The 72,089-nt window shown below is 38.7% G+C and overlaps 1 protein-coding gene across 2 annotated transcripts; it reads right to left on the bottom strand.

Moving 5' to 3' along the window:
* Nucleotides 1-25,429: 25,429 nt before the first annotated feature.
* Nucleotides 25,430-65,327, bottom strand: LRIG3 (leucine rich repeats and immunoglobulin like domains 3). Of its 2 annotated transcripts, XM_054631647.2 has the most exons (19): nucleotides 64,917-65,326; nucleotides 57,737-57,808; nucleotides 57,390-57,464; nucleotides 44,855-44,989; nucleotides 44,092-44,235; nucleotides 42,057-42,200; nucleotides 41,598-41,741; nucleotides 41,028-41,171; nucleotides 39,685-39,765; nucleotides 38,954-39,025; nucleotides 38,490-38,561; nucleotides 37,166-37,329; nucleotides 34,047-34,367; nucleotides 33,249-33,530; nucleotides 32,348-32,800; nucleotides 31,980-32,138; nucleotides 30,738-30,881; nucleotides 30,378-30,653; nucleotides 25,430-27,861 (listed from the first exon to the last, which is right to left on the bottom strand). In XM_054631647.2, exons 1-19 carry the CDS (start codon nucleotides 65,102-65,104, stop codon nucleotides 27,617-27,619), a joined length of 3,315 nt encoding a protein of 1,104 aa, XP_054487622.2. In that variant the 5' UTR covers nucleotides 65,105-65,326; the 3' UTR covers nucleotides 25,430-27,616. The 2 variants fall into 2 exon arrangements, with proteins under 2 accessions (XP_054487622.2, XP_077034992.1); XM_077178877.1 differs by lacking the exon at nucleotides 30,738-30,881 and having other exon boundaries at nucleotides 64,917-65,327.
* Nucleotides 65,328-72,089: the final 6,762 nt, after the last annotated feature.

Below are 72,089 nucleotides of genomic sequence, written 5' to 3'. Positions count from 1 at the left end.
ATAAAAAAAAGCATTGGCCATTCTACTTAAAGTAATGACCAAAAAAAAGTTAAATACGTATGTTTAGGTTGCAACTTGGACCATCTTTAGTCTAAGTCTAATCTGTAGTTAATAAATGATGGTTCAGATTCAACTAGAAATGTAAAGCATGTATTCAAAACCTGCTAATGTGTTCTTATTTTGTTGGGTGTATTATTTATTTTTTTTTATCATCTAAACCACATATAACAGCTTATTTCCAAATAGAATAGCCCTCATTTATTCTGCTTTTCCATATCTTAAACTTTTATCCTGCCTCTTTCTGCTGAATTGACCCCCACAGAAGCCAGGGGAGAAGCAGAAACAGCTCATGGAACAAACAGATGAAATTCAAAAAGAGAGAACAAGAGTAGATGACAGCAGCCATTTAGTCAAGGCTTGACCAGTTTTGCTTCAGCTGCAGTGTGCAAGTATGGCCAGACTGCCTTAACTGCCTTCTTCTTCACGGTTTCATAGTGAATATTCCTCAGAATCTTCTTTGCCAATAATAAAATATTTTTGAAACTGGGATCTGTTTGGGCAAGGCACCATTTTGTCAGGGGAGATCTGGTAAAGGATGTCTGGTTTCAGACAATGTTATCTAACACATTCAAAACTATTTAGGCAAGCATACACTGACAGACCTCTAGCTGAGATTATAAATACTGCTATAACCAGTACCTTAGGATGTTTAGTTATGTCTCCTCTTCTGTGCCATCCATGCAAAGTGTCTTAACCATAGATATTTTTCTTTTCAAATATGTCATAATATTGAAGGTTTTTCCTATTAGGGTAGGAGAGTGGAACAAAAAATATCAGAAAGATAAAGTGAAAAAGATAAAAAAAAACCACTATTTTTCTTTGTTAATAACACCTATGCTTATCATAGTTTGTGCCTCAGCAGCCCAGGTCTTTGGGCAAGGTTTTCAAAAGCATTCATATATTCATGAACTATGACTTAAGTATTACAAAAGTTATGAATCCTAAGAGGTGACTGAAAGGTCTTTAGGCTATTATTGCTATTTTCAATAACTCTAGAAATACTGGAATAATTTCAGAAACTGGAAGAAATTTAATGCTGCACCAGTATTTAAATGGGATAAACTAGATGAACTGCCTGAAGATATTCTATCAGGCTGACCTTGACCCTAAACAAAATAGTAGAATAGATTCATTACATCAATAAATAATAAAATGTAATGAAGGCCATTCAAACTAGTCTTCTGCTAAACCGGTTCTCTCAAGGAAACATGATATTTTTTTTAATGAGATTAAAAATTGAGTTGACAAAGGAAGCAATATCAGTTTAAGTGACCAAAGCTCAGTCGAAACTTTGACTGTGTATCAAAGACGGTTTGATTAAAAGTCTAAAATGCTACAAATTTAACACAGTGAACACTATATATATTATCCATTAACTAACTGACAGACGTCAGAGAAATTATAATCAAGCAGGTGTGCTTTTAGTGTGGTCCCACAGGCAATGCTTTCATAATATATTTTAATGAGTTTATATCAATGACCTGGAAGATAACATAAGAATATCATTAACAACGTTCGTAATTACCAGGAAGAACTAGAGTCTGGCAAATAATAAAGAAATGTTATTGACAAAGGGCAGTCTTTATTGCCTGATAAGCTATAAGCTTGCAAACAGTATGTGTTTCGATTTGAACAAGCAGAGGTGGGGGGGAGACTAAAGAAGAAAGAATGTAAATCATACCAACAGAAGAGGAGATGCTAACACATGAAAGAGTAATTCTGGGAAAAACCATTGGGATGGTCCTACTCTAAACTGATCAGAGTTTCACATGAAGGTCTGTGTTTTCAAAGGCTAAGACCCTTGAATTTATTAAATAGGGGTTACTCAGCAAGTGTAAAGAGTAAACAACATTTATGTATTTCTTCCAAAGTAAATTTTACTAGAAAACTCAAGTAAATTCCTTTGCCTGAAGTACTGGGATTGATATTTGGAAAGAGTTCAGAGAAGATTTGTGTGAATAATTAGATTATTAGAAAACATGACTCATAGCAAAAAAATCCAGTCACTTTACCTTTTGAAATTATGAGTTGATCTTGGCCTGCTTAGACCTATGTGAGGAAAAAAAACCTATAAAAGGTTGTTCCAAAGGTCATGATTTAGCTCCAGTAACATCTAAGTCGGGCTAGCCTGATGTCCTGTGTCACAGGTTGAGGTAGTTGACCACACTGGTCCATTTTTGAACATGTAACCTATGAGTCATGCAATACAACTAAATTCAAACCAAACAGAATTACAAATTGGATTTGAATAATTCAAAGTAAGGTTATAGATGGTTACACTTTTGAGGCTTTTGTAATAGATCATATTTTAAAAGGTTTATCTTGACTGGAGAGGATCTACCAAGCAGGAATGAAAACTGAAAGATTTGTTAGACTATAAGAATAAGGAGGCTTAGTTATGGATGGTATATTTAAAAAAAAATATATATCTATAAATCTAAGGACTATTTTGTTTTAGGAAGCAGAATAGCTATGAATAGTTCTTTTCTGATTCTTAGTCAAACTGACATTTTTTCCAGTTATTTCCAGCACTTAATTCTTTGGGATAATAAGGAATGAGAAAAACTGTTTAGTTAGAATATGAAATAAACCACCTCTGTCCCAGATTCCAATCAAATGGGGATGCTTATGTGAAAAATGAAATCAGGACAGATTATTGCTAAGTTTAAAGAGAACAAGTAATTCAAATTCTTAGCTCTGCTCTGAAAAAATGGAGTAAAAATAACAGTCACAGCTGCTGCCTGAACTACAAACTCAGCTTCACATAGATTCACAGAGAAAAATGCAACATCACATCTGCAACCAGAGGCAAATGGTTAATCATGTTACTAATCATGAATAAACTGCAATTATTGAGTCAAAGAGGATACCTATTGATGTTCAAAATATTTCAATGCACAAATGGGAACACAGGAGGAAGGACAATACCACCATCAACTCTTGCTCAGTTATAGGATGTTGCTTAATAACTTGCCTGTCTTAGGGTTTTTGCTTTATGATTAGAAAAGCTAAATTCAGTTGTTTCAACTTTCTGACCTGTATGGGTGGAAAATCAGTCAGAGATGTCTGCAGAAGGAAGTGACATATCCATGAAAAGCTGATGATGAATCTGAACTCTTGTTTAGATAGGAGAGGCAAAAGGAAGAAGTTGCTGATAAACATTCAAACTTTTGAATGTCTTATCCAAGCCTTTCTGGTCTGGAAGCAAGACTGGAAATAACTCTAATAGGATTTCTTGAAGGATTTCCAGAAGCACTTGGTTTTGGCTGGGTAAGTAGTACAGCAAGAATAGACTTCCTGGGATATTTTGGCATTGTTGTTTCACATTTCAGACACAAACAGAACATTTGGTTTTTTACCCCTCCCCTCCCCTCCCCTCCCCTCCTCTCCCTTCCTCTCCTCAACATTTCCAAACAGCTCAGGCTGTGGTTCAACTAGAGATTAGGACAAAAGCTTTGCTTTGGTTGAAACAGGGTCACCAAATTACCTACATGCTTTGCCAAAGAAGACTGCTGCACATCAAAGTCCACAACTCTGAGAGCAAATAGTAACATTTGGTACAGAAAGAAAACGAGAAGCTAATGAATATTATAATTCAGGAAACTCCATTTCTCTTTCTCCCTGAGACTGTTATATACACAGAAGCCCCAGTGTGTACACACGGAGCCAGCTATGCACACCCTGTTCCCACTGAAGCACGGAAGCCACACACATGCATCTGAGGGCAAAATGGGGACCCAGCAGCTGGACATTTCAGTTTAGCCACATTAATTACAAAGCTCAATAACCACTGCATACAACTGGGTCTCTGACCACACAGAGCAGACCAGCCTTGTAAAGTCATTTTTGGCTCGTCGATGGCAGACAGTGATGTCTGAGGGAAGAGAAACACACTTTTGAACCCCTATTTATTCCCTCCTTGCACACTAGCATTGGTACCCATCCTTCCTTCACCAAGGACTAATTGTTACATACATGGCCACACACAAAGCCTGCCTGGCGACAAAGAACTCATAAACCAAACCCTGTAATCTACTTTGCTGGCAGCACTCAGTGCTATGGATGCAATTGGGAGAGTGGTGTTGCTCACTTGGCCAGAGTTTCTTTAGCTGCTTCTGTTAACATTTCAAGACTTGGCTGCCACCAGGCCTTCCCAGCTGGCTTCTTTCACTGGCTTAATTCAAAGGCCCAAATGGATTGAGTGTATACAGACTGATTCAACTTTCTTCCACTGTGTGTATACACACACACACACACAAATAGCTGCATTTATTGAGTTGAAAATGGTCTGTTATTGATAGTCGAGAAACTGAAAATAAATTTCAAACTTCTGATAATAAAAAAAAATTAAACTGATATAAAAATAAGTAATATTATTAAATATTGGGCAAAAAAAGATGTAACATAAAATGTGAGACATAAAATTAATACATAGGAAGTGTTCTGTATTTCTGGGTGTTGCATGAGGCCTTAAGAAATGGTCACCTGAAAAAACATAATGTCCTTTTTTTACATCGAAGAGAATCTGACATTATACATTGGGCTCTAGCCTCACCTTTGGCATCTTTTACAAAAAAAGTGCATGCTGGCCTGAAACTCTGGTGGAATTTCAGCAGGTTGGATTTTCCTCCTTGTGATTCATTAACTGCTTGTTTACCTGTTCCTTTGTTTTAATGGGCAACAAGAACAAAAATGTTCATTTTTTGAGGATGTCCCCCACTTAAAAATAGAGAAAATTAAAATTATTCTTCCCCAGGAACTTGTACCACTGCACAGCATTGGAAGAGTTACTTTCTAACAATGCATCATCAATTTTGCTTTGTTTGCCCAATGTTGAATACACCTTTGAAAAGTGGAGAACAAGGTGAAAGTGCCTTCAGAATACAAATAATTAGATTGGCTCATCTTTTTTTAAAGAGACAATTCAAAGTCAAAAAGACTGATTACATTTTACCAACTGGAAATTCTATCCTACAAAGTCAGAAGGCTGTTAGCATCAAGAGGGATGACACAACATGGGAAAGCATTGCCATCACAAAAGCATATTACATCAAGGGACATCAGCAGCTAATAACAGTTGTGGGGGGTAGTTAATTCAATTGTGCTCTAGTTGGTTTTGATTTTTTTTCCCTAAAACTATTTTACATATATTTAGATTTTAAATACCTTTCTCTTTTGCATCAGAGATTTGAAATATTTTTGATTTATTGACTCTAAGAAATATCCAGATTCCACTACAGGAGTTTCTGTGTCCCAGGTTGAAAATCTTGCTCTATTTTGTAAATTAAAAATAAATTATAGTCTTATAATATGCTATGAAATTACAAAAACCCACATCACAAAACCAGTTGTATTTCTTTAAGGAAAGATGCTGTGGTTTTCACAGCAAGGAACAATTCCCAGTGCAATAAAGTAACAAAGAAAATAATAAAAGAATGGAGGATGGCTATAAAGTACTTGCAGCTGAGGTATTTCCATTTGCTTGATGTAGACCTCTCATTTCAGATGCTGGCTGAGTCCTCACCCTCAGTTTCTGATCCTTTATGAGTGTGATTCCTTCATTCAGTTCTGTTCTCTACACTGTTAATGGAATTGTCATCCCCTGAACCCGTCTTTGTGTAACCAAGGTTCTCCATTTTCTTGTGCTCCCTTAAAATAACATTCATCCAGTGATGAGCACTCCTGGATTCTTCACCTCTTCACACCTCCTCCACTGTTCTTTACAAAAGGTATTGGTACTTGTAGTTTTGAAAAGACTATGTAGAGTAAAAAAGAGAAAAAAAAGAACAGAATCTGCTCACCAAATAGATTTCCTAAATCACCATCCTTTTGATGATTAAACATATTATAAATATAATATAGATTCTCAATATATAATCATATATAATTATAAATATAATACACATTTCTTTAAATAATATTTCTTTCAAAGATGCATTTCTTGTGCATATCACATCACATATTCACTAAGTACAAATTCCTCAAAATTATATCTTTTCCATGATATGGGAACCTTTGTTGTGAGGCTGTAATCTTTAGTATTAAAAACCTGATAATTAAGTAATGTTTGGTCCCTGATATAGGTCTGAAAAAAAATAAAATCAGTTTCTCATATTTTAGCAAAACATTTATAAATATTTTAATTATGGCTTTCTTTAAAAGAAATTATATTTTGAAATAATATATACAGATATACTGAATTTACATAGAAATTCTGAGAAAATTAATTTTAAAAATTACATCATCAAGCTTTTTAATTTTGGTAGAGGTCATGTTGAAAAGAGCAAAATATTTAGTTAAATTCTTTTCTTGTCTATTTGCCTGTCTTTTCTCCATAGAGTATATTTCTGATGCAGTAATTTCACATGTATAAAAACATCCTCTGCTGTGGTTTGGACAAGCCCGCTGAAGGTGTGCCTATGTGTGAGGAGGGCAAAGCCTTGAAGAAATATCCATGTTAACTTTAAATGAGCTAACCTAGAGACTTGGTTCGGGAGAGTTTCTTTAGTGGCATCAAACACTCTGAGAAAAAACACTCATTCCTGTCTTCCAGTACACATTTTAGCTCATTTAGGACTGGTTCTTATGGCTTAGTTACTGCCTACCCTGAGTTTACATTTAGTGAGTTTAATGCTTCAGTGGACAACTCGCGTAGGAGAAAGTCCTATGGCTCAGTCCAAGTCTGCTCTGATGAATTTCCATTCAGAACGTGTGAAGTTTGGACTACATCAAACACCTTGATGCAGAAGACAGCACATGGCACTTTTAATAGCACAAAAGGGAGGACAGTGCCTGCCCTGCAACCTGGTCAAGAAACTGCAGGAGCATGCTGGGTTGTTCCCCTGGCGGGGGAGCGTCTGTGTGGGTGCGGGCAGGTCACTCCTTCCTGGGTCCCGTGGGAGCGGCTCCATCTCATCCACCGCGCCCACAGGCCCGGATGGATATCGGTCGCACGACCAGGGAGAAGGAGGACTCGAGGCGCCGGTGCAGATCCAACTGGGTTTATTTGAGGATGGTCCGAGGGTCCACGGAGGAAGGAAAGCAGGGGTGTAACCGCATTCAAAGGGAGCCAATGTCGGGGTGAGCCAGAGCCCCGAACGGGGGTGGGACCGGGGTTTATAAAGGGGAGAGGGTAGGCAGGGTTGGGGTACAAATCAACCAGTGGGGAGAGGGCTCAGAGCCGGGGACAAGGTGGGGTGATAGGGGTACACCTATAGGAATGTGGGGAGAGGGTGGTCTTGTGACAAGGTCCAATGGAGGAGTGAGGAACAGGGAATATTCCGTCAGGGAAGGAGTGGACTACAGGTGATTGATGTTTACATAGTAGAATCCTCCCAGGGCACCCCTGCCCCATCTTCCCTGTCCCCTCCTGCCACAGGAGCAGATGGTAGAGATGGGCTGTGCTGACTCTGCTCTAATCTCACTCCCCAGCATTGATGGGTTCATATTGTACAGTTTTATGATTTCTCTACCTCAACTGCTCCTTTAACTAGGATTCTGCAGCTAGATGGACACAGGGATTTTTAGTTCAAGATTTTTCATATCATTTTTTAAAGTAAGTGGATTTTAATTCAGCTACTGACTTGGTCAGGAGCAATATAGCCAAACCATATTTTTGAGCAGTTGCAATGTCTTCACCACCTGCTGGGTCACAAATGCAAGTCTCTATTTAAGATATATCCACAAGGGTACATAGATACATTAACTATTAATTTTTACTTCATAAGAAAATTGTATTTTTTTTTTAAGTAATTGTATGTATCATGCTAACTTTATTCTTAATCTTTATTGATCCACATGCATAAATATTTGATGATTGTACTCAAGCATATGATTAAATCTCATATCTGTATTGAAGCATACTGATCAATATTTGATTCTAATTTACTGCAGAATTATTAAGGATCCTGAATACATAACATATACCATTTTCATAATGAAAGGATGCTATCTGCTATCATGAGGCATGCCATGCTTTGGAACACAACTTTATCTTATATATCAAAAAACAGTGAAGTATTTCAAATTCCATAAAAATTGTAAATGGCATTCATCTCAACAAACTGATGCAGAAGGCAGGTACATCTGGGTTACTCAGCTAGATTATTTTTATTGGAGAGTAAATGGCAGTACTAAATCTTACATTTATTATGATATTTTAAGTCTGTTAATCAGGGTGAGATGAGGTGTTTCCTAGGAATAGCTGTTTCTCATGGCAATCTAAAAAAGGAGACTGAAATACCATTAGATATAGATTTCTTCAACACAGATACCTATACTAGAGACATTTTGAAAACTACCATTGTTGTCTGACTGCAAAGGCGCCTTCTGAAACACAAGTCAGAGAGAGCTATACAGGGCTCTTATGTACATTAGAGAGATAGTTAAGTTTAATAACCATAGATGATTTACTTCAATTTGCCCAAACTACTACTTGGCCATATTTTTTCCCTATGAATAATGCAAATCATATTCCTCTTGCCTCACTTCATTAAAAAAAAAAGAAAATAAAAGAAGAAAAAAAGGAAAAAAATGCAGTTATATTTCTGTATGCCAGAACTAAGCAGAAGAAACCAAATACAATGAATTCTGTGTAGCAGACATTCTATTAACATATGTAGGATAAATAGAAAGATACACAGATGAATGAACTTCTTGTATCCATTACCCTTCTCCAGTTGTAATATGTTGCTAGTATAGCATTAACTTGTGATAAGAATTGTCTGCTGCTCCAAGTAGATAGGAGTTGAAAAAGAAAATAAATTCATTTGATTTGTATTCTCAAGGGCAATTGCCAGCCCAAAATGCATTATGCTCATAGCCAATGGTATGTTAATTCAACAGAAACTTAGTCCAAAGGCCTTTGCCTGTATCTTTTCCAAGTTGCACTGCTAAACCATTCAGAACAAAATAAATAGGAGAATAGATCATAAAGGAATTACAGTCCCAAAGGTAGTTGACTGAAGCTCAGATGCTCTTGGCAGCATGACAAATGATGTGCATATGATCACCAGAACCATGGAAAATATGAAAAGGATCATGACATATTTTGCTATTGTTTGTTTTTCTTCTATTTTGTTCATTGTGTACAAAATTAGAGGTAGAAGCCATGGTCAGAAATCAGCAGCTCAACACAAAGTAAAACAGAATGCCTACCCAAACAGCTGGATTAAATAAACTGGGAACAACACCAGAGCAGCAACAACACAGAAGAGCATTTGAGTCAGGAGAGGAAAAAACCCAGCCCCAACAAACAAACACCAAAACAAAATAAAGAAAGCCTTCATCTTTATACCTTTCCAGTGATGAAAAGTTTGAGAAAATCATAACAAAATAAAAATTAAATTGTTAAATTGTGAGAATAATCTTTAATTCTCACATCTCTTTCATGAAAAACTCCTATCAGAAATCTCTGGGGGAATACTGCACCTTCCCTGGGGATCTGCTGGTTCCCACTTTCCCTTGACAGCTCGACCATCCTTGCTGCATTATCATCATCATCATCACTACCTGCTGGACACAATGAGATTATTGGGAAAAAGGAAATTTCTTCCTTAACAACAAACCTGATATGAATGCCTTTCTATGTTTACAGAAAAGGCATTTATAAAAGAGAAAAAATAGAAAATCCCAGAGCTCCTGAAAAAAAAAGAATTAAAGTTTGTTAAAAGATTTTGTATGCCAAAGAAAATTTTAAACAAAAATATTCCACCAGTTCCAACTTACTGTTTTCATGTTCATTTAAACCTCTCTTCACAAGAATATTTTTTGCAGTTCAAATTCACCCAGCCTTTTCCATGGCCTGTAAAGCATTTATTAAGTAAGGAGCCGCATGCAAATTTCATGTCAGTAAGATTTTGTATTTCAATTCCAAGGCAATATCTTGGCAGTTGTACCTGTGAGACAATGTCCCTGAAAGCTGCATTTTGCACAAGCGAATTAATAAAAACATAAACAATATTTTGCCTTGTTCTTCTGAACCCCTGCAATGTAACAGCTTCAAAAGGCATTATTTAGGTGAGCCTGTGGAATAGACATCAAGGTAAGAGTTTCAACTACCTTTCACTATCTATCCTTCCATTTTGTGTTCTGAGATTCTCTCTGTTTCAGAGCTTCCCTGTGAGAGAAATATGGCAGATTAAATCAAGACTGAAAACAGTACAATCATGTTAGTTTTTTCTTCCTTTTACATTTTAAAAGATTGGGGTTTATCCATTTTTGTGTTCTTCATTCCCTTAGCTTAGATGCCTGTGAAGTTTTGTGCTCTCCCCTGGATTCAAACTGGGCTTGGACCTATATCTATCTATCTATCTATCTATCTATCTATCTATCTATCTATCTATCTATCTATCTATTATCTCTCTCTATTTATATATATGTGTGTGTGTATATTTTTATATAAAATAGGTTTGTTGGCTTTTTCTTCATGACCTTGGACAAACCAGTTTACAGTTGTCTGATTCAGTTTCCTCACCTGCATATTTTTTAAAGACTATTTTCCTTTCTCTGATGCATTAACATTACAAGCTGAAATTACTTCATTGCCAGAAAGCCTATTACAGGAGTTTAGGAAGCAAACAGAATGGATGAGAGACTGAATCCTTGTGAAAATCCTTTAAGATAGCATTGGTAGCTCTTCCAGTTTAGGAAAGGTTGCACTGCTTGTGACATCCCTGTTTTTCTTGTAAGGAGGAAAAATTGCCCTCTGGAACTGACAAAACCAAAAGCTATAGATTCAGTTTATAAACAGATAAAACATGAAAACATGCTTCTCCTCCGTCTAGTGTAGGTTGCACTTGTAGATTTCATTTATCAGCTCAGCACTCTCCACAAACACACACATGCAAAATTCATGTGACTGTTAAAGACTTATAGGTTAAAACCATAAATAAGATATAGTCCATCAATAGGTATAATGGGCCCCATCTTTTTCTTTTATCAGCCAAGTGTGGAACACAGGCACAGACATTGAACACTGGTTTAATTGAATCACAGTTGCTTAAGTGCTCTCAAGAGGTGATAAATTAAAAAGTGTTTTATCGATGAAAGAAATGGGTTTTTACAAGTTGAAGAAGCAATATGGCATGAGTCTAGTAATAAATTGTTGGTTATCTACTAACACCAAATTGCTACCAATAAAAATTATCTGTGAGCTTTTTAACAAGGAAGGAACAATAAACAGAAGGTTCCAGCCCAGACATTACTTTGTTTTCCTCTTTTTGGTCAAATTAATGTCAAGTTAAATGGAGAGCTGATCAAATTATTTCTGGAAGGCAATTATTTCAGTTAATCTGATTTATTTTGCCCTGAATAAGTGTTCCCCAAGGAATGCTGATTAGGTGACTTTATGGCTGTTTTCCAAATTTTGAAACTATGACCTTTTCTGCAAATTTCTTTTTCTGAAAAGTTCTTATTAATTTTTAAAAGAGCTTGCTTTCCCAATTCATATTCTACTGGTTATGGAAATTCACCAAATAGGTTTTACCTGCAAAAATATTTTTTATACTTTAATACAAGTTTTTTTTTTCCTTAGAAGTTCCTAGGTAAAATGCTGGCCTGTCTAATGCTAGTTTATTTTAGCAAGGACAAGAAGCCATATTGCGTGTCTTGGAAGTAACTAAAAATGTAATGGGATAAAACAGAAAAGGCATTTAAAAATAAGCAAAAAAGAATGTTATTAAATATTAAGAATGTTATTAAATATTAAAAATATTCCCCAGTTATGATCTGTGCCTCTTCCTCCTGTACTGGTTTTCACTGGGACACAACTAACTTTCTTTATAATAGTTTGAATGGACCAATATGTTTTGGATTTGTGACTGGAGCAATGTTGGTAACACACCAATGATTTAGCTATTGCTGAGCAGACCTTTCACATCATCTTGACCTTTTGACCTTTTCTGCATCAGTGCTTGGGGTCCACAAGGCATTGGGAGGAGCCAAAGCTGGGACAGCCTCCCTTTTTTTTTCCCTAAAGATCTTTTACAGCCCTCTCCTTCCCTTTTCTCATTTCACATGCCTTCAATATGGAAACAAAGTTCATAACCACAGCTTTATTAAAAATAGCATGTAATCATATACTTTCTTCAGAGGCCCCTTGAATAAGTGGAAACACACACAAACACCCCAAATAAACCCAAATTGATAGGTATTCTTAAAGGTATTCTTCTTTCTTCCTTGCCTGCACATAGAGACTGATGTTATAGCTCCTAAAGGGGATCATGTTGGAATTCATACAGTCAAAGACCTAAAATGCACTTTCAAGATGCCAGTACTTGTTTTGCATCACAGAGACATCAGAGCCATCCCCTCAAGGGACCAATACCTGGCTCTAGATCAAATGACACAGGGTGGCTTGTGTGCACACTGCTTAGGACAAATTCTGCTACAAAGCCCTGGACTCTTCCAAAAAGCCTGGGTCACCTCCAGGCTCCATTTGGCACCTCTGCAAAATCATTATTTCTGGAGAATCTTCCTTCCTTTCCTTCCTTTCCTTCCTTTCCTTCCTTTCCTTCCTTTCTTTCCTTTCCTTCCTTTCCTTCCCTTCCCCTTTTTTTTTCAACATATAATCCCCTGCAATGTTGTAAAGACTGTGCTTCAGCCTATAAAATGTTTTGGAATCCCTGATTTGAAGGCATGTGAGTAGGCTCTGCAGGGACACCCCTGCTCCTCCTTCCCCAGCTGACCACTGGGAACAGACTAAAACACAGTTGTCCCCAGAAGCACATATTAATTTAATTACAGGAGGATCTGGCTGATTCACTCCAAAAAAAAGATAGGGCCTGAAGACGGAAACTGAGATGTTAAGACAATAAAGATATTCCCATCTTTCTGCCGGGCCCCAATTGGGAAATCTCATTTTGCTGTGCACGTTTATGGATACAGAGTGAATATTTCTGATATAGGAAAGACAGGCTTTTGATGTATCATAATATCAGATATTTCTCGTTCATCAAGCAAACTGGTAAAGACATTTAGACATTTCTGAAAACTTGAGGATACTGCTTTGGAAGTCCTTTGAAATTTCTCTAGAGGAAACTAAAATTGAAAGATTCAAACCTAGAAAAAAGAAAACAAAATAAAATGACTTTGTTTCAATCTATAGCTATTTTTCAAAGTCAACATTTTTTTCAGGATTGTATCAATATGGAACAATATTTTTGTTGGAAAAAATTTGTTAATATCTTTTTTTAATTCTGTATCTTAAGAAACACAATATCTTTTATTTATTTATCTTGCTGGTAGTATAAAGTTATAAGAGTTTTACAGCACCAAAATATAATTCTCCCATTCAAACTTACAAAATAAATATTTACCTGGTGGATCATTTCATACTAAAACAGTAAATTAAATACAATACTGCTTCATGTTCTACAGCCTCACCTCTCAGGATTCAGAATAGGACTGAATATATTAGGTCTTTGGGGAATGTGTGATAAAAATTGTGCCTGTTTTCAGAATTGTGTGCTTAAACAAAGACTTTACAGTTCCACCCAGCTTAATAATGAAATCCTAGCTGTTAGAACCTCATACACAAATACATTTCTGAATGGGTGTTAGTGATGAAGGACTCTCTCCATCATGTGTGAGAAGAACAACACAAAGCAAAAGCTCAGGAGTGATTCTTGCTAACCAAGAAGTTTCCCAAGGCCTTTGCCACAAGTACATTTTCCTGTCATTGGAGAAACACAGGCACTCCCAAAGGGCTGTCCAGGCCATGGGCTCAGCCAGTCTCTGCCAAGCATGGGTGAGTATGGTACACTTAAAGCCTTTAGCGAATACACAAAAGTGAAACCAAAGCCAAAGTTAGAAGTAAGCACATTTTGAGCTAATGCAGATTCATCCTGCAGCTGCAGAACAAAGTCAGCTGCCTGATTTGTGAAATCATGAGGAGTGTGTAGAATCTCAGAAAACAAAAAGAAGCATTTGGTGCCCAAAGCTAGTCTTGAGGGGTGAAATAAGTTGGAACTGGGGGATGCTCTGCATGCAGCTGTGAGGGTCCCTCTGCTTCCCAAAGGAATGACCCTTTTAAAGAATAACCTGCTTTTCCTGCTTGGCCTTTGCCCCATGTCAGGACACAGACAGAACCAGAGACATTTCATAAATGCCTAAGCATAGCAGCATGGTAGCCATTCCCACAGGAAGCTTATAAGTCAAGTAATTATAAACTCAGAGAAAAGGCCATATTTCTTTCATGGTGCATCTCAGTTGAAAGCAAAACAGATAAGCAAAAAAACCAAAACCACTAAGTTTTGTAGGGAGCTGTAACAATGTTGAACATGTGCGCAGTCTGAATATGACTTTGTTTGCTTAGTTAGTTACTTGCTCAAGTAAGCTAAGACTTTGCTTTTTTTCTTTCGCTGCCTTCTGTATATTTAATTTCAGGTTTAAACCTAGAATGATAAATTGGTACAGTGTAGTTAAAATTATTCAAGTGCTTTAAACAACTAATCTTCAGTGCGATTAGAATGGAGATCAGACAAGCTAAAGTGTCAGAATATGTTCTTGCTTTTCAGTAAAATTCATGTTTTTGAGAAGGAGCACATTTTGAATTTTGACCAAATTGTTTTATTTCCAATAGTTGCAAATGCCAATTAATTGCTTCCTGCATTATTGAGAGATTGGATAATTTTAATAGAAAGATCCTAACCCAGTGTTCCCTATCACTGTAACCAGCCCCCTCAGTCATCCTATTCTTAACTGCTAGAACACTAATAAAATCCTAATTTAAATAGGAATGTTACCATTGCCATCAAACAAGGCCAACTTACACCCTGTGTAACTCATCCCATTTTAGAAGAAGTCAGAACCTTTTTGTGATTCTGCTCAACAGAAATTGATTTCTTCCTTCCTGGAGCTACATTAGTCGGCATTTAACTCAAAGTTTTGAGAAAAGCTAATTTTTCAGATGACTGCCATTGTTGATTTACAGTGATTCTTCATTTGATTTATAAATTTAGAGGAAAGAGATGCCCAAAATGTTAAGGAAAAGACACAAGATATTCAAAGGAAAGTACAGAATTGTGGCTTCTCTAGACCAGGAAGGCAGAGAAGGAATATGTTTGGTCTTTATGAAAACATTGGAATCTACATATTGGATACTGTTCCATCCACTTTCAGCAACAGAAAGCTGTTATTCCAAAGAGCAAATATCTGTCCTGGATAAATTTGGGCTGAAAATCAGAAGGAGGCTCCTACATTTGTGAGAAAGTCAATTTTAGCACACCTTTCTAAGTGGGTTGAAGGAGGAAACACAGATGGCTTCTACAAAGGAAAACTTTCTGCAGTAATTTGCTTGTCATGGTCTTGTCAAAATAGACCCAACTCCATTCCTATTATAAGCATTTAAAATCAGCAGAAAACGGTATCATGGTAATGAGCTCAGCTTCATCATCAGATGCAACAAATTACAATTAAATATCTGGGGGTTTTTTGTTTGCATGTTCTATAAAATCGTTTGGGGCTTTCTGAAGTCAGCTGAATTGTTCTCTTTTTTCTCATTTCTAGTGAGTAACAAAGATTGTTATAGCACAAGATTTACTGCCCTATCCCTATCTGACCAGAAGTTAAGCTTTTAATTAGATCTGTTTTCTGAGGTTGTCAGCGGAATTGTGGGCAGCCTTGAACAGCAGTGCAGCTCCCTCTCAGATGGGTTTCCAAGACATGGGGAGAAATGTCTCCTGAGATGCGTATCACATATCCCCTGAGCTCAAAGGAAACCAAGACAGCTACCAGAGGCTACAGGCACAGCCTTCCATCAGCTAAAAGGAATCAGGAGGAACCCAAGCCCTAACTACCACCTGTATCTGCTTACGTGAGAAAAACTTCCTTTTGAAGGCTGTACAGAAAGGGCTTTCCATGGTGCACCTAAAGATGAGAATTATCTTTCAGGTGTGTGGCTTGAGTGGTGCTAATACAAGGCAGTGAAAGTATTTTTGTAATGATCTGTGGCAGGACAGACATTTAAATTTGTTCAGAATAGCTCATACTGTGAAGAGCAGATCCTTTTTGTGGCAACTCTTCAATTTTCTCTTCTCCTTCCTCCCAACACAACTATCAGCCTACAGACATGGCTGCACGGATGAGCCAGTCAGACCATTTCTGATGGTTTGTTTGGACTTCCTCAGAGTTTTTAGGTGGTTGATCATCCCTATTCCTCCCAGTCCATGCATATCTCTATAGTCTACTCCTTATATATCTCCACCCCTCAGTTCTCCTCTCTCTCCTTTCCTGCATTTCCTTCCCTCCACATCTATTGAGTCTTTCCACCTTAAGCTGTGGATAAAACCATACAAGCTACCTCACAACACCACATCCTTATTTTAGCCCTTGCCTTCTCTGTGAAAGTTTGAGGTCCAAGGCAGGAGTGTTACCAAGTGGGAGCCAGTCTTGTGTGGCTTTTCATCACAAGATGTGTCTTTTGTGGCTTTTGACACAAAAAAGGGATCAGGAAGCAGTAACAAGGAGCCACCACTTTATCACTTAGGGAAATTACATTATTTTGGGTCACCTTTCAGATCGACTGGTTTTAAATTATATGGGATCTAGAAGTATCCTTATTTGCAACATGCAGGGTAATAATAATTTTTTAAAGTAGGCTGATTTTGAAGTCTGTTGAGAATAGAATTATAAATTTTCCATAAAATCAAATACTTTGATGAATGAGAGCACCTAGGTTTAAACATGCTCTTTTTTGGGAAATGCTGGTATAAACACTAATAATCATACACCAGAAAAAAAATAGAATGCTTACTGGTTAGTCTTCCAAGTATGCTATTTGATCTATTCCACAAATTTGAATTCTAATACTCCTTTTCTGTTGAAAGGTGTGTTGCATTTAGTGCCAGACTGTATTTAAAATATAAGAAGTGAGAACACCTTATACCTACTACATTACCGGATTTAGAAAATTGCTTGTTTCCAAGCAGCTAAAGATAGACAGTTCATGAAGACTTTGATAAGGCCAAATACTCATTTTTACCTTTAAAACCACATGATTTTAAAGTCTCTAGCTATGAGAATAAATATTCTTTTAACACTAGCTTTGTGTGCAGCTTGATGTTCGTCACCGTTTCCATGCTCTACAAATATTATTACACAGTGTAAGCTGGAATTCTGTTCTAAATCATGTTTCTGTAGTGATAACTGAAACAATAGCTAAGAAAGAAGTTTCTAAGGTGAGATTATTATTTAGTTTTTAAGCAAATATACTTCTTATCATTCATTGTAAGAAGAGGCAATATTTCTAAAATCAGTGTTCCCAGAATTTCTGCCTAGCTTCCTCACAAGTAGTTCAACAGAAGCAGCTCATCAAATTCTAAGATTCTTCCAAATGTTTTGCCCTCAGCTATTGTGCAACAACTCCTGAGTAGTCTTATTCAAAGGAAACAGAAAATTCTCATTTTTGGGGAAAGGATAGCCAGGCTCAGTACGTGTTCAGATGAAAAGCAAGTTCTCACCAGGGAGGCAGAATGATTGGCACAGCCAGGAAGGCTGAATGGGGGCTGCCTTGTCTACATGGACCATTCAGTAGGATTAGCTGTGAAAAAATAAAAGCATCCAAACATCTCACCTCTTGGAACTGATCACACAAGGAAACAGGAAAGCAAAAGGTCTTGGGACAACACATTCCCATCCCTGCCCAGAGCTGTGAACTACCAGCTCACTGCCCAGAGCTGTGAACTACCAGCTCTTGAAGACCAAGAGCAGCTTGGCTCAGCCCTCTCAGAAGCAAAAACTCATGGTGGGTACCTGAAATGTCTCTTTTATCGTTACCTGAGGGGCTGCTGTGAAGTTTGTCATGGGTTACCAGGCCCAGCTCCAAACTTCAGTTGCCACAGCCCCCTTGCTTCAATTTTCAGGCGCACATTCTCTCTCCAAAACTTTGCTAGCAAGATCAATTCGAGTTTAATGAGAGTATTTCATTTTCTAATTTGCTTCAAGTAGCTGAATTAAATAATGGAAGTGGTGAACCACCTAGAGGACTCTCAAGAAAGAATAAGTACAGGCAACCTCTACACCCCACCCTCTATGCACACACGTGCACATATTATTTGTGACTATCTTTCCACCTGTGCTGACATGGATGAGAATTTACGATTACTTCAAAAAAGTTACAAGAACTACCTCAGAAATTCCACGTTTTACTGAGCTGCATTATTATGGCACATTTGTCAGGCAGCCAAATGCTATGTCAGCCCTGCAATTGATTTACAGCAACACCTGTAAGAATATTTGAGGAGAGAAGGAAACTAATTTCCACTTTCAATTCCAGCATTCCAAAGAAATTAATGGTCATAGGGGATTCACAAACAGAAAACACAGAAATAAACAGCACGTTTGAAAGGTTATGTACTCAATGCTACAAAAAGGAAGGGAAAAAACCCAAATAAATGCAGAACTTTTCAGACAGGAAAATAACCACAGCCTTTTCAGGCACGTCTTAACTTAGTCATATAAAACACCTGGCCCTCAAAAAAGGAGACCCTTTTTTTTTCTCTCCTGACAAATACATGAATCTTGAGCAGGAAGCCCACATAAGCTTAAAACTCCTTTGTGAAAGACCTCATTAAAAAAAAAAAAAAAAAAAGAAGAAAAAAATCCCACCAAACTTATAAAATAGTTACTTTGTAATTACTGTGAACTATAAGAGCAAATAAGAGCAAATACCTACTTTTCCATTTAGGAATGTTTTGTGAGGAGAAAAGAGGTCCAACACTACTGAACGGCTGGAAAGCTTTGGTTGGAGGAAAGAGGTAGGAATGCCTTTCCTAGATCCCTCTCCTCAGCCTCTGCACCTGATCAGTGCCCAGACATTACAGACTCAAAGGTGTTCCCTCAGCTGCCCTGTCTGAGAGATAACTATCTGATGCAGCCTTTTATTTGCATTTCAGTTTAACAGAAGAGATGATTCGAGCATTGCTTGCACAGCTCCTGAATCTGAAGTGCTGTTTGAGATCTGCTGGATAAAGGCATCCCCAGGGTAGGAGCAGTGGAGAACAAGGCTGCCACTGTGGCTTCCCTGACAACAGCACACAAAGCCATGCTGAGAGGCCACTTGGGGCTTGCTCAGAATCCACCTTGGGACCAGCCTTCTACAGCTCTCAAAGTGCACAGGGAGCAGAACATTTCTAATCACACAGAAAAATATCAAGTCTGACTCTTTATGATTGTAGAAACTAGTTGAGTCAGTACTTTCAAGAAAAAAATCAAGGAGAGAAACATGCTCTGGGAGGAAGGAGAATCAATCCACAAGGACCTGCCAAACTCAGATCAAATGGATTTGGGAAGAGGGATGTGCAGCAGGGAAAGAACAAGCAACAGATCTGCACACTCTAGCTGTGTGCCTGGTCTGTGTTGCCCTGATAACCCAAGGGGGTCTGCACTTTATATTCCAGTTCTGAATGGCAAAGGGAGAATTCAAAGACAAAAATGAAAATAATTTTGAGACAAGTCATTTCAAAGTGGAAAATCAGAAACATTTATATTTTTTCACACTTTTTTCATGTTCCGATTTAAACCATTTAGTAAAGCAAGTTCAGTGACGCAGTGTCACAGAGTTGCTTTTTGATTTATCTTTTTTTCTTTTCAAGAAAACCCCCATACTTTGAATGTAAATGCTGTTTCAGACCAAACTGCTAAAGTGTGCTGCTAGTTGAAATAACACAGTTGTTATAAGCTACAGAACAATAAACAACCACATTTTTAAAATAAGGCACTTAAGTACCTCAGTTTATGTTAAAGGATAATTTTATTCATTAAGTTAATGCAGCTTTCTGATTAGTCATATTTTCCATCATCACCACCATTTTACTACTTTACCTACTGTGTGGTCACATTTATGTGAAATTTAATTCATTCTAAGAACATTTTTACACGTGGGTTTTTGTGCCCTTGCCAAAATCTGAGAGCAGATTAACTTTTCCCTGCTAACAGCAAATACCCACGAGGCTGCTGCAAGCACCCCTGACACTTTCCATTCTTCAGCTTACATGGAAGGCTGTGTAAGCTAATTACAATGGAGGCCATGTTTCCCCTTTCCTGAGGGAAGGTTAATAGAGAAAGAACTTTACACTAATAAAGAATCCGACCACTCTGTGGCAGAGGCCAGGCTACGGGCAGCTGGCTGCTGTAGCACTGATGCTTTCTTAATGCTGCTGGTGTGCAGACCCACAGCAGGTAGCAGTACAAATACAGTTTATTTTAAGCCAGGAGAGTGGCTAGTTTCAGGTATGAGTTGGCTTAATTATATATGCTTACTCAAACAGCAGCTTCTTCATTGCTGTGCTAGTTAGCCACAGCGATTAAAAAACACAGAACAAAAGACTCACTTGGAGATGTGTTAAAAATTATTATGTGGTACCAGTGAATTAAATATTTTTTTGTGTGATCTCTCTGGTTATTCAACAGACTGCAAAATTCTTCTGCATGTAGTAAGGCACATCATGAGGGATCTCCTCATGCCAAAGGAAGGACTAAGTCCTTCTGCTTACTTCTAAGAGTCTAGAATCACAAAGAAATTGAAAAGCAGTTCCAAAAACTCCATTGTACTTTGTCCTGCAGAAAATGCACATCTTCCCCATTCAAGGGCTAATAAACTGGCAGCTTTAACTCCTTGATAAGCTTATAGAATTATAAGGAGTAAATGTTAAAACCTGCACAAGTTGCTTCCTTGGAACAAGCGAACTATTCAAAACCCCTTCATAGAGGGGAACTATTGCCCTCCTCTCCTGAATTCCTTTTATGGTATCTCTGCAGCTCTGCCTTACAGTGGTTCTGACTACTCCCCTAACATGTAGCATGCCAGCCCAACACAGAACTAGGTATGTCTGTGCTGGCACATCTATTAAAATCAGGATGAAAGCAGTCCACCATTTGTTGATGAACAGAGGCTGAATGGAGCCCCAAATTCTCCATGTCACAGTAAAACAAAATGCAAGCATTTTGCAAACATTTTGCAAGCAACCAAAGGACATCAATGCCTATTCCTCCATGACAGTATGTGGTGGTTTGACAGGAAATATGTTTTCTGGGATGCTGTGGTTAGGCCAATGGATACTCAGATTTTAATATTGGCACCTAATGTGGCCATTGGGACATTGGATCCGCCTCTGAGCACACGGGGTTAAAGCAGGGCTCTACGCTGGGAGGCTCTCTTGGGTTCCGGTCAGGGAAAGGTTCAGAGCTCCCCTGCCCGGCTGCGGGCTGGGCGGGGCAGGGGCAGCCATGGGGCCGGGTGAGGTAGGCCCAGGGGCAGCCATGGGGCCGGGTGAGGTAGGCCCAGGGGCAGCCATGCGGCCCGGTGAGGTAGGCCCAGGGGCAGCCATGGGGCCGGGTGAGGTAGGCCCAGGGGCAGCCATGGGGCCGGGTGAGGTAGGCCCAGGGGCAGCCATGGGGCTGGGTGAGGTAGGCCCAGGGGCAGCCATGCGGCCGGGTGAGGTAGGCCCAGGGGCAGCCATGGGGCCAGGTGAGGTAGGCTGGGCCCTGGACAGAAGGGAGGGGAAGGCTCCTGCAGGATGGAAGGGTGGAGGAGGAGCACTGAGAGGCATCAGGCAGCCACCCCCCGCCCCAGGAGAGACAGAGAGAGAGCCTGTGCCTGTGCTGGTGCCACCTTGAAATTTAATAGTGGCCGGCCCAGAAGGAGAAGGAGGGGGTGCAGCGAGAAGGTGCCTGGCAGGGCAGCATGGGAGTTCTGGACAGACAGACCCTCAGATTTTTAACCCTTTTCTTGGATGATGGAAACCTTACAAATGCTAATCCTCCTGGAGCTGAATGATCAGAGAGATAGAGATGAGATAAGAGGAAATGGGCCACAAGAGAAATAGAGAAGAATTCAGGTGGAAGAGATGATGGAGTAGCTTATGCTGGACTCTTTTTGTGTAGCCATGGACAGAGCCATGTTGCCTTGTGATACAGGGACTGCATTCTAGGGGGAGGCAGTGCCTCAGGACCAAGAGGGTTCGGTGTGGGTAACCCTCGGCCCCAGGGGGTGAAAAATATGGGGGGGACAGATGTCCCAAAGTTGAGACTGTGCCTTTTTGGAGTGGGACAAAGCATCCTTAAAAATCGACCCTAGAAGCAGCTCTGGTCCGCGTTCAGTGGTGAGAGCACTGGACATGAAAGGAAGAGGTCACCATTGGCACAAGAAGGACTCCTTCTCCTCTTGATGAGCTGAGGATTGAGTATTCTGAAGGGTGGTGCTGGCCCGAGAGTCGATGATTTGGGGGATGTATTGTATTGGGAATTTGGTGGGGAGGAGGAGGAGATGTATTTGTGAAGTTTTCATTTTCCTTGTGTGTTTCTTTTTTTTTCCCTTTCCCTTGTAGTTTAGTTAATAATTTTTTTTTTTTCCTAAGTGGGAGCCTGCTTTGCTTATTCCTGATCACAGCAGAAACCAGGGAGAGAGTATTCTCATGGAGGCACTGGTATTGTGCCAGTGTCAAACCATGACACAGTATTTCTTCAGTGATTTCTAAAATAAGTAAGCTGAACACCAGGAATACTACCAAAGGTCGCTTCTTTAACTGGATAGGAACTGATTCAGCTTTGCATCATTTTGATAAAAGAATCTGAAGCCTCACTGTCCAAAAAGATGTTATTTCACATGTCTCTATAATCAATACTTGAATTTTGATAATCCAGCAGCAGATCCAAATCATAAGTCCATGCACACCTACAGAGGAAGTGCTGAAAGTAGGTCCCATAATGCTATGGCAAATGAGTGTGTCTTTGGACAATGTTGCATACCAACCTTTTAAAGTAGAGGCCTACAAAATCCCAAAGCCTGTTTTATATCCAGAGAATCTTACTACCTCTGTCAGGTAAGTTAGATCTTAATTTCCAATGCCATATTCGAAATGGCCACCTAAAACTGGCCACTGTTAATTTCAGAACAGAATACATACAGGTACTCAGACTGCAAACTCCTGCACTGAAATTGCTGGTCAACAGCCCACGGTCAACAGCCAAACTGAACAGCAGTAACAGCAGTGCCCTTGCTGATGGCTGAGGTCCAGGGATCATGCAGAAGTGCTATTCAGTAGTCCCTAATCTAGAGTAATTTATGGTTCTGCTCTCTGCTGTGTGGGAAAAAATTTTCTGAAGTAACAAGGCCTAAATTTGTTTTACAAGCAGTGAATTTAGTACTGCTACCAACTTCACCCTCAGGTCCTGCTGTCCCATGGCATTCTTGAGTCAGAGTGATCACACACGTTCTGACACAGTGGACCCCACAGGCCACATGACTCTGGGAAACTATGTACTGCACCAGCAATATTCAGTCTTGAACCCAAACACAGAAAAACAAATGGATCTTGCTTCTTGTCTACCAGAAAAGGAGATTTCAGATGCAGTAAGAGGTAAACCTCCAGATGATGTCCTCTTTCATGCACTGCTGCTTTTGGCACTTGAAAGCATAGAGGGTGAGTGGAATTAAATACACAAAAAGCATTGTAAAGCTTGTAAAGTACAAAAATGCTCTTTATTATGCTTATAACATTGTCCTATAAATATTTAATCCCTGTCTCCTGAATTATGCATTTTCTGCGCACTCATACCAAGTTCTTCCTAAAGCTGTGGCTAGCCTGTCTCTCTCCAACACCTCCCCCTCCTCTCTTCCAGCACACAACTGCTGCTTACTGCCTGCAATTGCACTGTGCTCTCTAAACTGAGTCCATTTGTCCCAGCCTCTCACCACAGTGCAAGGGTAAGCAGAGAAACTGGAAACTGAGGAGCACAGGTTAGCAAAGAGGGTCCCCCTGAGGACATGGGAGCAGTATTGAGCTATGAGAAAAAGAGCAGCATGGGAAACAGGAAAGGCCACCTGTGCCTTTTGGTACGAGATCAGGTGTGCATATATTTATTTCAGGGGAATAACTGACCCCTTAAAAATTAAGCACAACAACCAGGAAAAGGACTGTTTGCCACACATTAGTGAGCCAAAACATTGTAGATTTTATTTCTTCCTCTAACAGTTCCCTGAAATATAAAAACAGAAGGCATCTGGAAAGTTCTTAATCAAAGTAAAATGGTATGTACACAAACTACATCTTGTTCTACATGTTTGTTTTTTCCCTTCACTAAACAGGCTGAGATTCCCCTCTCTGTTCTTTTAATGAAATAATTTCACAAGACTTGTAAACTAACATCCAACTAGTCAAGACATATTCTCTATGACAAAGCAATACACAAAGTGAGCAAAAAACAAGACCTCACTGAGAAAGTATAGTTCTCTGAGATGTGTCATATCCCCAAGAAGAAATCTCGCAGGTAGCTAATAGAATTTCTCCTTTTGTTTGTATTCAAGAAGAAACAGAATGGCCAATTATAGTCCTAATTTGTAAGGCTGGCAGAACACAAATGTTTGCAGTGCAAAGCTAAGTCTTAGTTTTAAGCTTCCTTGAAGCGGCTCAAGGAATAAGGCTTAAGTGTTCAAGAGCTCCCCAAGACTGAAATAAGAAATGTTTGGTGACACTAATGAGCTGTCAGTTGAAGAAAGCTTTGCATCTAACTCTTTGCCATTTTTCAAGATCCCCTAAAGTTATGAATTCTAAATTAAAGCATTTGCTGCTGAATTACAGCTGTACTCCATAAGGTTGTATTGTAACACCCTTCAGTATGCAAGTATCCCTAGTGTCATCTCAGACACCATTTAGGTTACTCATTTAGGAAATGCTTGTGCCAGAGAAATTGTGGTAACTGATTAACTCTATTTATCTAAACTATTCAAGGCTTGCAGAAACTATACCTCAGCAACTGCTTGTGTGAATTCAACAGGCAAAACATTTTGTTGTGTAAAGCATTAAGTGGCTACTGCCCTTAAAGAACATTCTAAAAGTTTTAAGTGAGCCCACAGAAAGATTCCAGCTGCTCCTGATCATAAAACTGAAAAATGTCTGTTTTGTCATTCAGCAACACAACACTTGTTTCTCATTCTAACTCTTGAGATGCAGTGTAAGCTTTACTCAGGGTCGGCTGCAATTTATTTCCCCATCACATCAACTTACGATTTAGTTTTCAGCTGAGTAAATACCCAACTACCAGCTCACTAACATCTGCATCTTAGAGGGGAGAAAAAAACAAAACAAAAAAAAAAACCCAAATAAGCAAACTTCCAAGCCTTTAAAATAGGTGTTTGGTAACATCATTGGTTTGAAAAGAACTAGTACGATATTGAAACTTTACAGTATATCTTGCACTTTACAGATACCCACTGTACATTTTAGCACAATCCATGTATAAAACATAAAAACTCAAGCTAGCAGAAAAGACTTGGGAGCTTTCATTTCCATTTCTGGGCATTTAAAGCATCAAATAAAATTTTAAGTAATTCCTATATCTAGATTGCTAAATGCAACTTGATAAAAAACACTTAAAATGACCCTGAACATTTATTTAGGTACAGATATCCAAGCCTTTGGAAGATTAGTATCTTTGCAAAGGAGATGAAAAAGGAATGACATTGCCACTGTTCTGAACCTTCACCCACTACAGAATTTAAAGCTTGTTTTTCACGATGGACCTTTAACATGGAGTTCTTAAGGATAAACACTAAATCTGGAGTTGCTGTTTTTAACTTGGGTATTTTTTAGTATGTCAGAAAGCAATGTCTGGTTATAAACAGGAGCTATCACAGGCCCCAGCTCTCCTCTCCCTAAAAACAGGGCCACTAGGGAGTGGGGTTTGGGAAAGAAAAAGGAGAGATACTGAGCGAATCAAATGTCAGATTTCTTGCCCTACTGACCTACAGGTTTGTGCTTAACTGAGGAAAAATTAATCTCTTTCAAATGCACTTAATTATAATCAAATACCCATACCAATGTCTTTCACCACATCAGCACATCTGGCAGCAATGAAGACAAATTAACAATAAGTCAAAAAATCTGGCAATATGATCAACTAAAGCACGCAAAATCCATTCTGTACGCTTAGACCACCAGTGACTAAGGATGGATTAACTTCCTGTCTCTAATACTGCTGCCCAAATTAAAGGGAAATTGCATTGCAATCTGGGTACCAGGTTTCTGGCTGCAGACAACTAAAAAGCCCTTAGTTCAGCTACACCAGGCAACAAAATCTTTGCTCCCACTTTAGCCCTGATGTCTGTGATGGGCTACTCTAACAGCTGCATTTAATTTAGTTTAAAAGAAGCTATTTGGCAACCATGTAAATTTGCACCTTCAAAGCAGGCACATTTAAAAAGCCAATGTCCTGTAGAATTAACCATTTTGAAGTCTTGCTGTTTTAGTGCAGTGATGACAACACGATTCACAGCTTTTTTAAACAATAGGCATCTGTACATGGAAAGAAAAAATAAAGACTGTTTTCACTCAGGTTTAACTACTGTTTTATAGTAAGCAATCTGCAATTCTCTCCATCTTGGATAGGTAAAGATACTGGGTTCATTACTACAAATATAATCCAGCAAGAGTCTACAATTGCTCAACTTGACTGAGCAATTAAATAAAGCACAGATCTCATCTGTAACCAGAGAAGGGCAGCCAAGTAAGGAACAGAAGCATGAATTAAACAAAAAAAAAAAATTATCGTGTTCTTGGATTACCTCCTCATGTTGAGTAGGGAGTGGCTGCAGAAGGAAAAAAGAGGGAGAAAGGGTATGGGAAAGCAAAGACTCAGGCATGTACTGTATTTGGCAAACACTTGACACTAAGCCACTCAGAGAAAAGCTAGGTTACCAGGCAGATATCCAGTGCCTTTTTTTTTCTTTTACTAAATAGCTCAATATGAATTTGTGCATCTACTGTGTATATCCCTACACCAGATGCAGGCACACTAACAAAGGCACAGGGAAACTGCTGGTACTACAGCCTCACAGACGTGAAAACTTAGAGCATGCGTGTGCACATGTGACAGGGGGAATTCACAAACTGAAGGATTTACAGCCTTGTTTTGGTTCATAGCTGTGGTAGGACCACACCCACTCTCTGAAGATGAACATATTTTTACACAGTAAATCTAAAGGTACAAGTTTAAGTCAAATGAAGGCGCAAACATGCATCAGAAAGCGCCTACATTTGCAACACTGTCTACAAACGTAATTCACACTCTTCATTCTTCATATACTAATGTGGGCCAGAGGCCACATGGCAGCATATTTTATTAAAGTAATGTGCAAATAAGATGCATGGTACCTGCAAACAGCATGTAGTTTCCATTTGTAAAAAGGTACAAGTAACAGTACAAAATTAGAATGCTTACTACTCATTTCAAGAAAATGAAGTCTGACGTAGAAATACATACACTGTATTATTTACACCATTAATTTACAAAACATATTATTTGCATTAAAAAAAGGCTATAAAATAATTACAAATATAGTATTTTTATAAGGATTTTTCCCTGTATAACCAATGTAGAGCATCTTGGAAATTATGCTTTATTGGAAAAAAAATATATTTTTTTCTTCTGATTTCAGAGCATCATGGGGTTTCTTTCTTCCCTTCTTCTCCTTATTCCCTTTTTAAATAAAGTTCCATACTGAGGTAGTAGTATGTCAAATTATTTCTTTGGTTCCACAAATCATTAATTCCAAATGGAGCTACGTATCCGAATCACAGGATTGGAAAGTAGAAGTCCTAAAGTTTTCAAAGGACTGTTTGCAAGTATAAAAGCTATTTTCTCCTCTAGAAACTGTCCTTTCCTTTCCCTCTTCATCTGCCTCTGCATCAAAGTCCAGTGAGACATGATGATTATTATGGGAGGTTTTTGGTTGGCAATTTGCTGGCTGTCTACAGCTTGAAAGAGAGTCCAGCTGAGGCCTCCATAAAGGCTTTCCAAATGTTCCTGAAAGACAGTAAAAGAGTGAGCACAGAAATATTGATGCAAAAAGATTTGTGTCTCACCCTAGTGTACTTAAGTGACATTGAAATGCAAGACTGACAGAAATTGACGTAAGTGACATTGAAATGCAAGGTTGACAGGAAATTCACCAAAGTGAGATTTTACTTAAATGCTCTTCCACCATTTTAAAGAAAACATCGATGTGATAACAAGCATAAGGCAAGATTCTGCCACAAGAGGCATTAAAAACATTTCCAAGTAGCTGCATAGCCACCTACAACTTCATTTCTTTTGTTTTCATGATTATTTCCTTACCCATTTTTCTTTGGGGAAGGTGGTGAGGGGGGAGATAGGAACAGGGATCAACCTGCAAACAGATCGTAAGACACTTTCTAACGCAAAAGTCACTCCCTGTTTTGTTCTTCAATAAATGAATGGCACATGCAATCTGCCATGCAGTTCAGAAAAAAATAAACTAGGAATTTAAAAAAAATGTAACCCCACAACCCCTATCAGGTTATACAATGTTGTCCCACAGTGCAATCTGAATGCTAACACCATCTTCTTCTGGCTAGCATCTCCCATTAATAATAAAGATGCAGATAGCCAAATGCTGCATTCACCGCTGATCATCCGGTCAGTTGTGGGCAAAGAGAACAGTAGCAACCCAAAGAGAATTACACATTTCAGTTCAACTATAATTAGTAATTATCTGTATTTACTAGCCAGTAAACAATCAATGTGTGTCATTCTCCATCACTGGGAAGCTGTTAGTATCAACACCTCCACAAGAAGGGCCTTCTTTTTTCAGTGAGTAAAGACATACCCATCCTAAGTCAAAGTGTCTGTAAGGACTTATTTTCAGAGGACAGTGTGTCACAGGCTGACTTTGAAGAACTCAAGTTTTTATTAACAATTGAACACTACATTTTAAAATAAATTTTGAACCCAAAATGCAACACTTCTGCTTTTGTTAGAACTAAAGGTTTCAAGTAAAACTCCGAACTGAGAAGTTACTAAAAAAGGAATTGGACAAAACCCCTATTTCCATCAATGATTTGTAGAGCAGTTTAGACCTAATGCAGTATGAAAGGGTGTTCCTCACAGCACCAAAGCTACAAATGAACTGTCTTAAAAACAAAAATACATGCTACAAACTTTCTGGCTTGTGCATCAACTGTGATGCTAATGCCAGCTCTTGACTTCACTATGATTGCACAGGCAAAATGGGGCTTGAATTTGACGACCATGTTGAAGAAGCAAATTCACAACTAAAGACAAGAAATCTATCACAACTTCTTCCACAGCTACCATGTCCAAGATCTAGCCGTAAGCTCTTTGAAGGAAAAGTGCTAATGATTATGAAGCATCTAAGGCAACAACAATGCAACATAAGTGGGGTAGTGCGCTCAGAGAACTGATCAAAGAAGTAACTCTGCAGAGATTTTTAGGGCAGGCTGAGGCCTATGCACCCTTGGGGTGACAGTAACTGCTGGATATACGAACACACAGTTGGACTGCTTTCTGCAGGAGACGTACTAAAGCCCTATCTGCATGGTCCCACCACAGCAGTAGTGGCAGGCAGCCAGGAGGCCGGCCATGTGCAGTCCCAGGGTCTCTGCCAGATGTCCTGGCATCTGCAACATTTTACAGTTCAAACATCTGGCTTTTGAAGGGGGAAAACTTCAGAGCTTGTGCCTCCCTCCCCACCCCCTGAGAACAAAGAGCCCAGTGATGCACATTCCCCCAGGTCCCCTTCAGAGCCAGCAGACCCAGATCTTGATCAGCCAGTGCTGACACACCAGCCAGGAGACAATTCATGGTACCAGGGCTGGTTTTGACACTAAGATAGCACAAAGACGAAAGCAATATGTGGTTTTGTATGCATTTTAAACCAAGCAACCAAACCAACATCCAAAATTTAATGAGCTTCAAGGATAAAGGAATGCTTTTCTCCTTCCCCCACCTCTCCCTGCAATCTGGATTAAAATTGTAAACCCAAAACTAAAGTTCGGAATTCTTTTATCATGCACATCATGAGAAAATGACAAAGGAGGAATAAAGGAGGGCATTTTTACATAGTGCCTTATTTCAAAGGGTAAATAGTTCTGGCTGACAGTGTTATACAATATATATGCATACAAGTTCAATTCTCCCCACCTGCACTGAGCCCTCCTTACACACCTTTTGCCTGTCAGGCAAAACTTCTGGTATGCCTGAAGTTTCTTAAGGTGTATTTAAGCTATGTATGCTAACGTTTACAGAAATCTGCCAGCAATATTAAGACAGAAGATAAGAATCACATCACTGATGAGATTTTTACAGAAGTGTAAGCTATTAAGATCTGGTAATCTAAATATCCTCATTACACCGCTTTACTATAGTCACTTTTCTGTTCCTCAGCATCAAACATTTGGGAAAGAAAAAGGTGAGAAATCAGTTTTGCTTGGTGTTGTAGGTAGGAAACAAGACAGCAAAGACAATGGCAGCTCGAATAAAAAACAATAGCTAGAACATACCCATGAAAGTGCTTTTACTCATAATAGATGAGGGTTCCAAACTTCTGTTTAAATCAAATGTGTCTGAATTGAGACTTCTGCTTTTCAGTCCCATTCCTTCATTTTGAGTATAAATAGAGTTCATCAATCTGCTACTTGTAGCCTGTGTTCCAATAATGCCAACACATTGGTCAAAGGGATCTTCCTGTGGAGGTGAGTATTGACAGCATTCCTTTTTCTTTAAATATCCAGACTCATAAGGGCCCAAGCCTGCTGTTCTCTGGTCAGGGCTGCAACCTAAAGGAAATGAAAAATTCATTTTATATAGATTCATCTTAAGAAAGACTGAGTTAGGACTAAAACCTCTCCCCACGAACTTACTTGTACTGTATGCTTCAAATGCGTCAGAACTGTAAGCGCTGCCTTTTAAATACAAAGTCCCTGAAGTCCCCAGATAGTGGCAAAGGAATGGATCTGCAACACCCTCCAAGTCTGTCTCACTGCTGTTATCTAGATGGCAAATGCCTTAAAAATAAAATTGATGTGTCACCACACAGTCTTTTCTGAATCTCCAGCTTAAGAGTTTCTTGAGTAAGTTTTAAGAACCCCACGTGTTCAACTACATTTCATAGTGTAGTTTAGAGTTTGCTTAGGTTTAACCTAACTTTTGGATGAGAATCCTAACTTCAGCAACTGTTCAATTAATTAGCTTGACAGAGAATGTATCACTTCACTGTACAATCCCTGAATAACAAAACAAAACCAAACCAATTACAGGGATCAGAACCAGGGACCTCCTTCTTCCAAAGCACACTAGACAAATTCATTATCTGTCTCATAGCCTCTTTCAAAAGCAGAATGTCAATGTCAAAGTCCTGGTTGAAAGAATCTGAGGGAATCACTGGCTGCCTAAACAGCTATAAAGATTTTTAGTTCAATGGCTCCTGAAAGCTTTGGACATAGTCTCTGGTCCTTGATCCACAAAGAGGCTGTTCCTCTCACTACCCAACAACTGCAAAATTATCTCACCATCACTCCATTCCCACATGTCCCAGCTCCTGATTGTGTCTCAACCCCAAGCCCTTTCCCAGAAAGGTGCCTTTTCCTCCCTAGTGCAAGTATATACGGGATTCTTTGGGCCCACACGTATAAATGTCAAGTACTGCAGCTTTTAACTTGCAGTCAACCTTAAATTTTTTATTGACTCTGACTGTAATGATTTTTTTTTAACCAGCAAGTTTAAAGAGTTATACTAAAGTTCCACTGGTATTACCACACATGCTTTACACCTCTAAAAGCACCCTTTTCAAGCTGTAAAGAGAAGACATGCCATGGGTAATTTCTTTTTGATGCTCTTGTTTTACACATGTCCTCATTAGTTTAAATTTACCCTTGAGACTAGAGAAAAACTTCCTGATTTAAATAAATACCATAACGTCATCTGGATGAACAGAACCAAGTTATTATCGTGTTGAAAAATTGCAAGCAGTAATTTTCATGTCCTCTATTAAATTGTGTAAAGATGCTTCTTTACTGTTCTTTCTTTCTATTAGTTAGAAAGACAATAGCCAAACTGCAGCTCCTCAAGTCACATGAAAAATCTGTTTAGCATTTTCTACCTACCATTACTGTCCCTCTGCTGCAGGAAATACCCTCCTGCAGAAGATGAGAGGAACTGATGGTGACTGCCATTTTCAGATGAGCCATATCCATCCTGCCTTTCAGCCAGTGTCCCCTGGGATGACAGGTAACTTGGAATGTCAGCAGGCAAATTTGTTTCATCTGTGGGGGAGCACAACACATACAAAAGCCATCAACACACTTGAATTTGTAGAAACATTTTTAAACTTGTCAGCAAAGCACTGAAAGCAACAAATAATTCACCTTTCTGCCTCTGAGTCAAAGCACACAAATGTTCCTACAATAAAGTCACTGCAAGGCAACCACAAACATTTGTTTTCCTTTCCAAGGTAAACCTTCAGTTTACGCACCTGTATTTGTGATGCTGCAATCTTCATTTCTCCTTCTGGTGTGGTAGATGATGACCACCCACACCAAGGAAGTGCCCACCACACAGCAAACCACAGCTATGATCACAATGCCAACTGTGGCCCATCCATCATCATCAAGCGATGGGGCAACGTTTTGAGGAGAGTCACAGGTGGGAGTAGGAATTACATTAAGTCGGATATTGCCTCGTTCCGTTCCAAGTGTATTAGACATTTCACAAGTGTATTTCCCAGCATCTTCTACATCTGTATCCACAATAATTAGTAACTGATTGCCTGCAGCAAAGAAGTGTCTTTCTGTTACCATGAGAGGGCTGTCATCCTTAGTCCAGTTCAGTCGCGGTGGAGGGCTACCACCAGCAATGCACTGCATGACTGCAGTTTCACCTTTTGTTACAGTTCGATCCAGCAAAGGCCGCAAAAATGATGGTGTTTCTGAAAAGAAAGCACAAGCTTTATATTCTAAATGACCTCGCAAGAGTATGAAGTGTCCCTTTCCTTCACAGCTCAAGAGGAAAAGCTGAATTAAATGCATCAGTAAGGCCTAATAAAGCTTACTCTCATTCTAAGAAGAAACTCAAGAATTTGTACCTAAAGCCTACAATTTAATTGTCAATTGGTCCGATTTACATGCTTGATTACCTTACAAGGTAAAAATGCTAAATCATACATGCTTAAGATGCAGAGAACTACAATAAAAACAATTAACAAAACGTCAAGAAATCAAAAGTTAAACAAATCTACAGTCTCTAAATGAAAACAGAAGCCCCTTCTTCCCTCCATCCCATGTGTACCAGACGCGTATACACTGAGAAACATAACTAACTTTTATTATTTTGAGTCATATTATTGATTGTGCTGTTAAGGTTTGCCAATATCTTACCTAGTACTGTTAACGTTGCGTTAGCTGAAATGCTTCCAGCAGTGTTTTGAGCTGTACAGCTGTAAACACCTGTGTCCTCGATCTTTACATCAACAATAAAGAATACATCATCTTCAGGCATGACATGCATGCGCCTCTTGCGTGCTGCAGGAAAATCTGTTCCACCATCTTTCTGCCAAGCAATCTGTGGGATAGGATGCCCAACTGCAGCACATTCCAAACGTGCCATTGCCCCAGCTCGAATGGTCAAGTCCATGGGGATTTTTGTAAATGAAGGCAGCACTAAAGAAAAGGTGGTGATACCAAAATCAATACATGAAACATACTTCTCTTTTGTACAGCCTTTCCTTGAACACCCCTCATGGGCCTAAAAACACTAGAGAAACATACAGTCTAAATTGATCAGTAGCCAGCAGAAAGGGAGGGAACTGTGAAGTATGTGAGACCACCTAGATCAAAATCTCATTTTTGCTAACAGCCTCCTATGTGACCTTTCCATAGCATCTTGAAACAGAGCATACACTTATCTCCTGTGAGAAAAAGTTAACATTTTTCCATCTTGTAACATTGATTTTGCCAGATTTACTATGAATTAGGTATGTTGTTTTTTCCTATACTATGCTTCAGTACACTGGGACCAGAGGTAAAATTTTATAGTGACCTTGGAAACGGATAAATTTTCAAGAAATAATCTCGTATTATGGATCTTCTAAAAGATGCAGATGACAAGAATGAAAAATCTATGAATCCTTATCTTGATTAAAATCATTCAAAGTCCACAAGCAAAACACTACTTACTGTTTACTGTAAGTTTGGCTTTGACAGAGTAGGATGAACCGAAATGATTTGAAATAACACACTGGTATTTCCCTTCATTACTGAATTCCACATTGCGCAGTCGAAGGATGGTGGTGTACTCCATCACTTCTCCACCCTGGGCCCGGAGGTGTGCGTAATTCTCCATTTCAGCGTCTTGCAGTAATTCGTTGTCTTTCTTCCATGCAAAAGTCATTGGGGAATCACTGCTGCTGGCTGCTGAACACACAAAACTCAAATTGGAGCCTTTAATTGCTGACTGGGTTTCTGGCTGGACAGTGATCTGTGGTTTAGGAAAATCATCTGCACAGAGGAAAAGAAAAATAATATATGTGATGCCTGAGGACTCTTCCAGGAGAGTTAGTAAGCCTTGTTTTATAGGTTTGAGAGAAGAGTCAGATAAGTATTTATTAAATGGATCCACAATGCTTTTGTTTTAAATTTTGTTAGCCTTAGGGCATTTAAAGATGCCATATTTATGAGTTTATTGTGCCAAGCCATCACTTATTGAAGTGAGAGCACATTTAAAAGCAGACTGTGTGCACAGCTTCTTCAATAACAGCACTAAAGATATAAGAACTACTCCCTGACATCCATAAGAACTACTCTGAACATCAATCATGAAGCCTACCTCTCATCTTTACAACACCTCAGGCTGCTTGGAGTTTTTCTTTATTGAATGCATAGTTCTTCTGCTATCAGAAACTGCAAGTTACAGTTGAGCATTTCACCCAAACCCACAAAAAAAAATCATGTACACAAGTCAGTGTTCCAGTGATGTGCGTCTGTTTGGGCCAAAGGGGATGGAAGGTCCCTTAAGCAGGGCAGAACACAAGAATTTCAAGAATTCCTGGAGGTCCCTTTACTATAGGAATGTTACCTTTGAAGTGCCATGTTACGAGTTTACAGAATTAGCTGCCTTCTGAATTATTTATTCAATTGTGTGTACACTGCATCTGCAAAAGGAGTAGACAAGTAAATGCCTGGTCTCCCAAAATCAAAAGCCTTAGTATATTCCCAACTTTCAAGATGTGTCCAATCTCTGGACAAAGGAACTGCAGGGAAAGCCCTGTGCCCCAAAAATTCCTCCCTGCAGATCCTGCTGTCTCCTAGCATGTTTGTCTTATTACATTTCAAATGACTGGGAACAACTATGGGGTCAAGGTGCCACTTCCTTGAAGAACCTCCACTCCGTTACAAATGAAAATGAGACGTGCAGATAGCCTAACCTTGAACCTTCTGCAAAACTCCTGCAGGTATGATGCTGTGCTCCAGTGACAGGGCAACGTGGATCTGGGACTCTAAGCATGAACTTTAAGAACATCCCAGGCTATTTGCTTTTCATGCTTCATACCCATGTCTTACCATTTGCAAATTGAGTTATTACATACACCGACTTTGCATGGCAATAACTAAGTAAAACATTCTAAGTACTTAAATTAGCCTTGTGAAAGGACAGCAGAACATACTTCAATCTTAATTATCTGACAGGAAGGGGTGATACAAAGGTCACTCAAATAAGCATACAGTACAGAATACAGAACACACTAGGATAAGACTAGCATTATGCTTTGTCAGAACAAAATAATCCAAGAGCATATTTGAAGGAATGTATTACGAAGACATCCACATATATACACACCTTTTAATTTCAGACAGGAGTCAACACACTCCACTTAAAAATTCTATAAAAGCAAAAGCAGCCCTTGTAAACTTGTAAGGCAAGGTGGGTATACCAGAACGTCTAGTGATAACAGACTTTATAGACATAACTGAAACACTCAATGATTTTATTAGGAGATTTTAGTTACTTCTGCATGGCAATTGTGTTAAGTATCAAGCGCAAAACTGATTCAGTACATTTCTTTTTGCTAACACATCTTAAATGGTTTAAAACTAAATACTTTAAAATAGCATTCAGCAGCCCAAAGAAAGATCACAATTCCCCCAATAATTCCCTGCATTATGTCAACCTCTGCTTCTCGGCAGTAGCGAGAATCTGCTGATTATTTATTAAATATGTGTCTGCTAACAGGAAAGGAAAAACCAACATTTTGGTACACTACTTTATATTCTGGACTTGCTTTCCCACTGAAAAAGGGTATCAACAGTAAAAATTAATCAGTTATATTTGCTATGAGACAAAATTGTTGAGAAGGCACTTATCTTTTTGTCTCCAAAGAATATAATGTTTGAATTTTCTTTAGTAAGAAAAATAAAATTTATTCAACAAAAATACATGAAATGCAGTTAGTTGGCTTTTAAATTTCCTGATATTTTCAAAGTTCCTACTTTATATATCAGAGTAATCAAACATGTCCTTACGCTGAATGCTTAGCTTCACTTGGCTTTAAATAGAGAACATAACATGGGTGTTCATGAATGCTACTAAACACACATAGAAAAATTTTATTTTTAAAGCAGATGCTATCACCTCAAATTTTCAGGTCCTAAAGTAAAAATATTTTGCTAGCATTTACTCTCTGGCAAACTGAAATAAAAAATACCAGTATCGTAACTGTGGTAATCAGGTATTTTTTAAACACAGTTTAAAAGACAGTAATTTAAATACTCCAAATAATTTTTAAAGCACACCACAAGCACACATAAAAAACATCAGAGCTGAGGCCAATATAGCTTTTTTACCTTGAAATTTTATCAGCGCTGGAATAACCTCAAGAATAATGGAATATGAAAAAATATTTACAAATAACCAAACCCAAAAGCTACATCTTAATTTTGCCAAAGTATGTCTCACTTAAAAACAATAGTGATTAAAACAATATCTTTTAAATCTAGAGGCACATACATTTACCCTGACAAAGTACTGAGCTTTCACTTGCATGCACAGAATATGATATGTTCTATGTAAGCAAGCTGAACTTGGTATAAAAGTCAAAATATCATCACTTACTCTCTTGTACAAAGCCTCAAGCTTTAAGCATCTACATCACAGTTCGGGAACAGAAAAAAATGTTACTAAGTATCACATCCTTTCAATTTTGTTATAGAAATCACAACATATCAAGGAACCACAAAAAAAAATCACAAGCACCCAGCAATATTTGTTTTATGGAATGAGAAATAGAGGCTGCACTCACCACAGACAAACCCATCCAGGCTGACAGCAAAAATACTTCTCCCTTTTAGCAGCTGAGGATGGGCACAACTGGCATTTACAAAGCTCTGGAAGTTGTTCTCTGACATCCACTGTGGTAGCCATTTCAACTGGCAGTCACACAAGAGACTTGATGTGTTGAAGTGCCTAAGAAAAAGCAATTAAAATCAAAGCCTGTTTGTTTGTAATACAGATCTGTATGAGCACACTTTCATAACAAAACTAAGGCTCTAGGTTAAACACACATATTGCAAGAGAAAGACGGCAATATTGCTCAGCTCAAATCCCAAATCCCTCCCTTGCCCAGCTGGTGATGCTGTGCCCAATGCCCCCCAAGGACATGGGTGGCCCTCCTGGCTGCCAGGGCACCGGTGAGTCATATCCAACTTGCCATCAACCAGGACACCAGGTCCCTTTCCACAGCTCTGCTTTCCAGCCTCTCATTCCCTGGTCTGTCCATACACCCAGGGCTGCCCTACCCCAGGTGCAGAATCCAGCACTTTCTCTTGCTGGACTTCATACAGCTGCTGATTGCCCAGCCCTCTCATTTGTTGAGGTCACTCTGCAGGGCCTCCCTGCCTTCGAGGGAGTCCTCCCAGTTTTGTATTGTCTGTGAACTTGCTCAGTATCCCTTTGAGTCCTAAGTCGGAGTCATTGATGAAGAGCACAGGGCTGATGATGGAGCCCTGCTGAACCCCACCAGTGACAGGTTGCCAATTTGATGTCACCCCTTTCAGTATAACCCTCTGCACCCAGCCTGTGAGCCAGTGCTGGTCTGCATTGATCAACAGAAAAAAAGGGTGAGAGGACAAAAACTCATCCTCACTAAAATACATTTTTCGCAGTGACCACTTCACGACTTCTCTGAAGATCTGTCTCTCTGCTACTACAGGAGAGAAGGAGCCAATTACAAGCAGTGACAACCAGGTCTTTACAAAAGAATTTCAGCACTGCATTTCACTGGTCCAGCACTGCTGGTCTTAGAGCACATTACATTAAAGTCTCCCTTATCTAAAACCTATTAGAGATCACCTAATTTAAAATAAGGATTTTAGAGACAACAAATGTAGCAGAAATTTAATGTAGCCACCTATCCTACACTCTCTCACTTAAATACATCAATCATATAAAAATAGAAAAAAAACCCCAAAACACTGGCATAAACTTTTTATGTTATTTCAGAGAGATTACAGCAGGGGTTTATCACTGCACCAGGTGATGTCTTACAAGGCTTTTATTTACACATTTATATGTATAGATAATATCTATATACTTAATAGAGATTATGTCTTTTGATAGAAACTTACAATTCTTTGAGTTTCTTCATTTGTGAAAATGCATTTCCTTGAACTGACATAATTGCATTGTTACTTAGATCTCTAGGAAGAAAAAAGAAAAATAGGATTAGAAGAAAATAACTGATTTATTAAACTGAATGGATTTAAGACTCAAGCAATAATTTGCTGCTTTAGTGATATACAAAGGGTGCTTAAGCTCAAAATAAAAAGAGATGCAAATAAGAAGTTTCATAGCATGTTTAATATGTAAGAATTTCTGCATTAATTCCAAAATTCACACTCAGTGTAACTTCAAAACTGAAATATCTTCTGAAGATCACAGTAGCAACCATGGTAAGGTTAATCAAATAATCAAATATTTATGACTTTCATCCCAAGTTATAAATAAAGCTTGTTACTTCTCCTTTAAATTCAGCTAGTATCAAAATTCATTTTTTCCCATTTTGGGTTAAATGTGAATGTCTACTACTTACAAGTGTTCAAGTGCATCCAAACCAGAAAATGCTTTCTTTGTAATGGATCTAATCCTGTTTCCTTGGAGTATCCTGAAAAATTTAAGCACATGATGCAAAAGAAATGCAATTAAATGGGAGTATTTTTGAGCTGAATAATTGCATTTTTGGCATTTATTTTTCAACTCTGACTAGTATTCACCACTCACCCATTTCCAATGCAGCAAAACGTATCACATCTAAAAGATACTAATTTATTCCCCTTGAATAAATAGCTAGATTTTACAATGATTTTAGAAGACATTTAAGGTATGCAGTTAAGTGATATGGATTATTCTAAATGTAAAACTATAAACATTTTTTAATTTCCTTAATATGCATTTGAAAATTTCAATGTAATGGAGCCACTTCCACTGGATGTTGCTTTACCTTACTGAAGACTAAGCCTGCCACTATGCCTTTATCATATGATACACTTATTATTTTTTAGTATGGAAAAACCTCATTCTTTGATAAATATGTCCATAAATATTAACAATACTTAAAACATTTCAGATTAGTTTGACTTGGAGAATCTTGAATTTCTTTTATTGAAAAGAAAGATGTTACAGAGAACAAAGTGAGAGAAAAAAAATTTACCACTGCTATGGAAAATTTAATATCCTTAAGCGTTGGGCTTGTCCTTTGAAAGACACATAATAAGCTCTTTTTTTTAAGGCATGATGAGATACAAATATTGTAGCAATACTCACAGCTTCTTAAGTTTATCTAGGCCAGAGAAAGCACCATTCATATCTTCAATAGTCCATGATATTTCATTGTTTTTCAGATCCCTGTTTAAAGAGGGGAGGGGAAATCAAATCACAAAAGCTATTAAAAAGAACAAGGCACATACTTCTTCAACAGCATGTATTACTTAAAAAAAAATCTAAAATAGCTTTCTGTTGGATTGGTTGGATTTTTGTTCAGTTGGTTTTTGTGGGTTAAACGAAGCTTTTCCTGATTAACTTTATCACTTCAATTTTTACTGAGAGACTTGGAAGACTATTAATATTTTTCCCACTGATAATTAAAAAGATCACAAACTCAATAATTTTTAGAACTGTGAGCAAACCAAACCACATACCTCTCCAAAGGTATTCGCATACAGGACTATTTTAAGAAAACATGCACTGCAGGAAGGGAAAGGACCAACTGTTGTCCCTTTGAAATGGAACACCCTCATGTTGTTTGAAGTCCTTAATATTAACACCCAGAGAGTCATTTTAACATCCCAAAACACTTGCTTAATTATCTATGAAGCATAAAGAGATTACAGATTTGTGTACAGAATAGTGTGTCTGCAAACAATCTAGAGGGTTGAGCAGGAGGAGAAAGAAGAATCTAGGAGAAATTGCCTAATACTTAATACCTAAACAGCTCACAATTCTCTAAGTCCCTTTTTTTATGATTTCCAACTCTCTATATTCTTAAAAAACATGGTGTACACTCCTCTAATTTGCATCTTTCCTAGATGCCCTAAGTGTGAGTACATGAGCAAACCCCTGAAAATAAAGCCTAGAGGCAAAGGCAATTGTTTTGCTCATCTGCCTGACAGATGGGTCAGTGGTATGCAATGGGAAGGTTTTAATGAAGAGGAATGTATTTAGATTAGTTCTTTCCCTTCCTTTAAGAAATGCTATTGCAAAAACACACTCTGATACTTAAAGCAATTGTCCAGTCATGACAATGATTTTTGTCTTCTTATTTCTGCTGTGAGAGAAAATGATTCAGTTAAGACAACTATGATCCAGATCCCTAAAACTGTGGGCAGCAGTGCTCTGCTTGCTGCCTTCAAGAGATATGCCTCTCCCACAGCAATGCTACTGGAAGTCTGTATCACTGTTACCACCATCCATTGTGCACAGCCTTAACAAAAGAGCAACTCCTCCCTTTCTCATGTATTCTGGAAAGAAATCTTACTGTAAGAAAATCATACACCGATCAGGGGAAGTTAACAAAATGTTCTTGTCTCTTTCATAAAGAAAAGAAATAACCTATAAACACAGGATTTTTCTTAAGGTTTTGACCTTACAAATTGAGTTTGTCAACTTACAAAATCTGTAGACTGGAAAGTCCCTTGAAGGCACAATCAGCAATGTAATTTACTTTGTTGTTTCCAATGTACAGTCCAACCAGCACGCTTAAACCAATGAAGCTTGAATCATCTAACCTTGCTAATTGATTGAATGTCAAATCTCTGCAAATTTAAGGGGGAAAAAAAGCATTTTAATCTTCATGCTGCAGTGCTTATTTAACTTAGTTCAACCCACATGAATTTTCAGGGGGGAAGCACCAGTTTTCCCCTGATGATTATCACAGAACCCACTACACCACTTCTGACCACAAAGCATTTTGCATTGTTTTGAACAATTCACAAATTACTGCAGAATTAATTTCTCTCATTTGAAAATTACTGTGTTACAGCTTTAGTACAACCGCTACAGAAAATGGAACAATCTCAGTTAACTTCCAAATTCTTTCAACAAGATATAATTGTCTTATACAGCAAAGTTGTAGTCATCTTGGAAACTTTGCTATGAAAAATTCACAGATCAGTGTTAAGAAGCTCATGTTTTGCCGTGTACCTGGGTTTTTGAAACTGGAAGAGAATAAAGATACTCACAGTTCACTGAGTTTTTGGCAAAATTCCCAGGCATCAGGACTGATCCTGCTGATGGCATTTTGGCTGAGATGGAGTTGTTGCAGCATCAGTAAGCCATAAAGCCAGCCTTTGGTTACCTCTGTTAAGTTGTTATGGTCCAGCTGCCTACAAACACCCACAAACAGAAAAAGACATAAGGTTTAGAAACTCAGCAGCATGCATGCTATGCCACAGGTCCACCTCTGACCTCACAACACTGGCTAGATAGCTGGAGCCTCTATATAAATCTTGAGTTGTATCCATGCATTTAAAATGTGCTGCTCTACACATTCACTACTGACTGCTTGCGCCTTTTCAGACCACACCAAAACAATTCAATTCATAAACATCTTTAAATTTTATCACACAATTCTATTAATTTTGTGCAAATCTACTTAGTATGTTATCAGCAGAACCTATCAGCAAAATTTTGATACTTACAAGACTTCCATGTTGGTCAAACCCCAGAAAGCACCATCCATAAGCCTTGTAACCCCATTTCTCTGCAGTTTTAATGATTTCAAAGCAGGAAGTCCTTGGAAAGTGAGCCCATCTATTTTTTTTATTTTGTTGCGATTCAGCTCCCTGCATCAATAGAATTTACAGTTACAGCACAGTAATTTTACCTACATACCAACAACCTTTCTTCCCTCTCTGGAACCAACTTTATTTAAACACTTTTCCTGCACATGAAACAAAGACAAGAAGTAATAAAAATCAAATATTTTATTGTAACACATTATGTTCAACCATGTTAATACTGTTCTGCCTTTCTGATACTGAGAACAAGTACTAGGCAGTTCCCTGATTTTCAGACTTAAAGAATCCCTGTAGACCTAGAATGTCATGGTTAATCCTGTTTCCAAATTCAAATTGAGAGCAGTGTTTATCCAGCAGTAGAGATGTTAAGGCTGGTTTGTAATTGCAGTCAATAAAGAGTAAAAAAAAGTTAAATTTTAGTTGTGATAACAAGACAAAATTGAACATCCTTGGTGATCTATTTCTGTATCTGTAGTCAAGCACTCATTACATCTCTCCCTTCTCCACGACCAGCTACACATAGTGCCTTCCCTCTTTCTCAAGGGGTCTTGGCACTCACTCTTCTGCCACTACACTCACCCTGTGCAGGTCAGAAACTAGGAGCAATGTGTATCCTGTGAGGGAGATGTACGGTGTAACTAGCTGGAGGGCAAGATGCAGTGACAGGATTATACAATACTACCAAAAGGTAATAAAAGGAGTGATCATCTGCCCCTTCAAGAAAGTCTTAGGTTTACCAAACTAGGAAGAATCTCCTTTCAAAACTCATTTCCCCATGCAAAGTAAAGGTCTAAATAATCCTCTCGCCACATTATTACCATCATTATTTTTCAGAGTCACAACCCTGTAAGAATTCAGCTTGTCTCTACAGCAGTCTGACACAAAATCTACTTCATAACAGACCTGAGGGAGAGCCCTACTTCTTATCCTGTGTTTAAATATGAATAAAAAGTGAAGAACATTCAGTAAGAACAGGCCTTAGTTCTTCCTCATTCTTCTTTGAATACTTTCAGGTGATAACTCAAATTTTTGCCCTTGCTTGCAGATAAGCTACCTAACATAACTCAGTCAGCATAACAACTATGAACAAAGGGAACATTTTTAGGCAAGGATATAACCAACATCCAAAAGTTAAGGTGAATCTGATGATCAGAAAGTCTACCAAAATCATTAACAAATCCTGAGCTTTGCAGGACTTCTACTGAGGCCTAACTAAAACTGTTCCAGCACTCGTATACAGAAGAAACAGAATCTCTCTTTCCAGAAGTGTCAAGCACCCTAATATTTCAGTGTTCTTATAACCTATCACTTTCAAGGCTAACCTTAGAGACTTTGTAATTTTTAACTCCTGACTATCTGATATGGAAAGTAATTATCCAGGATTTGACAAAGTGCAACCCAGTCTTTTGTCCATTTTCTGCACTTTCTAAGTTTTCCAACAGTCTCTTTCATGTAACTTTTTATTTATTTGGTAAAACATTTATGGACAGCACTGTGTCAGTAAAGCTGAAGGTCTATTTGTCTATTTATACACGCATATTGCTTATTATCATGCCATTTGAAAGCAAATGAATTTCCTTCATTCCACTGTGAAAGTACAAAGTAAATGACTGCTGCAGTGAACTATATAAGTTTACTTTACTTACTATTTTCCTGATGCTTTTTTACAGAAATATTGCTCCTACCCCTTTTCCAGTCTTTTTTTTTTTTTTACTTTTAATAGGCAAACACAATTTTAAACACAAAGACTGTTCACATCTCACCAACATATAAGACTAGTTTTGTTCACTACAAGGCTGCAGTTAGTAAGGGTTGCAGTAATATGTTTTCTCTGTCTGTCTCACTCTGCCTCTAGTTAAATTAAAGGCTAAAGTTCAAGCACTGCCAGTGCTTTGGAAAACCTGAAAACAATTAGTCAATTGTAGGTTACACTTACAGGTGCTGCAGATGGGACAGTTTAAACATCTTTTGAGGAATTGCTGAAATTCTGTTCCTGTTCAGTTTCAATACTTGAAGTGTGGTAGACAAATTGTCAAAGGTACCAGGCTCCATAGAGGTTATTCGGTTACTGTTAATATACCTGTTGAAACAATGTCTAGAAGGTTAAATTTACAGTTATTTAATAAATTCTTAACACCAAATAGTGAAACACAAAGCTCTTGGGGTGCTTACTCATTTATAAATGCATTTTTTCATATTAATTAGAGCTCTTGACGGCTTTTTCTATAGTCAAATCGTATTTCACCACCACCATTTTACTCTACTCTGCCAGAGTGTGATAATGGAAGAAGATAACATGTGGCAATCCTGTTACTTTTTCATTAGTCAGTATATCTTGCATTCCAATATTCCTGAATAAGAACTGAAGTGTATTCACAAGAAGTCTATCCAGCTCCATATAAATACAAACTAGACTATCCATGGGGAGCTTAAATTCATTTTATCATAGAATTATTTCTCTCAAGAGACACATCTATTTGTTTCATCTCAAGATAATGGCCTTAGCTTTTTTTAATGAATTAAAACATCTCATTGTAACAACTCATCTATTCAAGTTAGTAGCTTATGTTAAACTAGACAGGTAGGAATATTAATGTCATTCCAATTAAAAGAAGATTTAATACTTAATAAACAGCTGTCAATCTAAATTATCCAACAAGATACTTGAAAGTAACCTGAAAGAAAAAAAATTTACTTACAGATACTTGAGTTGTAACGATGGAAATGATGAAATTTTTAGCTCTGATATGTTGTTGTTGCTCAAGTCCAAAGTTTCTAGACTCAGAAATGGCTTCAGATGTTCAGACAAAATGTTGGCAATCTTGTTACTGGTCCTGAAGTTTAAGGGCAGTAGACAAAATGTCATTTCCAGAGTAAACACACCTTAACTACACAACCCTGGCAAATATTACTTCGTAATTCCTCTACTTGAAAATAATTTTGAATTACAGAAAAGCAGTAGGGTATGTTCTCTATGCATAATATTAATCCAAAATCACAAATTGGAATAGCCTAAATAAATTTTCATTAATATTTCTTAAAATATAATTCCAAGAAACAATGAAAAAAATGCAATATAATAAAATTACTGCAATTCATGGCTTTTAAAAAGAGATGCAAAACACTATAATCACCTATTTCTGAACAGTAGAAATATCTGGCACTTGCATGAAACTTTATGCCACAGCATTGTAATGAAATAAAGTTAGAGCTGTTTTCTATTTTAAGCAAATTCATATCATAGTAGCTAAACACAGTGCTTGGTGTTTTTTGAAAACTTCCTTGGCACAGAAGTCCATCTGAATTTCCAGAAAAAAACACAGAGCTAGATTATAAAGGATGGATGACAACACAGCCCCTTGAAAAACATTCTGTAATTGTGGAACTAGACCTAGTATTCCAATCTACAGACTTTTCTAATGAGTTAGCAAAGAACAAAAATTCTGCATATTAGAGGTCATTACAGGAGTTTTGGACTTCATGTCTGGTCAAATTTCAGCTCAGCATCACACCCAACTCCAGAACAAAAAGCATGCAACAATCTGAAGATGTGGGTATTGTAGTCTGTTCTGAGGAACACCCCTTCTTTCACTTTCACACATGAACTTTTTCCAGTGACCCTATTTCATGTTCATACCCAGCAACCTACCAGTTTTTCCACCTCAGCTGCATGATGTACAGAATCATACACCACACATCAGCAGCATTATTCTTCAGGGCTACCACTACATAGGTGAAAGCAGATTCCAACCAAATAAACAAATGTAACCTGAAATAATTCTTGTTACCTTGTAAGTTCAAGTCATTCTAGCTGTGGTACACTCTATACCTTGTTCGATAATTACCAAGATTTAGGAGCTTTTCCCGGATCCTAGAGATTGCAGATGAAAGCAATTTTAGTAAAACTATCAAGAAGAATATTAATTCTGGAAAGTGTTTCCCTTTAATGGAAATACTTGCTCTGGATCAAATAGTAAGCCACACATTAGGACAGCATGGACAACTCTCATGTATTCAAGGGGTGTGGGGGAACTACTGCGCAAGACAAAAAAGTCCTAACTCACAAACTGAACCAGAAGTGAGATTAATGGGCCTTCTGACCACATATGGGAATGGGTAAATGATCCTGCAGCCCCTCCAATGCTGAGCTTGTATCATGTTTCATTCTTTAGGCTGTCTGGTATAGGTACACTGCATTTTTTAACTCTTAGCTGAAAGTATTTATAATAAATGGAAACAAATTACTTTAATAAAAAACAACAACAAACACCACCACCCTGTGTCAGTTCCACTGGCCAAATAAGAATGTGAGTTAGATAACCTAACAGGTCATAGAGCCTTGCCTTTATGCATTAGTTTGTTTACAAGGTAATTACTAACAAGGTATTAAAACTGCCAATTACGTGAGTGACGAATAAAATTTTCCTTGCAGTAAAAGTGTGCTCCAGCAGAAGCCAGCAATTTCCTGAACTGCCCGCCTCCTAAATTGCAGTGTGAAAGTGTTCAGTTATAAGACGGCTTGCACAGTACTGTCTTTGTGTCAGCACTGCTCCATAAAACAGAAATTCCTCACAACTGGCAGGATAATAGCCCCTGTATTACAAACTTTAGTTGGACCTAATGGAACCGAATAAAACTCTTACACCATCTTCAGAGTAGCACTTAAACCAATGGGCAAATTACCTGACACAGACCAAGTTACAACAAAACCAAACAAAAAACCTGCAGTTTGTTTGCTTCAGGAACATTTTTTCTTTTTTTTGAGATGGTAAGGCCATATTGAGGAGTGACAAGCAACTTCTTTTGCTCACTGAAACTGCAGTATACATCGTAGTCCTAGTCCATCTCACAATCAAAATCAAACCAGCCCTCACTGCACCTTCCTGCTTAATCATTTTTGTAGAAGTTACTCAGTTGCAAAATAGCTGAACCCTATTGCTCCAACACCCTAGCCCAGTTTCTATTCAAAAGAATATAATAATATAATAATTCACACCTGGAAGATTATTCAGCACTGAAGATATCCAAATAGTTCTACTTTAAGACCCAACTTTATTTAAAATGAGACAGTTTAACTCTAATTTGATTTTTCTTCATAATCATCACTTAAGCAAATTGAAAAGAACAGTGTATCACCCCCCTCGTAACTGCCAAACCATCACCAGAATTATTCAAAGAGGACATGTTTGAAAACACAAGCCTATCTAACTGTCAAGACAGAATTAAAGAGCATGAATGTGGACACAATGACATAAAAGTTTTTCCACTGAGAAGAGGGTGGGGGTAAAAAAAGCCAGAAGAAAATCTTTCCTGTGAATGGTACTATTGCTGTGTTCAGATAAAAGGAGCTGCATACACTCCATTGGTTTAATTTCACAGACCTTCAAGGCAAGATGAGAGACAGAGAGATTCCCTGCAACAAGAAAACCAGCACATCAAGCTCGCCCAGAAACAAACCTGCAGTAATTTGAAAACAATTTCTTCATGTGGAAGGACCAGCAACATGCTGTGGCTTCCTTACAACTTCTCCTGTTACAGCTAAAGCAGCAGAAGCACCAAGGAATGCAGATAAACCCATCCAAAATATCTACTTGAATTTGAATGTGCCTTTTGCAATTTGAGTGCCTATATCCTGACTTGCAGCAAAAAACCCCACAAACCATTGACCAGGAGTGCATACAGCCTGATTTAATTACATTTACGTAAGTAAAAGTGTAAGTACCAGGTTAAGAGAGAATACCAGTTTTTCATTATGGGTATGAGAAACCTTAGCTCTCCTTCTCAACATTCATGACTTTAAGTGTACCAAAAGGTCAGAAATCCTGTAACAGCCCTCTTAATCCTGATCTTAAGATTCATTCTATATAACCAGCTGCCATGTATCTGACATAATGACTTTTACTTTCCTTATTCCGGGGAAATACAAAGCAGGTCAGAAACTTCTGTATTCATTTTGTTGAGCATCCAGTTAATGCCTTTCAGATATAAAAGCTCTTTAATCCTGAAACATCCACAACCCCTCCACCCCCCAGTTTTTAAAGATATGAGACAGTCATACTGTCTCTTGATTAAGATTGTCAGTAGGAAACGTTTTCTACCTAAGAAAAGTATCCACCTAAGCTTCATGGTCCTGATGAGTTGTAACTCATCGTGCAAACTGTAACATGGAAAATCCAAGGCAGGAACAGATTAGGACCTTTAGTCTTGTCTTTTGTTTCTCTTGGAAATCTCAGCACAAAAAAACACTCCTGCACTTCCAGTATAACTTTTTCTTCCAGCTGTATCCTGATCTGCAGTGTTTTTGAAAACTTCTTTGTTGGGTCTCACCCTACTATCCTGGCAAAGATTATGTGTAGGAGCCTGGAGGCGAAGCAAGCTAGTAAAGAACAAGAGCAACAAAGACAACTTTGGAGAAGAGTCCATGCAGCCTGTTCTGCATAACTGTTAGATGTAAAGTAACTGTCTTAACATATGTGTATAACTGGACTAATACAGTACCTCCTGTCCCTCAACTAAGCCTTGAGAAGCAGAATAATCTGAATTACAAAAAGACAAATTAAACCATAGTGGAATCTCCTATTGGACAACAAGAGTAAAGAGGAAAAAAAAGCCTTCTGCTAGGACTGGATGCATCTTTCTGACCAGTGCTGAGGCCAAGACATGGCATTTCATGGATGCATGGTCTGACTAGATTAGAGCTTTTGGAGGCAGCCATATCAGAGTCCTTACAAAACCAACATGACTGTCCACATCTGAGCATGTTCTGGGTCGTCTCCAGTGCATGCCACTACAACTCACAGCCTCCTTTTAAATTCTTCTGGGTTTTTTACCTGCTCTTCCCATCATTCACTAGCTGACATCACATTCATATAGCTGGCATATTCTTTCTTGCAGTCCCCCTCCTCCCCTCCCAAACTCCTTTGGGAGCAATGATGTAAACACACTGTGTGGAAGAAAACTGAAGCAAAAGGAAAGAAAAATTATATTAAATTCAAAGAATCAAGACTGTAATTGGAAGTGCTGGAAGACACATACCTTGTGGCTTTTAGGATAAGACTGGACAACTTTAAGGAACTTATTAGAAGAGCCTCAGTAACTACTACTTCAGGAAGAGCAAAAATGCTCTTTTTTTCTTCAATTTCTACTCATTTGAATACTGGCCAACATTGTAATGTACAATTAATTATTTAAAATACTGAAATTTTAAGCTGAACACCACCCTTACAAAAAAGGAGCCTCTGATATGAATGGGACTACATGCTCTTCTCACAATTAAAACACCCAACTGGACTGAATTAAGAGTCTGGGTTGTTTGTTGTTTTTTTTTTAACATGTGTAAGTGTTAGTCATAGAAGTATTGCAAGTGAAACTGTTTTTCTCCAAGACAAAATCAGCAGAAATAGAGCCTAGATTCTGGCTCACTTCCAGTTCTACTGGTAGGTTTACAAGTCTGATACCTCTCTCACACATGAGCTTCTTGCCTTCCTTGTGGCAAGCAGTTGTTCCTTCTTTTGAAGGTCTCCTTCATTTCATGATCCATGCCTCTCATTCCTCTTTCAAGCCAGATGTCAGAAAGACTCTGTTTTTCTATTTCGTGTTTTTATATTACACAGGCATAACAGAAAATGAAAACTCAGAACTCTGCAGGATACTGATACTCTGTCCAAAACTTGAAACCAAAGGTTTATTGGTTCCCAAATCAAACATAAACTGGGAAAGGGGAAAAGATGCAGACTGAAACAGTGATCAGATACGTTTTCCTCATCAAAAAGAAGAGACAAATCCAAACTTTCAAACACATGATACTTCCATAACAATTCTCTTCTGATTCCAGTCATAGTACCAATATGCAACTAATTAAGTTTTTCTTCCAAACTCTCTTCTTAATACTCTGATGTCTGTTTCCAATTTAGTTTTCTGGCTTTTCCAAAATAATCACAAGTTACCTAGCATGTGATAGGCAAGTGAATGTGTAAGTTCATCCCTTTATCTTAACAACTGTAAACAAAAGCAATTCAAGCATAGCTATTTTGGCAAAAGCTGACAACAGGAATAGCCCACTGCACACTTGGTGAGCTGTGTGACAGTTAGTTAAAGCTAAAATCTTGGAAAACTTTAAATATGATCTAGATTAAATCAGTATTGTTCCCTAGAGTATTATACATCATCTTTCTAATCTAATGTATAGAGCTCCTAAGTAAAAACACCTATTTTTTATCATTACAGAGCAACCCTCCCTTTTAGAGGGTGCAGACTGAAGTCTAGGCAGATTAGACTGCACACCCCTCTAGATGTACCCCTAACTTCAATCATTCAAGGTGAGCAATGTTCTCCCATCCACTTTTCTTTCACACAAGGCACAAGTGATTTCACTGCTCTATTGCAATCACCACCACCAATTCTCTAAATTAAATCCAAACTTATGCCTGACCTCTCAATTTCATTCTCACTTCTCTCATTTTCCATATCATATGCCCTACTCCTCTGTAAAATTCCTGCTGCTCTTCCATTCTGTCATATCAGAACAGTGTTCTCTATTTTTGTAGTCCATTACGATTCTTTTTAATTTACCTTTTCCTGTACCACTCTGATCAGAAAATCATGACAGATTTATCCACTGCAAATAGCTCATAAAATTTGCATTCTTTTCCATTCTCATTGCAAAAGCATTAATCTAGGCTCTCACTCACACAATTTTTGCTACAACAAACTATGGGTTTCTACGTACTTCTCTTTCCCATCATTTAGCCTAAATTGTTGTCATAAAAATTGAGTTTCCATGTCTGTAAGCCTGAGTAAGTCAGGTTTCTTTTCAAATTCTTTCATTTACTTCCTCTTAAGTCTCCACACCAAATGTCAAAGACTGCAAGAACTAATTCCAGTAAGTTCCTCACTCTAGCTTTTTGCTCACAACTTCAGACCAAGTCACACATGGTTTACCACCATTCAGTTTTGGGACATTCTCCAAGAAGCCTTATGGCTGAAGCCCAGTCCTGCATTCCTCTATCCCTTCTTTCAATCCTTCTTCAAAACAAACTCTTCTAGGCAGAATCCAAATCTTAATCCTTCCCATAATAAAGTGGTAGCTGAAGAGATGACAAGGATGTAAAATATTTGACCAATGTTTTCTTCATACTGGGATCCAGACTCCAGTTTAGTATGCTAGCTTTATAAACAAACAATACCACTTTCTCTGGCAAGCATAGAGGGGAAAGGCTCCTAGTGAATGTAAGCTTTCATTTTCAGGAGTTTCATCTAAACATCTTTCTTGTGACTGCAGCTTTCTAACTGCCTATCTGGATTTAACACACAGCTTTCACTCTCAGTCCACTGTGAGATGACACAGAGGCAAACTTCTCATACCTATCCTTCTGTCTTTACTGAAGGCCTTTCACAGGGGTTTAAGTTACTACCACAAAGTGCAAACTATCACTCTTATTTCTAAACTGTCAGATGGGACAAATGCATGATTTATTTTGAGTGTTTGCTTCAATTAGCTGAATTTTATTTCTTAATATGACTATCTGAAGCCTGATCTGGGATGTGCATTATCAAATCACATACATAAATGCACTTTTCCACATTTTAAACAGAAAGAGACACACAATACTAAAAAAAAATTTAAAAAAAAATTAAAAAATCCCTTCTACAATAGTAGAAGGGATTAATTGCCACTTTTCTTCAGTAACTACGTTTGTGCATAAAGTAAGATAAGTCATCAGGCTAATTTTGTAGTGGCTGATTAGAAAGCTAAATTTAAAGCTGCAATAGTTTTTCTTACCAAAAAAACTAGTGACCTGTGCAGTCACCTAGGACTGGCTACTTTACAGTTCTTTTGTCCTATTTTATCTCCTGACCTTTTTTGTTAGTACTTTTTGTTCATTTACCATTTTAAACATCCAGGACAAGACACATCTTCAAAGCCAGTAAATTTAAATTCAGCACATATTGACAGAAAGACATTTACAAACGAAAGGCTGTACAAAACCTTCAGAGAAGTGGCTTGTGGATTCTGTTCATCGTCTAACAAACACATGGCCACATTTCAAAAAAACTGCCTCAGTTTTGGCAGCACTTTTAAGTATCTCAGAACTCAAAAGCGCACAGTCCCTGCCTTAAAGGCTTCCTGTACAGCTAGAGTTGGAGGATTCCCCCAGCACAGCATAGAAAAATCTCTACCATGTCACATTTTCATTATGTCTCTCATAAACAGAAGATTTCACATTCTAAAAGAGTAGTGAAGCAGGAACCTAATATAAAACACACATTACTGTAAGACTTGAAAAACATTCCTGAACTGTGAATCATTCATGCACCCTTTAACTTCCACATGTTCCTCTCTGACTTTACTACAACCAAGTATTTGTTTGTGTTCTAGACTAACATGATCAGTCCTTACAATGTAACTATTTGAATCACCTACACTAGTGCCTTTAAATAAACTACCTCCTATTCAATAAAATGTAAAATTACATGGCTATTTAAAACACTCCATTCTTGAAAACTAGTCTAATGTTAGAATTTCACTATATGCACGAAAGACTTGGGCATGTACAGCTCTTCTAGTTCCTACTGACTACAAGTGCATTACTATGGAACATATCCTGAATGTGGGTAATAAGAAACGTGGGGGCTTTAATACTAGTTCTACACACATGTTTTGATAAGAACAATAAATTCTAGTTGGAGAGACAGGATACTTCAATACTCCAATCTTTTGTGTCTCTTCATAGTCACTGCTACCTTCCATACTTCACAGTACTGAAGGATACAGTGTACTGATGATGTTGGACAGTGTATACAACTACAAGTTTTTTTTTTTTAATTCTGCAAGTAAAAGTAGCATGAGTTTCTTATTTAAACTGTATATCCTTAAACAAAATCTTACCTAACATTGCTGAATTTGCAAATCAGTCTCTTCCTTACAAAGTACTAGTAACATCAGAAGTAGTTAACATTTTCAGAAGAATTTTTAAGTAAAACCCCTATGCAAGTAGTAGCTGGTAGGTAAGACACCAAACAAGACTTCTAGACAAGGCTATTGTAGTTACACCATTTGGTTTCAATCTGTTTCTGGATTTTTACCCTAGGTCCATAACTACAACTGCAATAGACCTGAAAAGCAGTATTTAGTTTTCTTCTCATGTGACAAGATCACTGGTTCAGGCAGATTTTTAGGATAAAAAGGACAGAAGTGGTACATCTTGGATAAGCAATGTCATGGGAATGGAAACAATACTCAGAACTTTCACTTGTTCTCCTGGAATGAGGGCATTAGTGCCCATTTTTGTACCTGATACAAAAGCAATCCACCTATCTTGGAACAGTAAAAAGTTAACTGTTTTTTCTCCAAGAAATGAATAATTCTCTACTACAAAAATTTGAAGCAATTCTCCATTAATTTAACTGTTTTTACATTTCCTTCAGGAATGCAAACTAGAAAACTTCTAACATATTTTACTTTGAGGGATAGATAAATACCCTACCAGGTGTACTGTCTGCACATTATATACCTGTTGTAAGCAGCTGTTAAATCCAATACTCTCCTCAAGAGCTTATGTTGCCAGCACGTGGGGGACCTGAGCTCCTGGCTAGAGCTATTGTGCTGACAATCCCTGGCAAATACCTGAACTTCCCTGCTTTTATATACTGCTCTCTTCATGCCTTCTCTTATAGAAGGTATATAAAAGGGCTTGGTGGCTGTGCAAAAAGAACACCCTGCAATTTCATTTTCAGAGACCTGACCTACGCCCCCTGACCAGATATACCCCAAACTACCACCCACATAGGTCACAGTAGTATCCAGATTCCCAGGAGGCTCACAAGCTCTAACAAGAATAGAATCATCACATGAATAAAATCATAGATACATCTCCAGCCACGTAACGAGAGTGTGCCTGAATATCCTTGTATACTCACTCCTTCACACTGACACATCTCCCAGGGTGGTGGTGGTGAGGGGGTGTGCCTGCCTGATACTGAATTCCCAAGATGCTCAATCCTCAACTGGCATGGGTAAAAACAAAACGTTAGCATTGCTGTTTCATGTTACAGACAGACTGGGATCATCTCCTGCTCTGGGTATGTTTATCCTGAATAATTCATTAGTATGTAAATATCTCATTTAGATAAAATATCAACTAGATAGCTAGAAATGAGGTAGCTCCAGAAATGGAAACTGGACTAACATGATAATCCACCCATGCTTGTTTATATCCTTCAAAGAATTCAGACATACATGGCTGTGTGGGGATACCTGGACTATTGTGGAGACATACCCTGCCTCTGCAGGGCAAGAAAATTCTTGCAGAACAGGTAAGATCCTAAGGCTCCCCAGCTCAGTGAGAATTCTTCACAAGTGAAAGAAAAAAATATTGTAATAGAGTTTCTTCAACAATGCAGATATTGGCAAGAAAAGAGGGTATCGCTTCTACAGCATTCCTTGGAAAAAAAACAGCTGGGTTTTCAACTCATAGTAATGAACCAACCTATATGCATCTCCTAAGAAATTTAATCAAAGCTAGAAGACTATCACTCTCTTTTCTGCTATCATTTGAAAGCCAGAACAAAGACTCAACATGGAAACAGTGGTTTGCTTTGGAAAGGCTTCACAACCTCCTTTCTTATAGAAGTTTAAAATCCTGGAGAAGGTCATGAGATGTTTCTCTAAAGAGTGATTCTAAAACTTATATTCTAATTGTTCTATATGTGTTCTCATCACATGACTTAAGATGCATTAAATCAGTTCCCTTCAAACAACATCCACCACAGAAAAACCAAATGCACGTATTTTTTCACATCTAAAAAAACCAAGTATCATTAGATTATTTGTCCGTTTATGCTATCACAATACCATATGTATTTTTTATGCCAAGCAGTTATATGCTTATTTCTCTTTATTTATACTATTTTCTATGAAATTAAATTTAGTATCTTTACATAAATAATATCCAACCAATAAGAACAGGAGGCTCAGGAGAGACCTTATTGCTCTCTAAAATTTTATCATGGTAAAGGTTCTGAAGCATTGGAAAAGGCTGCAAAGGGAAAGGGATTAAGCCACCATCTCTGGAAGTGCTATGTGGCTTTTACAGACATGGTTTAGTGGTGGCCTTGACAGTGCTGAGTTAATGGTTGGACTTGATCTTAAAGGTCTTTTTCAACTTAAACAATTCTATGATTCAACTCTAGGTTTTAAAGAAAAGCCATGTATAAAAGAGACAAGATGATTTATTTTTGGTCAACACAATACAACTTTAATTTTATGTTCTATGTTCATCTGTTTTGATATAGAACAAGCAATTAACTACTGTAGATTGGAATTTGTAAGTTAACATAAAACATTAAAGTAATTATTTTTGCCATACTAAACTCCAGGAATCTCTGCTGTAGTCGTAGAATAGGTACTAAATCTTAGCTGTAGCACAGTTACATTCAGTAATCTCCTTATCCACACACAGAATTAGAATGAAAACCAGCTAACACCCAACCAGAGCAACTTTAACTGCATTAGTAGTGTGATAAAAGCTTTTAGAAAATACTTATTTTTCTTTCAATTGTTAGCATATACAGTGCATAGCAAAGATTTTTCCATGTTTGACTACCTGAGTAAATGGCCCAAGCCAGGGACATAAGGATATGAAACAATTCAACGGTGACTGAAAATTATTTATTCTCTCAAAGGAATACCAAAATTTTTGCACAGCTGCGAAAGAAGGATGTTAGCTTCCTTGAAACAACAATTGTTGAGTTTCCATGAAAAGGAGAAATGCTAAGAATTCAGAAAAAAAAGCAAGACTATATAAATCACTTTATTATGCTAATATTTCTAGCCTTGTGGTAAAAAGGACTTTAGCAAGGTGGTAAATATATATATATATATATATATATATATATATATATATATATATATATATATAAGAAATGAAATTTTTAGATCAATTAGATGCTTGAACTACAGAATGCTATGCCAGTGTAAAAGTAATGCCAAAGGCTACTACAAGATAAAATATGTACTTAAATTCAACAGTTATTTGTCAGACACCATCTGCTTTTTCTTTCATTCTTTTCTGATTTTGATCTGTAAGAAACCACATCAGTATCAAATGTCACTTAGTTCTTATTCAAACAGAGCAGCCCAGACACAGCGGCTGCACCAGCTGACTTGGCTGACCTAGGCCTAGAGTAAAAACAAACCCCTATAAATCACCAGATGTAAGCAATTGAATAGTGATCAATTTAATTAACTGAACAGCTTTCCAAAGTTTATTGTATTGTTTTAACCCTTCAGGATTCTTCAAGAAAGGTAACTTGCAATTTGTACTCAAGGACAGGATTTGACCAGAGGGCTACAAATTATTAGCTTTAGACATTTTAGATTCCCACTGATAAAACACAAATCCCACACATGAAAATCAGGTCTTTTTTTTAAACTAACAGTATGATAGTAGCTACTTTTCTACAGCTTCCTTCAACAGTTTATTTAAACTAAATCACAGAAAAGAAATTCAACTAATTTATCATTAAAACATCAGGAATAAAACTTCCTTTGAAATCAGCTTTTTTGGTTATGGGTTCTGTATGCCTTTTACAACATTATACTCGTATTACACATGAACACCAAGTAACCTACTCATTTCTTTCATGAAATGCAATGAACATAGACACAATCATGTGTCACAATTTTATGTATTAACTGCAGAAAAAAAAAGTGCCACACATTAAAATGGGCTCAAAAAAAAAAAAAAAATTCACAACATTGGCAGAACATCTTCTGACCTAGATACTTGTTCTGAAGCTGCATCTCAAGAGGATTTCCCTGTATTGTCCAGTGAAATTAATGGAATTCTGCCATGATTTAACACATCAGGATCTCAGCCAAGATGCATAATGATGGAGTATAAGTCTTGTTTTAAAGACAGAACTGTACAAGTTTGTGTAACATTTACAGATGCTCATACAGTGCCTAGCACAACAGGACTGAGGCTTCTGGATACTACTACAACATAAATTAATTCTAATGCAGTCTTTGTATTTGGGAAGCACAAAAACTACAAGGATTAAGCTCAATTATACACATTTTAAAGAACTACTAAATAATATGACATAATCGACTTCCTAACCACAAGCTGCTCTATTTCCAATTATTTTACTTTAATCTTTGTAATACACGTATTTCCATGAACCCTGTAGAGTTAGTTCCACTAAACAGGGACAAGAGTAAGATTTACTTACAAAGACAGAAGAGTTATATTTGCTGAGACTGGTCCCAGATCTGGAATGATCTCCAGTTCATTGTTGTTCAACTTCCTAGTAATAATACAAAAGGGAGAGTTAGCTTTAATGTTAATCAGAAGTATGTACATCAGACTTGCTGAACTGTTGAACCGTGTCACCTCAAAATTAAAAAAATAATTCCAGTTTCACTTAATGTAAAATATCAGAACAGCAAGTATCTTTGTTGTTCAAGCAAGCATCCCTAGAGAAACAACTATACAATTAGCATACACAAACACAGGTTGGGTATTTTTGGTTGGGGTTTATGTTTTGGTATGGTTTTTAATTAAGACAAATTAACTTACACTTCCTGAAGACTATGAAGGTGATCCAAGATACTGGTCTTGATTGAAGATAATTTGTTGTGACTTAAGTCCCTATGAGGTTACAAAAATAAACACCCTGTCAGTTTTGCCACACGATATCAGGTAAAGTAGTGCAATTTCAATCCAAATTATGTTCTCACTTGTCTCCAAGTACATAAAAGGATTTTTTTTATTAGCAAAATTAGAATAGAAACTCATTTGCTTACACAAGGTATAAATGTACAAATACAAATGCAAATACCTTGATCACTGCTAGCTGTGTCAAAGGAATTTCTAGTATCTCTGAACAATATAGAACTGTTCATTGGAATGTACATAGGACCCATGGAAAACATCTTAAGATTTTGACTCAGATAAACCAACAAGTGCTTTCCCACATACCCTCACAACAAAAAATACGGCTATAACAACCTCTTGGTTCCTTCACAAAGGAAAATTCAAAAACAATAGTCATTGCAGTCTCATTGCTTGGGTTAATCATAATACTTCACTCTTTTCACATGCATCTCAAAAGCAATGCATGGCTCACAAATACACAATGAGGACTACCCATAAATCCCAACTGTATTTTCATGCTTCCACAAAATTCCGGACACCATTCCCACATAACCAAATTCAATAGACATCTTAAGAAATAGCAGAAGAAAACAGACATAGCAAGGGCTAATTCTGTGTTTTAAGATGTCTGTATACTGGTGATATTAATACCACTTAATACTTAATTACCCTTGATGAAGTAACTTGAACCCTTAGCTTGTGCCATGTTGAAGATCCCAGTATATATTGATGCAGCTTATGAACAATTGTTAACACCTTTGCAGCATTTGCTATGAAACAAACCAGGTACTAAAAATATAACAATTCTTGACCCCAGGAAATACTTTTCCTCACAGTGCCATGCATCTTTACCCTCTCAAACACCTGACATCATACAAGGTGTATTTGCTGTAGCCTCAGAAGTACTGGAAACGTAACAGAAATAAGAGTGACTGTAAAGTAAAAGACAGAAAGCTAACTGCAGGAACTCAAACCTGCACTTCTCTAAACCTCTGCACAAGTACTAGAGACCCACAACTCATCTTGTGGCCATGACTAGCTCTGTTTGTTGAAGGCTGCCCCCTTCTCACTCATCCACCAAAATGTGCACTTTTCTGTTCCCCTACTACAGATTATCACTCCCTCACCAGCATCAATCCAGCCATCTGCAAGCATTTGTTCCAAGTTAAAACACTGCATTTATCCAAGCCAACTAACAAAAACGACATTATTTTAATGAGTTTTTAAATTCACTCCAGTGAGTGTTTGTAATGCAGACACATAAAGAAATGAATCTGCGCACCTCAGAAGTGAGCAGCTGTAGTATCAGGTAAAGGGTGTTTTTTCAATTTTTTTGAAAAAAAATTGCTCACACTTATACTCTGTGATACTTTCCCCCATGCTAATTAAGCACTTCAGAGTCATCCACCATACCTGGGGTCCTCATCAAGCCACACAAGCATGAAGTGGCACTTCAAGTTGAATTTATGTCGAAACTACATGATTCCTCACTTTTTCTGGGTAAGATGACTCAGTAGAGTCATCTGTGCTGAGCACAGCAAACACAGGTCTGACTGCCATGGACATGTCTGCTCTCTATCCACAGTTCCAGAAGTGAAGAAAGCTGATGAACAGCATATCTCTGCTGCACACAGACCAGAGCTGGCTTAAACAAAGCCAAATTCAGGGTCTGTGCTAGGCATTCTGCTCTGTGACTAAGCTCTGACAACCCACAGATCCGGAGAAATCCAGTTTCCCTGCATCCATGACTCCACATCCTCAGACACAGGTGTAATTCTGCAACCCAGCCAGGCACCTAGGCTAGGTTTCCTTAGCAGACCATGTGGACAGTAAAACTCTGGTTTAGATTCTCCCAACTGACTTGTTCAATGTTGCCAGGACAGTTTCATCATCACTTTTGTTCCTCTCCTACAGTTGGCAATTAAAAAATCCCCCAGTAATAGTAAGAATTAAGTACAAAAAATAATCCCAGGCACACATGGGTATCATGAGGGGTATCACCAGTACTCAGCTGTAAGGTGTGCTCTGAGCCAGCCAACTGGAGCAGGCCCAGCGAGCTGCTGAGCTGTGACATGGGAGCCTGGTTCAGTCACAGGCAGGGAAAGAAAAGAGATGTGCTGTGTTTCCCAAGCCAGGACTGCACAGAGCAGAGCTGCAGGTGTGAATGGCATTTTCCAGAACAAAAGAAGGGGCTGAGGGCTGGGGAGAGCCACCTACAGAAGGGAACACATTCCACCACCTCCAGGTGGCCACAAAGGGGATGTTTTCAGAGACTCAGCTCTGGACTCAAACACCTAATACATATCTGTGCCTTGGAAAACCTATACAGTGTCAATGTTTTCAAAAGCCCACTAATTTTAGTTCCACCATTATGATTTTGAGTTCTCCCCTATATTAGGTGAACCACACTAAAGTTAGAGGACTGCATCTTTCACTACTTAAAAATCTTGTGGAAACAATCTCCAGGCCATACACTGGAGAAAAATCCCTTTGTTTAACATCTGAAGGCATTAGCTGCACAGGTTTGAAATTCTCACACTGCATTCTTAAGTGTAAATACTAAAAAAATATGCTGCTACAAAAATCTAGACAGCAATCTAACTTGGTCCTTAAAGACAGAGTAGAGACAGCTTTTGCCCTTAAACTTAATTCAATATTTGGCTTTAGTCTGTAGGGATTATAAGAACTATGCAAATAAACAGCCAAAATTCAGTTAAGTTATGGCTGTTAGTGCCTAACATGTTACTGTTGTTCATGCTTCAGACAAGACTTAGGAATCAGTAATTATTTCAACAAAGAGCTTTCAACATTAGTGCTAAAAACCTGCATTTCTTCATTTCACCTAAAAACTCTGCAAAAGGTTTATTTAAGGAAAGTTTGCCTAAAGGACCCACCAGACAGTAACAGACGTGAGTAGATTTGTTCTGCTGGAGTTAAAACATGTTAAAAAAAAAAAAAATCTGGCAGAGTCCTTAAACTATAAAAATCCTGCAATTACAACCACTGCTGTGCATGATCACCACACTGGAGCCAGACACTTTCACTCATAGCTTAAGCTCACATCCATCTGGAGTCTATCAAGGCAACCGTGAGCGTAACTAACACTAGGTTTCAAACTACTTTTTTTGGTGTTTGTTTTTTAACACTAAAGATACAGTCACATTTTCCAAGTAGCACCTACTTTAAAAAATACATACATAAAAATTCCTTATGCCTGGTTTACTTACACCAGGTTGTCAAACACAAGATGAAAAAAAAATCCCAAAGCAAAAAACCAACAAAAAATGCCCAACCCTCCAGACAATACTGAATTGCCTGTTTCATACAGTATATATGCTTGTCTACCAATAGTTGTATAAAATACATATTATAAATTTTTATTAAACATTACTTCAGTACTACTGACATAGGAAACTTCATGAAAATTTGGTAAGAAACGCCTTGCAAGTTACATTTTAAGTTCGATCAGAGTGGTTGGAAGTGAACCAAGAGTTAAAATATTTGCCTTTTACTAATAATCTAAGTGAAGCTTAAGCCTGTAGAAGTTCTTCAAACTTACAAGCATTGGACTGGCACAATTTTTTTAAATATAAAAATCTATCATCCCAGTTGAAAAGCTACAAGTTTATTTCAGTCCAATGTATTTCTCAACATACCTTAAAATATGTATGAAGAAAAAGTTGGAAAATTTAATTCTATTTTTCCTTCACAGAAATGGAACTGACATTGTTCAAACATTAGTACTATGTGTTTTCCATTTCTGAATTTTCCTTGTATGTTAAAACCAAATTACAAGAGGGAAGAAACTTCTCTCTCTGATTACTTTTGCTGCTAGAATCTCAAAAGTCATGGAAGATAGAACATACTCTACTCTGAAAAGTCAGAAATCAGATACATATTAGAACGTCTTTATAGCAATAGTAAGCATATATACCTGTTCTTCATCTCACATTTCTAATAGAAGTGATTGTACATTTAAGTAGAATTGTCTCCACTTGGAAAGCATGCCATAGTTTTTACCCTCAAAGAACCTGTTCCATGAAAGAAACTATTTTCTTTGTTCCATTATGTTTGTGTGACCATCTTTTGTAACTCACAAGTCCCAACATTAGCTGAAACAACTCTGAACATCAATGTTTGTGTGATTAAAAAGTGAAAGGAAGCCTAATGCATAGAGGGAGAAGGTTAAGTGCTTCTTCACACATTTTATAGATATAACTTTTAGACTCTAACTTAATTTACAACACTTAGTCACAATTATCATCTTCTTCCTTAGAGAACTCAGAAACCTGAGCCCCAAGTCAAATTTTAAAATGCAAATCCAGCAACAGTTCCTTAATCAGTCCCACTGGGGCCTATAGAGCTGCTAATTCAGCAGAAATCAGCAGAGCTGAAAAACAAAAAGCCAGGCTGTAGCTGTTTTAAGACACTGATCCAAAGTGACTCATAAATCAGCTTGCTATGTTCAAGCTTTAGTCTGGAAAATATTGAAAAACAGCTGTGAAAACCATACAGCTTTTTTTCTGGCAATTCTGGTAGAGAACTAGAGGATTTATAAAATGTAAATACTAAAGATGTAATAGAAACACAAGTGAAAACCATTTTTCAGACTTTCCCTCCTGCCCCACTGACAGTTCTAGCATTCCTGAGTGAACCTGGCAAAGGGTACTGCAGTGCCAGTGGGAGTTTGCACACATGGAGGACTCTGGCCAATGCTCAACACTCTTCCTCCTCCACCAGCTCTAACAACCCCACATTCTTGCAATATCAGGATACACATCCTGGAATTAAACGGAAATCCAACTTCAAAACTATCTGCACACAAAGCCATTAAAAATGTTTAACAGTTTTCAGCAGACTGTTACCTCTCATGAAGGCAAGGCAATAGAAGAAGGCATTTTTAGCAAAAATCACAGTGAAGCTGGCAATTATAGCCCATTTACACTCCACTTTGGAAGACACTTCCATACAACACAGTACACTCACACCTGCCACCAAGAAGAAGGGGACATAAGTCAGGTTCATTTTTTCCCCTCTCTTTGTCCATTCTGAGGTCACTCTTATTTCAGCAGGGAGCGTGAACAAAAAAAGGCATGAAAGTATGCAGCAGGAGTTTCAAAAACCTGCTCTCCATATGGGTGACTACAGATGGGCAAAGGAAGGTGTAAAGCCTAACATGGGCCTAGACATTCTGAGGCAGAAAAGCTGCCATTCTCCTGCTTGGGGGTCTTGCCTGTGTATGTTAAGAAGGTGGTAAAAAAAGTTGTTGTTTTCTCAAGAGGACTGGAAAGCCTGCAATTAAACTACTAGCCTTTGGCTATACCCACTATAGAGTTTCATGGAAAACATAGCAGACATATAGCAATAAAATTCATAAACAGTCTTTTACAATTTGTAATGTGCAGTTTGTTGCAACAATAATCCAAACTAGTCAAACCTTTTTTGCGTATGTAAAGCTGAGCTCATTAATTACCAAATTGCACAATCCCAGGTCCAAGTACTGGGGTAGCTGGAGGTAACAGACAATGCCACACTCTTCCTTGTTCTTATTAAGAGGGGAAGGAAGAAAGAGCTGGGTACTTCTAAGGCATTTGTCACAAACAAAAGAAATATTTACACAAAAGCGGCCAGACCACATGGTTTGGTGACACCTACAAAGATGTACCTCTGTGAGTTTAAAAGCAAGTGACACAGCTGTCCAATGAGTAATCACAGCAGGGTTTCTTACAACAGACCAAAGCTTATTTATACAAGCGGAACTTATTTTCTCACACTTTTAAAGGAATGTGAACTTACATAAGGGCAATTTACACTACCAAGGGAATTCTAATTAGAAAAATGTCCCTCGTGCAAACAAAAAAAGCCCTGCAATGTGTTTTATTGTCTCTCGGGAACAGAAGTGGAAAAAACAAATTTGGATTACTGCTAATGAAAAATGCTTTTTAAAGCAATTCTAAAAAAAAATGAAAAGTTCTGTGATTTTCCCCTTTTTATTTACACATCTCAATTTCAACAGCATTGATGTATGCTGAACTAAGAAATTAAACTATAAAGCTTACCTTATATCAAAACAAAATCCTTAGGTTTTGTCAGAAAACTTAAGTGGGCATACTGAAACACTTCAAAAAACTAAGAGGAATGAAATATAATAGAAAACAAAACCAGTTGTTGAATGTAAAGCAGATGCAGTAGTAGATCTGTATGTTTCAATCACATAAGAAAGAAAGAAAAAAGTTTCTTTCCCCTCGCACTTTCGTATACCAGTCCTGGAAATATTCAACTCCCAGAGCCATGCCTGTGTTCAGTTCCATATGGTGTCAATACAGCCATCCACATTTCATGAGCAAAGCAGCATGACCTCCAGACGAGGCAATTGAACAGAATTAGCCACAACTAATTGAAAGTCTTCCTGTTTACTTTAAAGCCCTTATCTCGATCTGCTTTGAAAACGTAATAGAAAATTAATACGACTAATATAGAAGATCTTTCAGTGACAAGCTATTAATAACAAATGTGAGAAGTACCTCGGCCATTTTCAAGCTTTTAGACAGCTGACCTAATTTATGCTTTTTCTATAGAAGTTTGTTACTGGAAGTAACTTTTCCTCAGCTGGCACTTGAGTTCGCGCTGCCCTGGGTTCGGTCACTGGGCGGCACCGGCCCAGGCGGGCCCGCGCCATCGCCAGCGCCGAACTCCCCAGGAATAAAGAGCTGCACGATAGGAGCTTTCCCACACACCGATCAGCGTTAACGTGATGATTACTACACGTTGTCTGAGAAAGTCAACAGAACTTTTTCCTCGCCCTCTCCGACACTGAGCAGCGCTCCCGGGCGCATTTCAGCCGGGCGCTTATCGCCACCACCGTCCGGGGCCGCAGCCCGCCCCAAGGGACGCTGTCCCGCTGCGGCCGCCGGCGACCTCGCCGCGCCCGCTGACAGCTCGGCCGCAGCCCCAGTGCTGACCGCTCCCGCACCTCGCTGCCGCCACCACACCCGCGCTCCCCTCAAAGCCCGCCCGTCCGCGGCCCCGGGGGCAGAAGATGGCGGGCGGACACAGACCGGTGCCCCCAGCCCGCCGCGGAGCCCGCCGCCCCGATACTCACAGCTGCACCGCCCCCCGCGGCAGCCGCTCGGGCAGCCGGCTCAACTCCAGGCGGCTGCAGGCGACGAGGTGCCCAGCGCAGCGGCAGGGCGCGGGGCAGCGGGCGGCGGCGGGGCGACCGCCCAGCAGCAGCGGCAGCAGGAGCAGCACCGGGAGGACGGCGAGCACCGAGCGGGGCCGGCGGAGCATGGCGCGCTCGGAGCCGCTGCCCGCGCTCCCGTCCCTGGCGTTCGCCCCACTGACAGAGCCGAGCGCGGCACGACCTCCTGCTTCTCAGCGCGGGTGGCGGCTGCCGCTCATGCCCCGGAGCGACCGCTGAGGGGGGAAGGTGGTGGGAGACGGGTGCGTAGAAAAAAGTAAAGAAAGCGGGAGGGGACCGCAGCGCCGCCACCGCCGCCAGCCACTCCGCAAACTTTCCGCCACCTCAGCCCGCCTCCGCGCGGCCGGGGGAGCCCCAAGCACGGCCCGCCCCGCCGCAGCCCCCTCCCCGTGCCATGTGACAGCCGCGGCCGGGCCCCGCGGGGCTGCCGTGTGGGATGGCGGGCCAGGGTGGGCCGGCATCGTGCCCCGCTGCTGCCAGGCCTTGGCGGTGGCAGCCCCGGGCCCCGGCGCCGCAGCACGGCGGGCGCTGCTGTGGGATTTTGCTGCCGTCCTCGGCCTCTCCATGGGCGGGCGGGAGCGGGGAGCGGGCCCTGTGCTCCCCGAGCGTCACCCTCCACGCCCGGGCCGAGGTGAGAAGGCATGGTTACCATGGCCGTGCTCGCATGGGGTTTTCCTTTGCCATCACACCAGGCAGCGTGTGTCCTGGTAATCCAGAAGCTGCTCTAGAGGCCCCAGGCTTCCCAGCCAAGCCTGGGGTCACTAGCATGTAAAAGGTGAGGTGAGGTTAACTCCTGCCTTCCGGGTCCTACATGGCTAGTCCAGACACCGTAATTAAGCCCATTATGTTCCCCACAGGATCCCGGCTCCAAAGGTTCAGGGAAGTGGGCAGGACGTACAGATTCCACATGTCTGAGGTAATCGATGTAATTTAAGTAAATACCGATTGTTCAAGTTCCATATGTAAGCGCAGACCCTGCAACGGATTCAATTACTGAAGGTTTCACGCCCTCCTACTCTGCAGGAGCAGCTGCCATCAAATCACTCAGGAACACTGCTGTCCCTCCCACCTTCATAGGTGCACCTGAAAGATGGCAGACATCTTACACACTGTGAACTTGGAGCCGCAAGAAGCTTGACAGCTCCAGTATCAAGATTTGTAAGGCTGAAGCTTTGTCCCGGTTTTTATTGTTTCCATGTATATCTCATGATACAGGGATTTTTGTTAAAGGAACAAAACTACATTTTAGCCAGGAGTAATGAGTTTGCAAGATTGACAAGTCCTAAGTAACTACAAACATTCATATGCCACTGTCAACATGATTGTTTCAGATGCATAGGGTGTGCAGAGCTCTGCAATGTTTTGTCAGCTTGTGCTCCATTGACCATTGGTGTTCTTAAGGAAATTACCATGGGAAAACAAACAAATGCTGCAGGAACACACTTTTTTCTACATATACAAGCAAGCAAACCAGCAAAGGAACAAAATATAGCATAGCAATTACTTAGTATGTCTTTAAAAGTTGTCTTTTATTTGAAGTGTATGAAAACTGTCCTGGTACCATTGGCATGTCAGTATTACAGTTTCTTTTCCAGTCTTCCTTTGGAAACCATTAGGGTGATGAACAAGGCCTGTGAAACACTAGGCTGTTCTAAACAGACAGCAGGACAGTGCCCAATTTGAATTTTTGAAGCTATCCATGATTAGTCTGTACCTGTTTCCATGGAAGTCAGTGGGAAAGCTTCTTTTCTCAAGTTGCAGCATTTGTTCTAGCTGTCCAATTGTTTCACACTGTAACACCAAGATAAAGTGAACATGTTGTATTTACATATAGGTAAGATATGCTATAGTTGCTAATTTTGCAAAGTAATCAAAAATCAAGAGAAGGATCTTTATGTTGCTCCAGGTAATTATCGAAGAATCTACCAAAATTAAAATAGATTTAAAGTAACCATGCTTTGTATCATAGTTCCCAGAGTGCACAGCGAAGGGCCTCACTTCTCTGGGAAAAGTGAGCTTCTCTTATCTTGAGCGTTGGTAAGGGTGGTGATTCACTAGTAGGTGGCAAGAGAATCATTAAGCTGTCAGTTTTAACATCCAAGGAAAAGAAAAATTAGAAACAAAGCATTTTGAACTTAATTTATCATAGCAGTCAATAATATATATGGTGCTTATGTGAATGGTGGAACAAGAGAGAATCTGAGAAACAAAAGCAGGGGGAAAAAAGAGATGAAAAGGGCAGGAACTTCTGGTTTTGTAATTTTGAAAACCACTCATGCAGTCAGGGAATACTGTGTCCTTAGAAAAACCTAATACATATTTAGTGCTAGTAATATATGAAGCTGGTTTAAGCTAAGCAAGGTAAATCAATCCAGAAAATTAGTTCATTTGTCTTTGCAGCTTCTTTACTCAAAATAATCAATATTATGAATCCTACAATGCTTATATATACTTATATGTATGTGTACTTCAGAGTCCATGACAGAAAGTCTTTCTTCCCACAGAGAGATTTGCTCTCTTCAGAAGTTTCAGGGACTGGTTCTGCATCTCCTATGAGCAGTGCAAGCTCTTGCCGACCCTCAGTTCCAGGAGTGCCTTCATCACTGGTTTTAGGTTGAGTGTGCACTGTGACTGTACATAAGCAAATACACATCATTCCTTCACAAGTTTGGCTGGACTATGTCTTACAAGCTTAAAAGTAAGCTTATATCAAAGTAAGAGGTCTCCCATTCATCTACCCTGTTATATCCACATGTAGCAAGGAACTTCTGGTGACCATTCTTTGGCATTGGCATTAACATAATGGTGGATTCACCAGGATTAGGGGACTGATATGTCTGAAACCCCTTAGAAATCCTTAGAAATAGTAACATCTCCCCCCCCCCCCCCCCCCCCCCACAAACACACTTTCTTTAATTCTGAGTTGGAATAATTTCCTTATCCAGTTTTCCATGTAGCTGCACAAGGAAGAGACTTTCCTTGTGGTTATGCAAAGACAGGTCCTTTCCATGACAGCCTGAATGCAGGTCAGCCTGGGGGAATAATGTTGAGGAGACGGGAGCATGGCTGGAGAGAAAAATTCTTGTAAAACTAGAATCTCAAGCTCTCTCTTGGGAAAACAAGATTAGTTTCCTCCACAACACTACCAAGCATAGTCCTGTGGATGAGTTGGTAGTGGAGGACAGGGGATTGTGTAGTGAGATACAGCCCACTGTTTTGGATGTTTTGGCTTGATTCTAATGGTATCATTTTCAGTCTTTGATTATTGTAAATCATAGTCAAGTTCAAACATATGTTGTTTAAAATATGTATTCACTTCAGGCAAAAGACACACCCAGAAGCTGTGTAAGTATGATGATTTTTTTGCATATCATTAATGCCCTGAAATCAGTCACTGCTTTCAAATAATCTACTTCCAGAAAAAGTCAACCCTAAATCTGACTGGGTTTAGCAGATTATTAAAAATAATTTATCTATTGCTAAATTCAGCAAAACTAAATAAGGTACTATACATTTTCTGTTCTGAATTCAAATTAGAACATCTTTCATAACATTAGTAAGAGTTCAGTTAATCTAATTACAGGTTTTTTATGCATTTTGCAAAGGAATCTCAAATCATTATATCAGACAATTACATATAGTTGTATATAGTTATGTGTAGCTAGATCTGCAGGATTAATATCAGAAGGTCAAAAGGACTGAACAGTTACATCTACTAAATTTTAAATGATTTTGTCCACTAAGGCCACCTCAGGAATTAAAAGTCTCCCCATGTACTCCTGGATCACCATCCAAATCTGTGTCTGGTATTCCTTTCAGATTTTTCTACTTTTCATGGGTAAATGAAGTGATTTGGGTAGGGTTCAGCAGCAAAAGTGTGAAGCAGAACGACATTGCTTACACTCTGACACATCTAACTTCTGATAGAGTGAGATAGAAACCAATGGCCCATCTATTTACTTTCCTGTCAGTAAATGACCCTGTATGAGCAGTGGCAGAATTAATGTCCTGTCTGTTTATTCCTAAACTTTCACAGTTCAGTTTTATTTATTGTCAAAGAAGATGTTTAGGGCTATCTGAGAGAAGGAAATGAAGAGTTCATGCTTTCAAGATCATTATGTCTTTTGGAGATTCACCAATTTAGTCCATTAAAATAATAATCTTAAGGCTAACATTTTTTTTTTCTAAAGCCACAGCTGGAGGGAGAGATGAACCAGTGAGACCCATCCTGCTTGTAAAACAAAAGTGGAGCAGGACATGCTTTTTGTGGAGGCTGCTTGCCTACATGAAATACCTTGCAATAGGCAAGAGAACGTTTTGCCTCAGGCACCTGTCTGGAAGTTACTGAAGAGTCCCACAAAACCTCTGTATTGTATGCAGAAGAGCCTTTTCACTTCCTTGTGTGTCACATCCAATATCTTGGAATATTTTTCATGGAAATTACTTTAAATGAAGAGCTTTTCTGCCTTCCTTTACTTCTGCCCATTTGGTATTGCAATTGATACTACTTTTAATTTATAGTACCACTAAGACTTCATGACCATTTATTTCAAACCCTGTGATTAACCATCGCAATTTCATTTGCATTTGAGGAAAATAATAAAATATTCTTAAATAATTTCCTAGTAATTGTGAATCTCCTTCTAGTGTGTCATAACTCCACGGTGAATATTCCAAGGTACATACAGACATTTATTTTTCGTAGTAATTATAATTGACTTTATGTGATCCAACAGTGAAACCATGAAAACCAAATTATACATAATTTGAATGCACTGATTACAACCAGAAAAACCATATGAACTCTTTCCGAAAACTTTGCCTAGGGCAGAAAATGTTCAGCTTTTATAGAATTCATCCAAACAGTGAGTGTTTGCCTCCATTACAAATAAACTTAAAACATCCTAAGGCAATCCGCATTAGTGACGATTGTTAATGTCTTCAAGTCATGTCCTGTGTGGGGCTAAGTAGGAAGTTAAGTGCTTGATTGGAAGGACAATTAAACAATCAACAGCTACAATGATGTAACTTCAAAGAGAAAAAAAAAAAAGACTTAGTTTTATGTCATTAAGGAACACTCAAGTTGAAATGTTTTCAATTTGAATAAAAATAAGTAGATGTAATTTCAGGATGGTGCTACTGTAATAAAACACCTGCCAGGTCTGTTCTACCTGTTGTTTTAGTTTGTTGAGGGTTTTTAAATAATCTTTTAAAATTAGTAAACATTTTGTGGTAAGAAAGGCCAAGAAGTGCTCAGAAAGGGAATCTGAAAGAGTGCTCTGTTGAACCTAGCAGTGGCTCTTCCAGTCAAGGATGTCTTTGGCTCTTCCCTGCTGCCCTTTTTTGGGGTGGGGGATTATCGTACCTGATGTTCAAACATAAGTTCCTTTCTGCAGTGGGGATGGAAGTTTTTGCCCCAGGAAAAAGGGCTTGTAGGCTTTATCTGCTTAAACAGTCACAGGCCAATTTTTAAGATTTATATCAGTATTTTGCAGTCTCAGTGTTAAGTATTCACTACCTTTAGGTGTGTAGCTCTCCTTGAAGTCAACTGCTTAAAGAATCTCACAGCAAGAAATCAATGGGAGTTAGGCCCTAAATCTTTAAAGACTTTATGTCTGATTGTCTGTTCTAGGGGGAGAACGAGCTGCAGCTGGGACTCATCTTGTGTAATTTTAGCAATTTGGAAGTTTGGTATCTCTTCTAAAGCATTTGTATTGGCTTCTTCTGTAGTCAGTAGAAAAATACAAATCCAGGAAGTGATTACTACCTTTCTAAAATAGACAATCAAGTAATTTAGAGTGAATCAGTCTCTGGAGATTTTCTCCTTCTGTAGAAAAAGAACCTTTTGACTAGTTTAGTCTAGACCCTGTTTTTTCAGATGATTCTCAGTGTCTGCCTTCAAGTATACACATTAAGCTAAATAGAATAATATGGGACCATATTTCTCAAATATCTTTCTATAATGAGGACCTGTATTGGTTTTGTATGGCTTGGTTTTGGTAGTGGGGAAGCTACAGGGTGGCTTCTGTGAGAAGCTTCTAGAAGCTTCTTCCGTATCCAGCAGAACCAGTCCCTGGTGGCTCAAGAAATGGACATGCCACTAGCAAAGGCTGGGCCAGTCAGAAATGCTGATAATGCCTCTGTGCTAACATTTAAGAAGAAAGATTAAAAAAGTATTGGCATAGTTTTATTTCGGCAAGTGAAGAACAGAGAGATAATATGTGAGAAGAACAGCTCTGCAGACACCAAGGTCAGTGAAGGAGACAGAGTGCTCCAGGTGCTGGAGCTGAGATTCCTGGAGGCCTTGGTGATAACCATGGTGAGGCAGTTCTGCTGTTACAGCCCATGGAGGTCCATGGGGAGGCAGAGATCCACCTGCAGCCTGTAGAGGACCCCCACACTAGAGCAGGTGGATGCCTAAGAGGAGGCTGTGACCCCATGGAGAGAGGAGCCCTGCTCCCATGCTGGAGCAGCCTGTCCTTGAAGGACTGCACCCCATGGAAGAGTGACCCATGCTGCAGCAGTTTTGGGAGGACTATTGCCCATATGGTGGACAAACATTGCTTCAGTTTGTGGGTAGCTGTTGCTCGTGAGTTGGACTCACATTGGAGAAGTTCATGGAGAGTTGTCGCCCATGGCAGGGACTCCATGGTGTGGTCAGAGAATAACTCCTCTCCCTGAGCAACAGGAGAAACCTCAGGAGGTGAACTGACCATAACCCCCATTCCCTGCCTCCTTGAGACACTGGAGTAGGTGATAGAGCTCCAAGGAGGGAGGGGTGGGGGGAAGGCATTTTTCAGGGTTTATTTTACTTCTCATGATCCTTCTCTGATTTTGTTAGTTGAGTCTGTTTTGCCCATGATGGTACTTGATGAGTGATTCTTTCCCGGTCTTTATCTCAACCCATATATAATATTTTTTCTCCTCTGTTCAGCTACAGAAGGGAGTGAGTGACTGGTTTTGGTGGGTGCCTGGCATCTGGCCAGCATCAACACATGATAGTACCTTAACTATAATTGTAACAATAGTAAGGAAAATTTATCACAAATATGAATTGAAATTTTAAATTTTATT

The sequence above is a fragment of the Agelaius phoeniceus genome, chromosome 5 (assembly GCF_051311805.1).
Source record: "Agelaius phoeniceus isolate bAgePho1 chromosome 5, bAgePho1.hap1, whole genome shotgun sequence".
In the NCBI taxonomy this organism is placed as follows: domain Eukaryota; kingdom Metazoa; phylum Chordata; class Aves; order Passeriformes; family Icteridae; genus Agelaius; species Agelaius phoeniceus.
This window is presented reverse-complemented; position numbering and strand designations above follow the sequence as displayed.

Excerpts from the sequence above, each read along its gene's own strand:
- LRIG3 (XM_054631647.2), bottom strand. The coding sequence starts at position 65,104 with ATGCTCCGCCGGCCCCGCTCGGTGCTCGCCGTCCTCCCGGTGCTGCTC. Across the intron at positions 44,990-57,389 it reads AATATAACTCTTCTGTCTTT|GACCAGTAACAAGATTGCCA; the intron begins GTAAGTAAATCT and ends CTTAAACTTCAG. Across the intron at positions 39,766-41,027 it reads CTTTCCAGTCTACAGATTTT|GGATCTGAAAAACAATGAAA; the intron begins GTAAGTTGACAA and ends CTCTTTAAACAG.